Consider the following 72,089-nt stretch of genomic DNA (forward strand, 5'->3'; position numbering starts at 1 on the left):
GGAAAAAATTTTTAAGGAGCCATTAGACATGGATTTTTTTCTTTTTCCTTTGGAATATTTGAGGTAATGTACAATTATTGAAGTACTTATTGGTCTGAAAAATCAATTGGCACAAGAGCAGCTGCAGATTATAAAAGAATTTATAAACTGATTAATTCTTCTTTATGTCCTGAAAATTTTTATGACTAACTGAAAAGCATTAATGTGGTAACATTTTATTTTTCCTATTATTGAGGAATGCTGGATGTTTAAAACCTTGTTAAGGTTTAGGGTTTCCCAAAGTGGACTTTGTAATTCTTAATCACTTTTAGTTATTCATTTATTTATTTTTAAATTTTTTATAGCAACAGCATAGTTTTATTTTTTTAATTTATTTATTTATTTTTGGCTGTGTTGGGTCTTTGTTGCTGTGCACGGGCTTTCTCTGGTTGCGGCGAGCAGGGGCTACTCTTCATTGCAGTGCACGGGTGTCTCATTGCAGTGGCTTCTCTTGCTGAGGAGCATGGGCTCTAGGCGTGCAGGCTTCAGCAGTTGTAGCACGCGGGCTCAGTAGTTTTGGCACATGGGCTTAGTTGCTCCTCAGCATGTGGGATCTTCCCGGACCACGGATCGAACCCATGTCCCCTGCACTGGCAGGTGATTCTTAACCACTGCGTCACCAGGGAAGTCCCCTTAATCCCTTTCAGTTAAAATTTGCCACATTACTAGATAGCCACAAAAATGATGATGAGTGAACAGTCTTATTAGAGGCTATGGCTCCCATAAGGGCAGCGTTACCTGTATTTAAATCAGTCACCATATTTTATACAGCAGACACTGAACGGCAAACGTGTAATGATGTGCCGTTTACCAGTGGCCTTAGACTTTATGCCTAGATGGGAGTATAAACAGGCCAAGGAGAAGGAAGGGGCTGCTTTTCTCTTCCCATCACAGACAAATAACAGACAAGTAGACAGTAGTGCAATACTGAAAGCTAAGCTGTCAGAAGTTTAGAATTACAACAAAGTATTTCTTGGAAACTGCAGGCCAGAAATGTACATACCTGCCACGAGTTTTGAAAATGTGGACAGCCTAGCTTAAAAAAATAAACTGACTGATAGTTCAATGAGCTGAACTAGAGACCAACCACGGTGGGACCTCTGAGGGCCCATGGGACCTCTGACTGAAAGGATGTTCACTTTCACAGTGAAAGTCCAGCAGGGTCAGTACTTGTGATTATCAAGGCCATTTCACAGGAGCCTCTAGGTCTAGTGCACACACACACAGACACACATGCACACACAGAACAAACCAAATTTACTGAATAGTTAGCGGAGGAGCTTTTAAGTGTTAGGAAGGGGTTTCATGGTAGCTCTTCTTGTTAGTATTGAAAGCTAGCCTCTTAGACCAGATGGAATGACTAATTTTCTTAAAAGGGTCACATAGTAAATATTTTAGTCTTTGTAGCCTTTATGTTCTTTGTTGCAATGACTCACTTTTGTTGTTGTATGTGAAAGATGCCATAGATATAACATAAAGATGGAGTGTGGCTGTGGTCTAATAGACCTTTATTTACAAAACACCTGGTTGGCTGTAGTTTGCTGCCCAGTGTTATAGACAGTTCATAAAATACATCTAACTTTTGATTGATGAAGAAAGAGTCAGGCAGGTCTGCAAAAGCCTGGTATACTGAGTTTATTTAAGGTTCATGGTATTTTTCATCAGCTTCAGGTGGACAGAAGGAAATGGAATAAGGCATACAAATTTGATGCCTGCTAGAGCTATTTTAGATGTAAATATTTCCATTTACAACAGTTAAAAAAATAACACTGTGAAAAGCAGGTCTTGGATTGATTGGGGTCACCAGGTGTCAAAATCCTTTAAGGGGTTGCAGGCCTAGACCATGTCTTTGATTTTTACTGCCAAGTCCACACATCATGATAGAGAAGCCAGAGCATAATTCTCTAGGAAATACTTGTCTAGGATGGGGGAAACACCTTCCAGTTCATTTCCCACATGGATCTCTCTACACTTCTTTCAACAGCTATACCTCATTCACTCAAATGTTGAGAACTCCATGGTATTCAGCCTCTTGGGAGACATGGGAGGAGTCAGTGTGTGTTTGTTCTGGACTCTGGTTCTGTGGGAAGGGAGAGCAATATTATAATGGCCTTCATTCTCAAGCCTTCCTAAGTCCTCCAACAGCTGAATGAGAGCCCCGAGCCACACACTCAGCTTCCCACAATGCCAGTGAAGGGTATCCACCCACACCCCCAAGCCCTGCAACCCTTGGCCCCGTCCTGTTCGCTAGGCTTATGTGCCAGTGATCCAGCCCCAGGATTCAGGGCCTTCAGCCACACCCTCCCCAGTCCTCTAGTCATGGACTGAAGATATGGAGCACCCAGCTTTATATCCATCCAGGGCTCTGTCTCTTTAGCCCTGCTCCCTCACTCTAATCCCCAGTGCCCCAATGTCCCAAATCTTGACAATGCTCTGCCCAGGACTGGCCATATCCCTTTGCCTCAGGCACTGAGTGATCATGCAGGGTCAATCTCCCTAGGCTTGAAGGCTTCGTTGGCTCAGGGGGATTTCCATGGAAAAAAGGAAAGAGTTTTCAGTTTTAGGAATTAGAAAATCTTGACTGGATAGATGGAAGAAGAATAGACAGGTCACTGGCTCCAACAGCTCGACTGGCAGTGTCTAGACCTTGAGATGACCCTGGGCCAGCTTTGGTGGGGATAGCTTGGGACTACCTGGAGATGGGGACCAGGGCCTTATAAGCACCATGTTTCCAATAAAGCGTCTTGGCCTTAGCTCCATCTCCCAGAGCCAGAGCAAAAGCCACAGGGAAGTTGTGTATGTGCACACATGCATGTGTGTACTAGTGTGTGTGGGGGTGTGCTGTGTTCTGGGGTCAAAAAAGAGAAAATGGCACCTCCTTATTCTAAGTAAATATGGTGCTGATTCTCTTCTGTATGGAAACAAACAAACAAAAAACCAGTCAACTACTTTTTTCAAATGGTAGAAAGAAAGGAAAAAATTGTTTTCTACTAAGTCCACAAAATCTCTTAGAGGCACTGTAAGGCCTGGCCTATGGTTTGGCCCAGCCAAGCACAGCATAAAGGGTCTGTCTTTTCAGCCTACTTAGGAAGCTTCTGGGTTTCCTCACCAAGCCACTGTTTATTCCTCCCTGGGTCTCCCATGAGGGTGGGGGTTTGGAATCAGCACTCACCCTTCCCTGTATCCCTGTTCCTCCCAGAAGGAACCAGACTGAAGTGGGCAAAGGCCTCTCAGAAGAAATGGTCCAGGAGGAGAAGAGGTGGCACAAAGGGACATGTGGCTCCAGGATATAGGGTTTCCCACATAGGGTGTTATATGAGTCTTTGGAAAAAGAATTGGGTACTCATTTATGCTTTTAGACCATGAATCTCTTACTCCAATGGCTGCAGGGCCTGGACCTTCCCTGTTCATGTGAGGCCCAGGTCCACAGTGGGGACTGAGAACGGGGAGCTTAGACTAACTTTGAGATAGTGCTTGCCCCTTGGCTCTACCCCTAAAGTTCTTTGAGCTCCACTGGTTTTTGTCCTTCCTTTTAAATCTCTGTAGTGGAGGCTCTTGGAGGCCTGTAGGTGCCTTCACTGGGGTGGGGCACCTCTTCCCTGGTGGCTGTGAGTGTTGGTACTAATGGTTCACAGCTGCCGCCTTCTCAGGGAATTGCCCCTAACTAGGCACATACTGCCTCACTCAGTAACTCACACATCTGTGGTATCAGCCAGAAACTAGTGACTGGTGGTGCAGGTGGGGGTGTCAAATTCAGCCCTCTTGTCTCCAGCGGGAACAACTCTTTCCCATTCATGTTCCAGAGGTCCCCTGGGGACCAAGCTGATGTTACTTTCCAGATCACATCTTTGCTTTGTTTTTCCCTCCTGCCCTATCCTGTCTTCCCCACTCCCCTGTTGATGAGAGCATTCTGTCAATCATTGTCCCATGTGTCCCCATTGACGTTTTGCTTCTGGTGAGCCTGACCTAATGCAGTTGGTACTGGCAGTAGTCCTAAGAAGCAGATGAGACTGTAGAGATGAATCACCTTTTAGCTAGAGGCAAGGATGACTCCACGTGTAGTGTTAGATGGAGCATTCCTAATCCCTGGTATGCTTCAACAGTGACTGCTGATGAGGAAGTGGAGGCACTGGACGGTGCAACCTCTAGCATTGCACAAGTCCTGAAAAAATAGTAACCAAGAACTACGGCACTAGGCAGCTGTAGCTTAGTGCCACTGCTGCTGTAGAGGAGATGATGAACCCCAATCTCCCTTACAGGAGAATTCAGAGAATGTGGTCTCTGTAGGGGGATGGGGTAAACTTTTCTCCCTCACAAGGCTCTCAGCATCCTCACATCAAGCCAGATGTGACCTGAGTTAAACTCATGTCTCAGATCCCAGTTGTATTTCTGGTGCATCTCACATGTAACAGTCATCAACTGTTTTTTTCTAAACATTTTTAAGCCTGTTAAGATTTTGCATTCATCAGCTGGCCTCTATGATTTATCCCCTCTTCCCTTAACTGAATTGCCTTGAGGTAATTATGAACAGTCCCAGGTGTTCGTTTAAGAATGGCTGGGCATTCTCTTCTTATACCCTGTAAATACGGGTAGTAGTCACTCTGTTATATTTTCAGTTTGGGGAAGAGAAGTGCTATAGGGCAGGTTTGGAGATCATGGAGTTTGCAGCCAAATAACCAGAGTTCAAATCATTGTTTATATGTGTGACCTTAGGGGCAATGTAGTTAACCTCTCTGGGCCTCCATTTAGAAATCCATCAATACGGAAGGATGTTGCAGATAATGGCACCCATCACAGGGCTGTTGTGAGGATTAAATATGTTAATAAATGTAAAGTGCTTACAACAGTGTTTAGCATGTAGGGAGTATCATATAAATGTTAGCTGTTATTATTTCAACTCACAGAAATCCAAATCATGACTCTTTGACTCAATATACATTACAGCCTGCAGTTAGAGAATGTTCCCTTAGCAAAGCTATATTTCATTCTTCCATGTCTTGAGCAGAATGGTTGGCTGAAGTCTGAAATCATCCCTGCCTTTGAGGACTGCATAGAGAGTAGCAAAATATAACACACCCAAGTTAAAATTCTCGATTTTTTTTCATCATTTCTCCTTACCCTATATTTTGTGTCCCAGGATAATATGTACCTGTTTGATCACACATTTTCATCACCATGTAATAAAGATGTCTAATTTTATTGTCTGCAATAACTGAATATTCTCTTCTACCCCCATTCAGCCAATTTTAAATATTGAGGTCTGCACCTCGAAATGCCATTTCCAGGTGGGTCATTCTTTACCAAGAATACAGGAAATTATACGGCAGTGGCTTAAATATATTGCAGTTTATCCTTCTCACCTAATAAGAAGTCCAGGATTGGAGAGACAGCTCAGTGATGTGATGAAGGACCCAGGTAAGTTTTATCACCCTGCCACATCATCTTTGGAAAGTGTTCTTTTGCTTTCAAGTGTGCATGATTGACCTATAAAGGACAACAGAAGTTGGAAGGAGCCATGCTGAATCAGGAAAACAAGTAAGTTCTCAGAATCTCTCAGGTGGTATTTCATTGGCAAGTATTGTGTCAAACTATAACTATTTTGTGGCCAGTGTTCAGAACAGAAACAAAGGGGGGGGGCGGTGTCACACTATAAGTAATTAAAGGGAAACACCTGTTCTTCTGTTTCTTTGCATTGTAGCTTAAAGAGAAAGAAGAGACAAGTGCACCCCAATGTTCACAGCAGCCCTATTCACAATAGCCAGGACACAGAAACAACCTAAATGTCCATCAGCAGAGGAACAGATAAAGAAGATATGGTACATATATACAGTGGAATATTACCCATAAAACGCAACAAAATTGGGTCATTTGTAGAGATGTGGATGGACCTGGAGACTGTCATACATAGTGAAGTAAGTCAGAAAGAAAAAAAACGAATATCGTATATTAACGCATATAATTGGAATCTGAAAAAATTGGTATAGACGATCTTACTTACAAAGCAGAAATAGAGGCACAGATGTAGAGAAAAAACACATGGATACCAAGGGGGAAAGGGGGTGTGAGATGAATTGGGAGACTGGGATTGACATATATACATTATTGATACTATATATATAATAGATAACTAATGAGAGCCTACTGTATAGCACAGGGAACTCTACTCAGGGCTCTGTGGTGACCTAAATGGGAAGAAATCCAATAAAGAGGGGATATATGTATATGTATAGTTGATTCACTTTGCTGTACAACAGAAACTAACACAACACTGTAAAGCAAATATACTCCAATTAAAAAAAAAAAAGACTCTACATTCCCAATGCAGAGGGACTGGGTTTGAACCCTGATCAAGGAGCTAGATCCCACATGCAGCAACAAAGATCCCACATGCCACAACTGAGACCTCGCACAAATAAATAAATATTAAAAAAAAATAAAACAGAAACAAAAGGGGGGACTGTCATTCTGTCTCTTTGCATTGTGCCTTAAAGAAAAAGAATGCCTGCAGGAAATACTATTTTTACCTTCACTGTGGGCCAGCATGGAGTCAATGAGAAATCCCTGATACGAATTTTTGAAGTGTCACAGAACATTTTCAATAATGGATAGAACATAGAGACGTAAAATCAATAAAGGAACAGCTAACTTTCAACAACATTATAAACCAAATGGACCTAAGAGCCATATATAGAAAATTCCACCCAACAGTTAGATATTATTCTCAACTATACATGGAACTTTCTCCTAGATCACATATTAGGTCACAAAACAAGTCTTAATAAAATTAGCAAGACTGAATTATACTAAGTATTTTTTCTGTCCACCATGGAATGTAAATAAAAAGCAACATAAAAAAACTAGAAAATTCACAAATGTGTGGAAATTAAATAATATAATCTTGAGAAAGATTATTTTGTTTTCAAAAATGAAAACAAAAGAGAAATTAGAAAATATCTTGAGAAAAATTAAAATGAAAACAGTATACCAAAACATATGGGATACATCAAAAGCAGTTCTATAAGGGAACTTTATAGTCATAAATCCCTAGATTAAGATAAAAGAAAAATCTCAAGTAAACAACCTAACATCATACCTTAAGAAACTAGAAAAAGAAGAACAAAGTAAGCCCAAATTTAGCAGAGGGAAGGAAACAAAGAGCAGAGCAAAATAAATGAAATAGAGACTAGAAAAATAATACAAAAGATTAATGAAACCAAGAGCTGAGTTTTTTAAAAAGAAAAACAAAAATTGACAAACCCTTAGCTAGTCTAACAAAGAGGGAGAGAGAGAGAGAGAGAGAGAGAGAGAGAGAGAGAGAGAGAGAGAGAGAAGATCCCAATAAAATCAAACAGGTATGAAAGGAAACATAAAATGGATTCCACAGAGATAAAAAGGATTATAAGGGACTGTTATGATTAATTGTATGCCATGAAATTGGAAAACCTAGAAGAAATGGATAATTCCTAGAAACACACAACGTGCAAAGATTAAGCAAAAAAGAAATAGAAAACCTAAAGAGATCTAAAACTAGTAAGGAGATTGAATCAGTAATCAAAAATATCTCAGCAGAGAAAAGCCCAAGATCAGATGTCTTCACAGATGAATTCTGTCACCATTTGAAGAAGATTAATGCCAATCTTTCTGAAACTCTTGCTTACTCCATTTGGGATACTCTAACAAAATACCACTGACTGAGTAGCTTATAAATAACAGCTCACCATTCTGGAGGCCGGAAGTCTGACATTATGGCATCATCACCCTTGGATGAGACTATTTTTTCTGACTCATAGTCGGTAACTTCTCCCTGTTTTCTCACATCATGGAAGGGGCTAGAGGTATCTTTGGAGCCTTTTATTAAAAAATAATAATAAGGAGGCTTCCCTTGTGGCGCAGTGGTTGAGAGTCCGCCTGCCGATGCAGAGGACACAGGTTTGTGCCCTGGTCTGGGAAGATCCCACATGCTGCGGAGTGGCTGGGCCCATAAGCCATGGCCGCTGAGCCTGCACGTGCGGAGCCTGTGCTCTGCAACGGGAGAGGCCACAGCAGTGAGAGGTCCATGTACCACCAAAAAAAAAAAAAAAAAAAATATATATATATAGAGGCACTAATCCCATTTATGAGTGCTCTGCCCTCATGACCTAAGCAACTCTCAAAGACCCCACCTACTCTTACTATCACATCAGGCATTAGGTTTTTAACATATGAAATTTGGAAGGACATATTCAAACCATAGCAAACTCTTGCTAAATACTGAAAAACTGCGAACTCTTCCAAACTAATTTTACAAAGCCAGCATTACCCTGATACCAAAACCAGACAAAGACACTACAAGAAAAGATAAAATATCCCTGAGGCACATAGATGTTAAAAACCTCATCAAAATACTAGCAAACCAAATTAAACAGCACATTAAATGGACTATACATATGACCAAGTGGATTATACATATGACACTGGGATTCAAGGATGGTTCAACATACATAAATCAATCAATGTCATGATACATGACATTACCAGAATGAAAAAAACAAAACAAAACAAAAACCCCCACATGATCATCTCAACAGATGCAGAAAAAGATCTGGAAAAAACTCAACATTCTTTCAGATAAAAATCCTCCATAAACTAGGAATAGAAGGAAATGAACATAAAGAAGGCCAAATATGAAAAGGACACAGCTAATATCAAACTCAATAGTGAAAAAGTGACAGCTTTTCCTTTATGAACAGGAAGGCAAGGATGTCCAATCTTGCCACTTTTATTCAGCATAGTTCTGGAAATCCTAGATGGATAAATTAAGTAAGGAGAAGAAATAAAAGACATTCACATTAGAAAGGAAGAAGTAAAATTATCTTTGCAGATGACACAATTTTTTGGGTAGCAAGTCTTACCAACTCCACAGAAAATGAATTCACTAAAGTGGAAATACGGAAAAATCAACATAAAGAAGTCAATTACATTTCCACTCACTAACAATGAAATATCTGAAAAGTAAATTAAGAAAACAATCCCATTATCAACTTCAATACAAAGAATAAAATACTTAGAAATAAACTTAACCAGAGGTGAAAGACCTGTACACTCAAAAGTATAAAAAAATAATGAGGATAATTAAAGAAGACACTGATAATATGGAAAGACATCCCATGTTCATGATTACTATTTTTAGAATATACATACTACCATAGTGGTCCACAGATTCAATGAAGTCCCTATTAAAATCCCAATGGTGTTCAATACAGAAATAGAGAAAGCAATCCAAAAATTCATAGGGCACCACAAAAGACCCCAAATAGCCAAAACAATCTTTCAAAGAATAAAGCTCAAGGGATCACACTTCCTGCTTTCAAAACATATTACTGGGCTTCCCTGGTGGCACAGTCATTGAGAGTCTGCCTGCCGATGCAGGGGACATGGGTTCGTGCCCCAGTCTGGGAAGATCCCACATGCCATGGAGCAGCTGGGCCTGTAAGCCATGGCTGCTGAGCCTGTGCGTCTGGAGCCTGAGCTCCGCAAAAGAAGAGGCCACAACAGTGAGAGGCTTGCGTACCACAAAAAAAAAAAAAAAAAAAAAAACATATTACCAAGCTACAGTAATTAAAACAGAATAGTACTAGGTTAAATACAAACATATAGACCAATGGAACAAACTAGAGAGCCCATAAAGAGACCCATGTATATACAATAAACAAAATATCACCACTGAATACTCTCAATCAGATACTTATGAAAAGTCCTAAATACACTTTTGTCAAATGTTTGAATCTTAAACGTTAGTAGCATGGAACATAAAAATATATCCAATAAAACCAACACCATTTTATATTAATTTAAAATAAAGTCACAAAAAATGGTATGTGCTTCTCATATCATAAAGCTTCCTTCCAACCTATAACAACCATTACATCTTCCCAAATGCAAGCTAGATTTCAACAAACAGGAGCAATACCGCCACCACCACCACCAACAGCAACAAACAGCTGTAACAGAAAATCCTAATGGGAAGGGAGAATCTGATTTCCAGAATTTCTACTTTATATTATTTAACATATAAATTTTCAACAAAGAGTTATGAGGTATGAAAACAAACAACAAAGTATGATCCATGAATGAGGAAAAAAATGTATATATATATATGTATATGTATATATATATATATGTATATGTATATGTATATATATATATGTATACACGTGTGTGTGTATATATATACATATACATTGTCCACACAATGTAGACATACACATATACACATTGTCCAGGCATTAAAAAGACTTTAAATCACTCTCTTAAATATTCCCATAGAACTAAATGAAATTTTGGACAAAGAACTAAAGGAAATCAGGAAAATGGTGCCTCACCAAGTGACGAATACTAATAAAGAGAACGAAATTACAAAAAGGAATCAAATATATATTCTAGAGTTGAAAAGTGCCACAACTGAAATAAGAAAGTCATTGGGGGATTCATTAGCAGATTTAAGCAGGCAGAATAAAGAATTGGTACATCTGAAGAACTGATTGAGACTATCAACTCTGAGAGGTGGAAAGAGGAAAGAGTGAAGAATAATGAGCAGAACGTAAAAGACCTACAAGACATCATCAAGTATGACAACATATCCATAATAGGAATCCTGCATGGAGAGAAAGGGATAGAAAGTCAGGGAAAATATTTGAAGAGATAATTGTTCCAAACTCCTCAAATATGATAAAATACATGAAAGTACATATGCAAGAAACTCAGTGAACTCCAACAGGAGATCTACACAAAAACACTATTTTAAAATCGCAAAAACTAACAACAAAGAGAATTTTGAAGGCATCAAGGGAGAAGGCTGGTGGATTTCATATTCGCGTGTTGAAAGAAAAACACTGTTAACCAAGAATTCTATATCTGGTAAAACCATCTTCCAAAAATGAAGGACTGCAGTGATATCGGTAAGATGGCAGAATAGGAAGCTCCAGGTCTGTAACCCCATGAAAACACTGAACTAAACAATAGAATACAAATAGCTTTGTGGGAGCTCTAGAAACCAGTCAGTAATCTGAAGCAACAAAGTGAATGCCCAGTCAAGAAAGAGTCACTCTCAAAATGATAGCAAATTTCGTGACATTTTTGCTCACTCTTATCCTAACCCATTCCTGACTCAATATGGTGCAGTAGAGTGAAAGCTGCCCAATTACTGGTCCTCCATTGGGAGAAAAGTAAAAGAGTGCAACTTGATTGCAATGTGTGGTATGCCAGGCAATGTCTGAGAGTCTGATTTCTGTCTCACATGACTCACAGCTGAGATAGGAATAGTGGAATATTATGTATATCAGATTGGTGGCTGTGAAAGCAATGATGGATTCAATGGCCCATGAAAACTTCATGGCAACTGTAGACCTGCACACACCTGGAGGGCAGAGATTACTGACAGAGGAATACAACAGAACATTTAAGGGCCAAGAAGACAGGGGTGAGGCTCTTGGGGAAATGAAACATTTAAAAGCAGCTCTGTGTGTGGCAGAAGTAGGGGGCTGTAGCTGGGCTTCAGACACAGGTCCAGTGAAGGCACATCCTCAGAAAAGATCTGAGAAGACCTTAAGTCATTACACCAGGCTGAATAGTGAAGGCCTTCCTCTGCAAGTATCCAGTCTACAAGGCTGGGAGAGGTGGCTGTTTTTTTCAATATGCAATTTTTGACAAAAGCTCACAAAACACAGAAAAAAACAGGGAAATGTGGCCCACTCAAAGGAACATAATAAATATCTAGAAAGTGACACTAAAGAAACACAGGCTTCAGAGTTGCTAGATGAACTCTTGAAAACAACTGCCTAGGAAATCAGGAAGATGATATATCAACAAAGTGAGAAAATCAACAAAGACAGAATTTATTTTAAAAAAGCAAATGTGGAGTTAAAAGTGTAACTAAATTGAAAATTTCACAAGAGGGGTTCAAAAGCAGACTGAAACAGGCAGAGGAAGGCATCAGCAAACTTGAGACAAATCATGTGAAATTATTAGTTCTCAGAGCAAAAAGGAAAATGAATGAAGAAACGTCAACAGATCCTTATGGAATTATGGGAATCCAAAAAAGAAGACAATATGGGAATCCAGGAAGAAAAAAGAGTGAGAAAACAGCAGAAACCTTGTCTGAAGGAATAATGGACAAAAACTTCCCAAACTGTGAAATACTTGGATAGAAAAATACAAGTTAAACGAACTGTAGGGTAAAATCAAATAGACCCATACTAAAACACATTATAATCAAACTGACAAAAGTAAAAAACAAAGAATCTTGAAAGAATCAATAGACAACTGAGTCATCATGTATTAATGATGCCAAATAAAATTTTTAGCAGATTTTTCAGCAGAAACCTTGCAGTCCAGAAGGCACTGGGATGATGTATTTTAAGTACTGAAGGAAAAAAAAAAAGCCTTATAAACTGAAAATCCTATATCGGCAAAAGTGTACTTCAAAATAAAGGAGAAATTAAGGCATTCCAACGTAAACAAAACTTGGAGGGAATTACTATCATTAGACCTTCCCTACCAGAAATACTAAAGGGAGTCCTTCAAGTTGAAATGATAAAATGCTGGACAAGTAGCTCAAAGCTAGAAGAAAATATATAGTTCTCTGGTTAAGGTAAATAAGTGGGGAAATATAAAAAACATGAGTATTGCAACGTGGGCTGGTAATCACACTTTTTATATATTTTAGGATTAAAAGTAAGAAAATTAAAAATTAACATAATTTCTATGTTAATGGATACACAATATATAAGGATGTATTTTTTAACATTAATAACAGACTGGAGGAGTGGTGCTGTGAAGGAGTAGAACTTTTGTATGTTATTGAAGTTAAGTTGTTGACAGTTTAAAACAGATTGTTATGAATTTAGGATATTGTATGTAATCTCTGTGATAACCAAAAAGAAAATATTTACAAAGTATATTGAAAGGAAGTGAGAAGGGAATCAAAATATGTCACTCCCAAAAAATAAAATAAACACAAAAGAAGGCAATAAGGAAGGGACAAAAATTTAATGAAGCATACAGAAAACAAATGGCAAAAAGTCCTTCTCTATCAGTAATTAAGTATAATGGATTAAACTCACCAATTAAGATGCATAAGCTGGCAGAATGGATAAAAAACAGAATCCAACTATAAGCTGTCTATGCTGTCTACAAGGGATTCAGTTTAAATTCATGGACATACACAGGTTAAAAGTGAAGAATGGAAAAATATCCCATGCAAATAGTAAGCAAAAGGGAACAAGGTGCCTATACTAATACCAGACAAACTAGACTTTAAGTCAAACCTTTTACAAGGAACAAAGAAGGAATTTATATAATAAGAAAAGGATCAATTCTCTAAGAAAAAATAAAAATTATAAACATTTGCAGCAGAGCTCCTTAAGAGATGAAGCAAACCTTGATGGAAGGGAGAAACAGTAAGAGTTGGAGACTTTGATAGCCTTCATTCAGAAATGGGAGAGAACAACCACACAGAAGATGAGTAAGGAAACAGAAGACTTAAACAACAGTATAAACCAAATGGACTTAACAGACACATATATACACAGATCTCTACCCAAAGATAGTAAATTACAGATTTTTGTCAAGTGTACATGTAACATTTCCAGAATAGGCCATATTTTAGGCCACAAAACATTCTTAATAAAAATTAAAACTCCTGAAATTACACAATGAATCTTTTTCCATCACAAGGGGATAAAAGTGGAAATCAGTAACAGAAGGGAAACGAAAATTCACAAATATGTGGAAATTAAACAGCATGCTTTTAAACAACCAATGGGTCGAGGAAGAAATTACAAGAGAAACTACAAAATACCTTGAAACCAAGGGAAAAAAATACATAATAGCAAACCTTACGGGATGGAGCACAAGCAGTGATGAGAGGGAAATTTATAGCTGTAAAGGCTTACATTAAAAAAGAATAAAGATCTCATATCCACAATCTAACATTTTCCTTAAGGAAGTAGAAAAAACTTAACCCAAGGCCAGCAGATGGGAAAAATAATAAATATTACAGCATACATAAACAAAACAAAAACAATATAGAAAGTCAATGAAAACAGGAGTCGGTTATTAGAAAAGATCAACACGTACCTCAAGATGGACACAGAAGAGACTCCCGAATTTCCCTCCTTCCATGGATGCACTGAATATACAGCTACACACAGATCAATTCCCTCTGAAAGATATCAAGAAACTAACTTTAGTGATTCCTACACATTGGGAAACTGAGAAAATACCCACTCAGAAATGTGTAGGAAAGGATGAGACACACTCTTACTATAAACCGCACCCAAGAACAGTGCCTTATAATCTTTCTGAAACCACCAACTCCTAGCCTCTTCCCAATTAGCACAGTGTTTGCACCACATTTCTAATGTCCCAAATTTTAAGGCTGCCGCCTGAGGGATGGACCCCCAAATCATCTAGCTCTGAGAGCCAAAAGGGCTTCCCTTCAGAAGTCCCATGATATTATAGCAAACAAATAAGCAGTTTTTACAAGGTGCTTGAGCACTTCCTCTGGCTATCTCCCCAAGCTCAGAGCAGAGGGAACACACACAAATGCTTATCTCCCAATTTCTTCCTGGAGGGTGTTGGACTACATACTTTCCCAGCTACTGTCTGAAGGTCCAGCTTCTAATCAGCTTGCATTTCAGCTGACTGGAATCCTGCCCAGAGCCCAAAAGAGCCAGTGGGTACTTATTCTGCCCTCTCCCCCCGGCTTCCTTCAACAATAAAGCCAAATCTCCTGCATGTCGCTGGAGGGAGCTTGTCTACACATTTAGAACCCTGACTTTTAAAACTGTCACCTGAGGGATGGACCCCAAAATAACCTACTTCTGAAAGTCAATTGGGCTTGCATTCCTAGGCACCACAGTATTACAGCAAACAAAGAAGCAGTTTTTAAATGGATGCATGAGCATTCCCCATATCTATACACCCAGACCCAGCATGGAGGGAGACGACAAAAAAAAAATGCCCATCTCCCAGCAAGAATGTTTCTCCCTGGAAGGAAGTTGTATATTTTCCTAGCTGCTGCCTGTGGTTCTGGCTTCCAGTTAGTCTGCATGTGGAAGCTCACGGGGATCCATTTGGGAGCCTGGTAAAGCTGGTGGGCATGTCCCCTGCTATCTCCCCAAGCTCCAAGTCAGACAAAATTTTTATCTTCTCTCCTAGAAGGAGCTTGTCCACACATCTAGCACACCAGTTTTCAACTGCCACCTAAGGGACTAGCCCCCAATTCACCTAGCTCTGGGAGCTGAAATGGCTCAGCCTTCATGAGTCCCTGGGACCACTAAAAACAAAGGCTGTTTTACTTGGACAGAGAAGCATTCAGAGCAATTATTTCCCTTGGCTGAGCACAGAGTGAGGAAGAAGAAACTCTTCCAGCTCTGGATTCTTCTTCATAGGGGCTAGACTACATATGTCATATTCTGACTTTTCCAGCTCCTGCCTGATAATTGGACTTCCAATTAACCTGCATCAGGGAGTTAAAGCAGCAGGCAACTGGCAGTTGTCCATAAGCCTAAACAGGCATATGAGCATAAACCACATTGTTGAGGACACTGAAGGGTCTTGGAACACCCTCAACTGCTGGAAGTCACTAAGAACAAAGACAATGATTTCAACAACCAGGCCAGGCTAATTAACGAGGTTCATATCCTACACAAGGCCAATCTGTCAAAACTGGGAAAAGGGGCTGTTTCTACAAAAACCAACACAGAGAGTCAAGAAAGTAAAGAAAAGGGGATGTTTCAAACAAATAAACTGATCTCTAGGAGCTGACCTTAATGAAGTGGATATAAGTAATTACCCAACAGAGTTCAAAATAATGGTAATAAAGATGCTTACTGATATCATGAGAATAAAGCATGAGCAAAGTGTGAGTTTCAACAAAGAGACAGAAAATATTAGGAAGAGCCAAACTGAGGACGAGGGGAAGATGGCGGAAGAGTAAGACGTGGAGAGAAACTTCCTCCCCACAGATACACCAGAAATACATCTACACGTGGAACAACTCCTACAGAACACCTGCTGAACAACACAATAAATGAAATGAAAAATACTCTAGATGGGATCAATAGCAGAATAACAGAGTCAGAAGAATGGATAAGTGACCTGGAATATAAAATAGTGGAAATAACTACTGCAGAACAGAATAAAGAAAAAAAAATTGAAAAGAACTGAGGACAGTCTCAGAGACCTCTGGGACAACATTAAACACACCAACATTCGAATTACAGGGGTTCCAGAAGAAGAAGAGAAAAAGAAAGGGACTGAGAAAATATTTGAAGAGATTATAGTTGAAAACTTCCCTAATATGGGAAAGGAAATAGTTAATCAAGTCCAGGAAGCACAGAGAGTCCCATACAGGATAAATCCAAGGAGAAATACACCAAGACACATATTAATCAAACTGTCAAAAATTAAATACAAAGAAAACATATTAAAAGCAGCAAGGGAAGAACAACAAATAACACACAAGGGAATTCCCATAAGGTTAACAGCTGATCTTTCAGCAGAAACTCTGCAAGCCAGAAGGGACTGGCAGGACATATTTAAAGTGATGAAGGAGAAAAACCTGCAACAAAGATTACTTTACCCAGCAAGGATCTCATTCAGATTTGATGGAGAAATTAAAATCCTTACAGACAAGCAAAATCTGAGAGAGCTCAGCACCACCAAACCAGCTCTACAACAACTGCTAAAGGAACTTCTCTAGGCAAGAAACACAAGAAAAGGAAAAGACCTACAATAACAAACCCAAAACAATTAAGAAAATGGGAATAGGAACATACATACTGAAAATTACCTTAAATGTAAATGGACTAAATGCTCCCACCAAAAGACACAGATTGGCTGAATGGATACAAAAACAAGACCCATATATTTGCTGTCTAAAAGAGACCCACTTCAGACCTAGAGACACATACAGACTGAAAGTAAGGGGATGGAAAAAGATATTTCATGCAAATGGAAAACAAAAGAAAGCTGGAGTAGCAATTCTCATATCAGACAAAATAGACTTTAAAATAAAGACTATTAGAAGGGACAAAGAAGGACACTACATAATGATCAAGGGATCGATCCAAGAAGAAGATATAACAATTGTAAATATTTATGCACCCAACACAGGAGCACCTCAATACATAAGGCAAATACTAACAGCCATAAAAGGGGAAATCAACAGTAAAACATTCATAGTAGGGGACTTTAACACCCCACTTTCACCAATGGACAGATCATCCAAAATGAAAGTAAATAAGGAAACACAAGCTTTAAATGATACATTAAACAAGATGGGCTTAATTGATATTTATAGGATATTCCATCCAAAAATAACAGAATGCACATTTTTCTCAAGTGCTCATGGAACATTCTCCAGGATAGATCATATCTTGGGTCACAAATCAAGCCTTGGTAAATTTAAGAAAATTGAAATTGTATCAAGTATCTTTTCTGACCACAACGCTATGAGACTAGATATCAATTACAGGAAAAGATCTGTAAAAAATACAAACACATGGAGGCTAAACAATACACTACTTAATAACCAAGTGACCACTGAAGAAATCAAAGAGGAAATAAAAAAATACCTAGAAACAAATGACAATGGAGACACGATGACCTAATATCTATGGGATGCAGCAAAAGCAGTTCTAAGAGGGAAGTTTATAGCAATACAATCCTACCTTAAGAAACAGGAAACATCTCGAAAAAACAACCTAACCTTGCACCTATAGAAATTAGAGAAAAAAGAACAAAAAAACCCCAAAGTTAGCAGAAGTAAAGAAATCATAAAAATCAGATCAGAAATAAATGAAAAAGAAATGAAAGAAATGATAGCAATGATCAATAAAACTAAAAGCTGGTTCTTTGAAAAGATAAACAAAATTGATAAACCATCAGCCAGACTCATCAAGAAAAAAAGGTAGAAGACTCAAATCAATAGAATTAGAAATGAAAAAGGAGAAATAACAACTGACACTACAGAAATACAAAAGATCATGAGAGATTACTACAAGCAACTCTATGTCAATAAAATGGACAACCTGGAAGAAATGGACAAATTCTTAGAAATGCACAACCTGCCAAGACTGAATCAGGAAGAAATACAAAATATGAACAGACCAATCACAAGCACTGAAATTGAAACTGTGATTAAAAATCTTCCAACAAACAAAAGCTCAGGACCAGATGGCTTCACAGGCAAATTCTATCAAACATTTAGAGAAGAGCTAACACCTATCCTTCTCAAACTCTTCCAAAACCAGACAAGGATGTCACAAAGAAAGAAAACTACAGGCCAATATCACTGATGAACATAGATGCAAAAATCCTTAACAAAATACACCATGATCAAGTGGGGTTTATTCCAGGAATGCAAGGATTCTTCAATATATGCAAATCAATCAACGTGATACACCATATTAACAAATGGAAGGAGAAAAACCATATGATCATCTCAGTAGATGCAGAGAAAGCTTTCGACACAATTCAACACCCATTTATGATAAAAACCCTCTAGAAAGTAGGCATAGAGGGAACTTTCCTCAACATAATAAAGGCCATATATGACAAACCCACAGACAGCATCGTCCTCAATGGTGAAAAACTGAAAGCATTTCCACTAAGATCAGGAACAAGACAAGGTTGCCCACTCTCACCACTCTTATTCAACATAGTTTTGGAAGTTTTAGCCACAGCAATCAGAGAAGAAAAGGAAATAAAAGGAATCCAAATCGGAAAAGAAGAAGTAAAGCTGTCACTGTTTGCAGATGACATGATACTATACATAGAGAATCCTAAAGATGCTACCAGAAAACTACTAGAGCTAATCAATGAATTTGGTAAAGTAGCAGGATACAAAATTAATGCACAAAAATCTCTGGCATTCCTATACACTAATGATGAAAAATCTGAAAGTGAAATCAAGAAAACACACCCATTTACCACTGCAACAAAAAGAATAAAATATCTAGGAATAAACCTACCTAAGGAGACAAAAGACCTCTATGCAGAAAATTATAAGACACTGATGAAAGAAATTAAAGATGATACAAATAGATGTAGAGCTATACCATGTTCTTGGATGGGAAGAATCAACATTGTGAAAATGACTCTACTACCCAAAGCAATCTACAGATTCAATGCAATCCCTATCAAACTACCACTGGCATTTTTCACACAACTAGAACAAAAAATTTCACAATTTGTATGGAAACACAAAAGTCCCCGAATAGCCAAAGCAATCTTGAGAACGGAAAACGGAGCTGGAGGAATCAGGCTCCCTGACTTCAGACTATATTACAAAGCTACAGTAATCAAGACAGTATGGTACTGGCACAAAAACAGAAATATAGATCAATGGAACAGGATAGAAAGCCCAGAGATAAACCCACGCACATATGGTCACCTTATCTTTGATAAAGGAGGCAGGAATGTACAGTGGAGAAAGGGCAGCCTCTTCAATAAGTAGTACTGGGAAAACTGGACAGGTACATGTAAAAGTATGAGATTAGATCACTCCCTAAAACCATACACAAAAATAAGCTCAAAATGGATTAAAGACCGAAATGTAAGGCCAGAAACTATCAAACTCTTAGAGGAAAACATAGGCAGGACACTCTATGACATAAATCACAGCAAGATCCTTTTTTTCCCACCTCATAGAGAAATGGAAATAAAAACAAAAATAAACAAATGGGACCTAATGAAATTTCAAAGCTTTTGCACTGCAAAGGAAACCATAAACAAGACCAAAAGACAACCCTCAGAATGGGAGTAAATATTTGCAAATGAAGCAACTGACAAAGGATTAATCTCCAAAATTTATAAGCAGCTCATGCAGCTCAATAACAAAAAAACAAACAACCCAATCCAAAAATGGACAGAAGACCTCGATAGACATTTCTCCAAAGAAGATATACAGACTGCCAACAAACACATGAAAGGATGCTCAACATCATTAATCATTAGGGAAATGCAAATCAAAACTACAATGAGATATCATCTCACACCAGTCAGAATGGCCATCATCAAAAAATCTAGAAACAGGGTACCTTGAAGATGGCGGAAGAGTAAGACGCGGAGATCGCCTTCCTCCCCACGGATACACCAGAAATACATCCACACGTGGAACAACTCCTACAGAACTCCTACTGAAGGCTGGCAGAAGACCTCAGACCTCCCAAAAGGCAAGAAACTCCCCACGTACCTGGGTAGGACAAAAGAAAAAAAGAAAAAACAGAGACAAAAGAATAAGGACGGCACCTGCACCAGTGAGAGGGAGCTGTGAAGGAGGAAAAGTTTCCACACACTAGGAAGGCCCTCCGCGGGCGGAGACAGCGGGAGGCGGAGGGGGGAGTTTCGGGACCACGGAGTAGTGCACAGCGACGGGTGCGGAGGGCAAAGCGGGGAGATTCCTGCACAGACGATCGGTGCCGACCAGCACTCACCAACCCGAGAGGCTTGTCTGCTCACCCTCCGGGGCGGGCGGGGCTGCGAGCTGAGGCTCGGGTTTTAGTTTTGAACGGAGCTCAGGGAGAGGACCAGGGTTGGCGGCTTGAACATAGCCTGAAGGGGTTAGTGAACCACGACTAGCCGGGAGGGAGTTCGGGGAAAAGCCTGCACCTGCCGAAGAGGCAAGAGACTTTTTCCTCCCTCTTTGTTTCCTGGTGCGCGAGGAGACGGGTTTAAGAGCGCTGCTTAAAGGATCTCCAGAGACGGGCGCGAGCCGCGGCTAAAAGCGCGAACCCCAAAGACGGGCGCGAGCCGCGGCTAAAAGCGCGAACCCCAGAGACGGGCGCGAGCCGCGGCTAAAACCGCGGACCCCAGAGACGGGCGGGAGACGCTAAGGCTGCTGCTGCCGCCACCAAGGGGCCTGTGTGCGAGCACAGGTCACTCTGCACACCCCGCTTCCGCGGAGCCTGTGCAGCCCGCCACTGCCAGGTTCCCGGGATCCAGGGGCAACTTCCCCGGGACAACGCACGGCGGGCCTCAGACTGGTGCAACGTCATGCCGGCCTCTGCCGCAACGTCACGCCGCCTCTGCCGCCGCAGGCCCGCCCCGCACGCAGTGCCCCTCCTTCCCCCATCCCCCAACCCCCGGCCTGAGTGAGCCGGAGGCCCCGAATCAGCGGCTCCTTTAACCCCGTCCTGTCTGAGCGAAAAAACAGACGCCCTCCAGCGACCTACACGCAGAGGCAGGGCCAAATCCAAAGCTGAGCTCCTGTGAGCTGTGAGAACAAAGAAGAGAAAGGGAAATCTCTCCCAGCAGCCACAGAAGCAGCGGATTAAAGCTCCACAATCAACTTGATATACCCTGCATCTGTGGAATACCTGAATAGACAAGGAATGATCCCAAATTGAAGAGGTGGAATTTAGGAGCGAGATCTATGATTTTTTTTCCCTTTTCCTCTTTTTGTGAATGTGTACATGTATGCTTCTGTGTGAGATCTTGTCTGTATACTCTTGCTTCCACCATTTGTCCTAGGGCTCTATCCGTCCATGATTTTTTTTTTAAAATTCTTTTTCTTAATAATTAAGTTTAATTGTAATAACTTTATTATACTTTACCTTCGTTCTTTCTTTCTATCCTTCCTTCCTTCCCTCCTTTAGACAACGAATCATCCCAAATTGAGGAGGTGGTCTCTGAGAGCAAGATTTATGATTTTTCCCCCTTTACCTCTTTTTGTGAAGGTGTATGTGTATGCTTCTGTGTAAGATTTTCTCTGTATAGCTTTGCTTCCAACATTTGTCCTAAGGTTCTATCCGTCCCTTTTTTTTTTTTTCTAAATATTTTTTAATTCAATAACTATATTATACTTTATTTTATTTTTACTGTATCTTCTTTCTTTCTGTCTTTTTTCCTTCTTTCCCTCCTTCCTTCCTTCCTCCCTCCCTCCCTCCCTCCTTTCTTTCCTTCTTTCTTCCTTCCTTCCTTCCTTTCCTCCTTTCCTTCTTTCTTTACTCATACTTCTACTAATTCTCTCTACTTTTTCTCCCTTTTATTCTGAGCTGTGTGGATGAAAGGCTCTTGGTGCTCCAGCCAGGAGTCAGGGCTCTGCCTCTGAGGTAGGAGAGCCAACTTCAGGACACTGGTCAACAAGAGACCTCCCAGCTCCTCATAATATTAAACGGTGGAAATCTCCCAGAGACCTCCATCTTAACACCAGCACCCAGCTTCACTCAACGACCAGCAAGCCACAGTGCTGGACAACCTATGCCAAACAACTAGCAAAACAGGAACACAACCCCACCCATTAGCAGAGAGGCTGCCTAAAATCATAATAAGGCCACAGACACCCCAAAACACACCACCAGACTTGAACCTGCCCACTAGAGAGACAAGATCCAGCCTCATCCAGCACAACACAGGCACTAGTCCCCTCCACCAGGAAGCCTACACAACCCACTGAAACAACCTTAGCCACTGGAGACAGACATCAAAAACAACGGGAACTACGAAAGTGCAGCCTGCAAAAAGGAGACCCCAAACACAGTAAGATAAGCAAAATGAGAAGACAGAAAAACACACAGCAGATGAAGGAGCAAGATAAAAACCCACCAGACCTAACAAATGAAGAGGAAATAGGCAATCTACCTGAAAAAGAATTCAGAATAATGATAGTAAGGATGATCCGAAATCTTGGAAGCAGAATGGACAAAATGCAAGAAACAGTTAACAAGGACCTACAAGAACTAAAGATGAAACAAGCAACGATGAACAACGCAATAAATGAAATTAAAAGCACTCTAGATAGGATCAATAGCAGAATAACTGAGGCAGAAGAATGGATAAGTGACCTGGAAGATAAAGTAGTGGAAATAACTACTGCAGAGCAGAATAAAGAAAAAAGAATGAAAAGAACTGAGGACAGTCTCAGAGACCTCTGGGACAACATGAAACGCACCAACATTCGAATTATAGGGGTTCCAGAAGAAGAAGAAAGAAAGAAAGGGACTGAGAAAGTATTTGAAGAGATTATAGTTGAAAACTTCCCTAATATGGGAAAGGAAATAGTTAATCAAGTCCAGGAAGCACAGAGAGTCCCATACAGGATAAATACAAGGAGAAACACGCCAAGACACATATTAATCAAACTGTCAAAAATTAAATACAAAGAAAGCATATTAAAAGCAGCAAGGGAAACACAACAAATAACACACAAGGGAATCCCCATAAGGTTAACAGCTGATCTCTCAGCAGAAACCCTACAAGCCAGAAGGGAGTGGCAGGACATACTGAAAGTGATGAAGGAGAAAAGCCTGCAACCAAGACTACTCTACCCAGCAAGGATCTCATTCACATTTGATGGAGAAATTAAAACCTTTACAGACAAGCAAAAGCTGAGAGAGTTCAGCACCACCAAACCAGCTTTACAACAAATGCTAAAGGAACTTCTCTAGACAAGAAACACAAGAGAAGGAAACGACCTATAGTAGCGAACCCAAAACAATATAGAAAATGGGAATAGGAACATACATATCGATAATTACCTTAAATGTAAATGGACTAAATGCTCCCACCAAAAGACACAGATTGGCTGAAGGGATACAAAAACAAGACCCTTATATATGCTGTCTACAAGAGACCCACTTCAGACCTAGAGACACATACAGACTGAAAGTAAGGGGATGGAAAAAGATATTCCATGCAAATGGAAACCAAAAGAAAGCTGGAGTAGCAATTCTCATATCAGACAAAATAGACTTTAAAATAAGGACTATTAAAAGGGACAAAGAAGGACACTACATAATGATCAAGGGATCGATCCAAAAAAAGATATAACAATTGTAAATATTTATGCACCCAACATAGGAGCACCTCAATACATAAGGCAAATACTAACAACCATAAAAGGGGAGATCAACAGTAACACATTCATAGTAGGGGACTTTAACACCCCACTTTCACCCATGGACAGATCATCCAAAATGAAAATAAATAAGGAAACACAAGCTTTAAATGATACATTAAACAAGATGGACTTAATTGATATTTATAGGACACTCCATCCAAAAACAACAGAATACACATTTTTCTCAAGTGCTCATGGAACATTCTCCAGGATAGATCATATCTTGGGTCACAAATCAAGCCTTGGTAAATTTAAGAAAACTGAAATTATATCAAGTATCTTTTCTGACCACAACGCCATGAGACTAGATATCAATTACAGGAAAAGATCTGTAAAAAATACAAACACATGGAGGCTAAACAATACACTACTTAATAATGAAGTGATCACTGAAGAAATCAAAGAGGAAATAAAAAAATACCTAGAAACAAATGACAATGGAGACACAACGACCCAAAACCTATGGGATGCAGCAAAAGCAGTTCTAAGGGGGAAGTTTATAGCAATACAAGCCCACCTTAAGAAGCAGGAAACATCTCGAATAAACAACCTAACCTTGCACCTCAAGCAATTAGAGAAAGAAGAACAAAAAAAACCCCAAAGCTAGCAGAAGGAAAGAAATCATAAAAATCAGATCAGAAATAAATGAAAAAGAAATGAAGGAAACGATAGCAAAGATCAATAAAACTAAAAGCTGGTTCTTTGAGAAGATAAACAAAATAGATAAACCATCAGCCAGACTCATCAAGAAAAAAAGGGAGAAGACTCAAATCAATAGAATTAGAAACGAAAAAGGAGAAGTAACAACTGACACTGCAGAAATAAAATAAATCATGAGAGATTACTACAAGCAACTCTATGCCAATAAAATGGACAATCTGGAAGAAATGGACAAATTCTTAGAAATGCACAACCTGCCAAGACTGAATCAGGAAGAAATAGAAAATATGAACAGACCAATCACAAGCACTGAAATTGAAACTGTGATTAAAAACCTTCCAACAAACAAAAGCCCAGGACCAGATGGCTTCACAGGTGAATTCTATCAAACGTTTAGAGAAGAGCTAACACCTATCCTTCTCAAACTCTTCCAAAATATAGCAGAGGGAGGAACACTCCCAAATTCTTTCTACGAAGCCACCGTCACCTTGATACCAAAACCAGACAAGGTGTCACAAAGAAAGAAAACTACAGGCCAATATCACTGATGAACATAGATGCAAAAATCCTCAACAAAATACTAGCAAACAGAATCCAACAGCACATTAAAAGGATCATACACCATGATCAAGTGGGGTTTATTCCAGGAATGCAAGGATTCTTCAATATACGCAAATCTATCAATGTGATAAACCATATTAACAAATTGAAGGAGAAAAACCATATGATCATCTCAATAGATGCAGAGAAAGCTTTCGACAAAATTCAACACCCATTTATGATAAAAACCCTCCAGAAAGTAGGCATAGAGGGAACTTTCCTAAACATAATAAAGGCCATATATGACAAGCCCACAGCAAATATCATCCTCAATGGTGAAAAACTGAAAGCATTTCCACTAAGATCAGGAACAAGACAAGGTTGCCCACTCTCACCACTCTTATTCAACATAGTTTTGGAAGTTTTAGCCACAGCAATCAGAGAAGAAAAGGAAATAAAAGGAATCCAAATCGGAAAAGAAGAAGTAAAGCTGTCACTGTTTGCAGATGACATGATACTATACATAGAGAATCCTAAAGATGCTACCAGAAAACTACTAGAGCTAATCAATGAATTTGGTAAAGTAGCAGGATACAAAATTAATGCACAGAAGTCTCTGGCATTCCTATATACTAATGATGAAATATCTGAAAGTGAAATCAAGAAAACACTCCCATTTACCATTGCAACAAAAAGAATAAAATATCTAGGAATAAACCTACCTAAGGATACGAAAGACTTGTATGCAGAAAATTATAAGACACTGATGAAAGAAATTAAAGATGATACAAATAGATGGAGAGATATACCATGTTCTTGGATGGGAAGAATCAACATTGTGAAAATGACTCTACTACCCAAAGCAATCTACAGATTCAATGCAATCCCTATCAAACTACCACTGGCATTTTTCACAGAACTAGAACAAAAAATTTCGCAATTTGTATTGAAACACAAAAGACCCCGAATAGCCAAAGCAATCTTGAGAACGAAAAAAGGAGCTGGAGGAATAAGGCTCCCTGACTTCAGACTATATTACAAAGCAACAGTAATCAAGACAGTATGGTACTGGCACAAAAACAGAAAGATAGATCAGTGGAACAGGATAGAAAGCCCAGAGATAAACCCACGCACATATGGACACCTTATCTTTGATAAAGGAGGCAGGAATGTACAGTGGAGAAAGGACAGCCTCTTCAATAAATGGTGCTGGGAAAACTGGACAGGTACATGTAAAAGTATGAGATTAGATCACTCCCTAACACCATACACAAAAATAAGCTCAAAATGGATTAAAGACCTAAATGTAAGGCCAGAAACTATCAAACTCTTAGAGGAAAACATAGGAAGAACATTCTATGACATAAATCACAGCAAGATCCTTTCTGACCCACCTCCTAGAGTAATGGAAATAAAAACAAAAATAAACAAATGGGACCTAATGAAACTTCAAAGCTTTTGCACAGCAAAGGAAACCATAATCAAGACCAAAAGACAACCCTCTGAATGGGAGAAAACATTTGCAAATGAAGCAACTGACAAAGGATTAATCTCCAAAATTTACAAGCAGCTCATGCAGCTCAATAACAAAAAAACAAACAACCCCATCCAAAAATGGGCAGAAGACCTAAATAGACATTTCTCCAGAGAAGATATACAGAATGCCAACAAACACATGAAAGAATGCTCAACATCATTAAGCATTAGAGAAATGCAAATCAAAACTACAATGAGATATCATCTCACACCAGTCAGAATGGCCATCATCAAAAAATCTAGAAACAATAAATGCTGGAGAGGGTGTGGAGAAAAGGGGACACTCTTGCACTGCTGGTGGGAATGTGAATTGGTTCAGCCACTGTGGAGAACATTATGGAGGTTCCTTAAAAAACTACAAATAGAATTACCATATGACCCAGCAATCCCACTACTTGGCATATACCCTGAGAAAACCAAAATTCAAAAAGAGTCATGTACCAAAATGTTCATTGCAGCTCTATTTACAATAGCCTGGAGATGGAAACAACCTAAGCGCCCATCATCGGATGAATGGATAAAGAAGATGTGGCACATATACACAATGGAATATTACTCAGCCTTAAAAAGAAATGAAATTGAGCTATTTGTAATGAAATGGATAGACCTAGAGTCTGTCATACAGAGTGAAGTAAGTCAGAAAGAAAAAGACAAATACCGTATGCTAACACATATATATGGAATTTAAGGAAAAAAAATGTCATGAAGAACCTAGGGGTAATATAGGAATAAAGACGCAGACCTACTGGAGAACGGACTTGAGGATATGGGGAGGGGGAAGGGTGAGTTTTGACAGGGCGAGAGAGAGTCACGGACATATACACACTAACAAACGTAGTAAGGTAGATAGCTGGGGGGAAGCAGCCACAAGGCACAGGGATATTAGCTCGGTGCTTTGTGACAGCCTCGAAGGGTGGGATGGGGAGAGTGGGAGGGAGGGAGGGAGACGCAAGAGGGAAGACATATGGGAACATATGTATATGTATAGCTGATTCACTTTGTTATAAAGCAGAAACTAACACACCATTGTAAAGCAATTATACCCCAATAAGGATGTTTAAAAAAATAAATAAATAAAACTTGGATAAAAAGAAAAGAAAAAAAAAAAAAAAGATGTTCAAGCAACAGAGCAATCCAGCCAAGTTTATATTTTAGAAAGATAACAGCGTCACTCTCCAAGACACATGGTAGACTATGTATGTAGTATGTGTATAGTGTGCCGCTCTTCTGTAAACTACAGGATACCTGTTACGTACAGATACTTACATACAAGATACAAGTGTGAATGTAAGCACTTGGGAAATATCTGAAAGAACCACACAAGAAACTGGGAGAGTCGGACAACTTTCCATGTCCCGTATGATTGGAATTCTGAAGGGTACACACACGAACTAATGGACGTGTGCTACCAGCCTCCGGCTAAGGAGGGAAAATGCAGGCATCAGAATCCTCTTTACCAGTCAAGCGCGTGAATCCGCCTGCGTGATGACAGTCATCTCGACACGCCACGCGGTGGCGCATGCGCGGTAGAAGGAGGTCCGCGAGCTGCGTGGGCTTGTGCCTAGGCGCCTGTGGTTCGTGGCCTTGAGCTGGCACCGGGGATGCCGGGTTGGCGACTTTGGCACTCCTGGCGTTGGGTGGGCGGTATCTTGGGGGTGACATGAGCCAGTTCGTTGTCGGCCACGAGGAAGGGCGGAAAGCACATCCCGGAAAGGTAATACGCCTTGGCCCCTGGGCGTTGCCGGTGGAGCTCAGAGCCCCTGGGCCTGGGCTTCCGTCTCTTGTGCTGTCGCCTGTCACAGTGGCCCCCGTGCGCTGGCCCGTCCGCGCTGTGCTAGGGGGTACTGGTCGTCTCGCGGCTCAGTTCACAGTAGCTGAAAGGGACAGTGTGTGATGTTCTGATTTCTCCCCATCGTTTTAAAAGGGAGGCTCTGGCCATTGCTCCTTGGGTAAAATGCAGCGGGACTGCTTTTTAAGATGGGACTGTCAGTGTTGGGGACCCTCCTTAATTACCAGGATGGAATCCCCTTCAGTTCCTCAAGCTGTGTTGTTTAGGCACACAAAATGTGAGTAATAGTCACTGAAACTAAGTTTGAGTGAAAAAACGCACCGGTACCGCCGAAGTTTCCATCGAGACAGTTGATCTGTGTTGTCTCTTGGAATTATAAAGGGCGTACTGTTGCTTCCTAACCAGTGTCCTTTGAGAGCTCTACCTCTGTACGTTCGAATGATTAATTTTGAGGCTTTGCTCATACATGTAGTGTAAACCCTTTAATTCCCTGAGACCTTCCTTTCCTCCATCTCATACCCCATTAAGCCCGCTTCAGTTTATCTCCTGAATTTCTTCTGAATCTGTCAACTCTTCCTCAGCATCCTAATACTGAACTTGCCTGTCTGTTGCAGTGAGGTCCTAACTAGTGTCCATATATCTTGTTTCCTTCCAATCCATTCTTCACACAAGAAACCTTAAAAGCAAGTTGGGACATTGCTCATAAACATGGCTCAAAAACATTGTTTTGAGAATAGAAAACAAACTGTTGGCCTTTAACACTCTGCGTGGTCTAGAATCCTGTCTGCTTCTCTGCTACGTGGACTCCAGCTTGGTGCCTCTCCAACTTTAATATGGGTATGCCTCTCTTGTGGATCTTGTTAAATGCAGGCTGTAATTCAGTAGTTCTGGGTGGGGCCTGGATTCTGTGATTCTAACGAGCTCCTAGGTGGCGGTGACCCTGAGAGCAAGGGTCCAGCTCCTGCCTTTCTCCCTTCTTTCTGGAAGAGCAGGACGTCTGCCCCCCCGGGAGGAGAAAACATCCGCAACGTGACTACTAGTAACCAGCTTCCCTCACAGGCAAGGGACCTTTACCACTGCTCCCTACCATTTTGTCTGAGGCGCAGCAAGCCAAAACACTGACATGCTGAGGTTTGCAGGAAAGAGGAGGTTTATTCACAAGGCAGCCAAGCGAGGAAGTGACGTGACAATAGGTCTCAAATCCGCCTCCCCAAAGGCAAGGGGCTTGGGGTATCTATGGGATAAAGAATAAAGAAGCAGGGCAGTATGAGGCATGGGGAGCATGAGGAAAGGTGATTGGAAAAAGCTGTGCTCATCATTGTTCTGAGCTGGCGTAACTAGGCTGCGGGGCTCAGCACATTCTCAGGCTGTAGTTTTCGGCCCTCTGATGGCAGGAGGTCAAAAGGCACTGGCCCAGGTGGATGATCGGTGGTCCTCTCCAGTCTTAACCAGCTCAGCCTAACTAGACACAGCTGATTCCAAGTTCCTGGACAATACCCGGGGCAAACATCTTATTGCTTATGCTACATGCTATTTGGAGGACGTGCAAGTGTTCAAGCTACCTTGAGGAGTGAAGACAGGATTTGACTAATCCTTACACACGGTTTCACCTCCAGATGAGCAGAAGAGGCCTGTAGGCTGAATCTGGCTCCTGGCGCCTGGAATTGGAGGCAGATGGTTTAAAAACAGGCTCTCCCGCCCTCTGTGTTATCTTAGGCAGATAGACTATTGAACCTTCCTGTGCCTGTTTCTCCACCAGCAGCATGGGGACACTCAGAGTCCCTCTCTTGGGGGCTGTTATGGGGGTTCAGTGAGCTATAGATGCATGCACAGGCACACGGGAGACACCCAGTGTGTGTTAGCTTCATGCTTACTTTTATTAGGAGACCAGTATTGTTAGAAGATTTCTGGTTTGGACAACAAATTAGATAGGCGGTCATTACTATAGTTTATGCAACAGCAATTCACATTACCATTTGCAAAAAAGCAGTTGGTTGTCCAATGGGGATTCTAAACATCCATTTACCATGAGCTACTGAACAGATACTTTACACAGTAACTACTTCAAGTACTATTTAAGATCAATTCTCTTATGTTGTCTTAAGCAGTTGTTAACCCCCAATTTCGTGAATAGTACCAAGTCAGTCCCTTGAACATCAGCTAGAGCAATCTATTTCACTTAGCAAGCCTAAAGCTATAGTTCAACAATTTTATTTACTGTTCTATGACAAAAATTACTCTCAACAGCTATGCCCTGGATAAGTAATCAGCTAAAGCTAGTTTGACTGACCAAATCTGATTTACTGAGTTAATAAGCCAGTTGATTTAGAAAGGTCTAATGCATATTTCTCATCCATTCAGCATTAAACTGTTTCCCATGCCTAAAATGTCTTTTTTCCCATTCGTACATATCCAGATTCCTACTTCTGTGCCGTAGGGCTTGGCTGAACTACAACTGCCTTTAGTGACACTTTTCTCACCTGCACAATTGGAGATAATTTTAGTCTCCTCAAGACTCCCACGGGGTTACCTCTGTTGTGGCACTTGACGATTTGGTGGCATATTTTACTTTATTTTATTTTAAATAGCCTTCCATTACTCCGTGCACATCAAACAGTAAATGCTTTCTCCTAGTAAACGTGTATAACAATTTTCTGAACTCTTCTGCTCTGGGCAAGATTCATAAATACACCAGGCAAACATAGTGAAAGAGGAGACAGTACTTGTGTTATATTCAGTTGGGTCTTGATACCTAAGTGTGACTCTTAACCAAGGATTATGCAGTAAGTAAGGACACAGGTTAAAGTTGTTTAGAGTGTGTCCTAAAGTCTCACCGGCAGAATTTAAATCTCTACTCTGGACATTGTAGACCTGAGACAAATTACTTCCCTAAACTTCATTTCCTACATCTGAGAAAGATAATAGTATCTACCTTGTAGTAGACTGAATAGTACCATTGCCCCCAAATGTCCACCTTCTAATCCCCAGAACCTATGAATGTCACCTTAAATGGCAGAAGGGACTTTGCCAATGGGATGAAAGTAAGGGTTTTGAGATGGGGAGATTCTTCTGGACTACCTGGATGGACCCAGATGTAACCACTGGTGTTCTCGTAAGAGAGAGGCAGAGGGAGTGTTTACTCCAAAGAGAATGTGATGATGAAGTTGGGGTTGGATTGATGTGGCCAGAAGTCAAAGAATGCTGTCAAGGAAACAGATTCTCCCTTAGAGCCTCTAGAAGGTGGATGGACGGCCTTGTCAACTCCTGGTTCCAGCCCAGGGAAACTGGTTTTGGACCTCTGTCTTCCAGAACCATAAGAGAATGAGTGTGTCTTGTTTTACGCGAGCTCATTGGTAGTCATTTGTTACAGCAGCCATAGGGAACTAATGCGTACCTCATAGGAACTATTTCTCCAATTAAAACGTGTGACTGGAAACACACTTGGTGGCATGTCTGACACACGGTAGGTATGCTAGCTACTGTGGGTAGTTCTTGGAAACTACAGCCTTGGTTTTTGAGGAATCATCCAAACCAGTACAATGGTTGCCATGTTTCTCCTTGTTCATCCTGGTGACAAACCTGTAGAGAGAGCTCCATCCTTTCCCACAGGACGCCCACCCCTAGTACTTACAGGGAAGAGGTTATGTCTCACTTCAGGCACCTTCCTCTTTTCCTTTCTACTTTTTTTTCCCATTAATCTTCATCCAGCTGGCCTTTCTAAGTTAAGAAAACAAAACAAAACAAAACCATTTCTCAATGGATTCAGATACTACCCCAAGTTAATATTCCAACCATGTTCTTGTTCTTCCGGGTCTCATCACCAGAAATTTCTGAGCTGAAATCCTCTCTAGTTTCTAGGATCAGTCACTCTCTAATTTCTCCCTTCTCAGGTTCAGAGTCTTGTCAGTTTAGTCCCTTCCCTAACCACAACATCTATTAAGGTGACACAGCAAAGTGATGAAAGTCTAGACGGTCTGGTTTTCATCCTGGGTTTCTGCCCGCTACTTACTGTGTGGCATTAGACAAGCTATTCAACCCCTCTGGGCCTCAGTTTCCCCCAAAAAAGGTGAATATTATGAACATTACCTACCTATAGGGTGGCCATTATGAGGATTAAGTGAGTTAATATTTGCTAAGCACTTAGAATATTACTTGTTACAGTCTAAGCACTACAGTTGTGCTTGTTAATAATAATAAATGCAATTCCAAGCATATAACTTACTCAACTTTCTGTCATAACTTTGAAGTGTTGGTCTATCTGTTGGCCAGCGTTGCAGGTAAATGAGTCGAGGCATGGGCTGAGGCATTGCTACCAGTGCGTGGTGTGTTCCCAGAACTAGGAACAGCCGTGTGAAATAGGTAGTGGTTCTACTTGGAGACGGGGCAGACTGGAAAATGACAGCCCTGGAGGTGTGTCCATAGGTTTGCTGTCAGAGCTGCTGCCTGCTGAAGCACTGATGCCGGCCTAAGCCGTAAATGGGGCGGGGGGGGGGGCGGCTGGGGAAAACAGGGGCAGAATGGAAAGGGAAAACAGGGGAAGAACAGAAAAAGATAGCCTAGGGAGGAGGTGTGGTGTCCATAGGTTCGGGGTCAGAGGTGCTGCCTGCTGCAGCACCGATGACACCCGAAGCCATAGATGGGGTGCTGGGGAAAAGAGGGGCAGAATGGAAAGGGAAAACAGGGGCAGAACGGAAAACGAAAGCCCTGGAAGGAGGTGTGGTGTCCATAGGTTCGGGGTCAGAGGTGCTGCCTGCTGCAGCACCGATGACACCCGAAGCCGTAGACGGGGGGCTGGGGAAAAGAGGGGCAGAATGGAAAGGGAAAACAGGGGCAGAATGGAAAACGAAAGCCCTGGAAGGAGGTGTGGTGTCCATAGGTTCGGGGTCAGAGGTGCTGCCTGCTGCAGCACCAGTGACACCCGAAGCCGTAGACGGGGTGCTGGGGAAAAGAGGGGCAGAATGGAAAGGGAAAACAGGGGCAGAACGGAAAACGATAGCCTGGGAAGGAGGTGTGGTGTCCATCGCTTTGGGGTGAGATGGGCTGCCTGGCTGATCTGAGAAAAGCGAGCGAAAGTGGGAGAGCTTCTCCCTAGCTGCTACCTCTTCTCAAGGTCTAGCACGCACTGAACACTGGCCGGCTCAGCCTGGGTGTTGACATTGCATTGTACGTGTCACAGAGCAAGGGCGGGCAGGTCAGGGGGTGGGCTGGGGGCCCCACACAGGCCCAGCCCCTGGAGAAACCCGGCCCGAGGGCAAAGAGCCCGAGCCCTTCTGGACTTTCTAGCGGCTGGGACTTGTCGCTGTGGGTGGCAGGTGTTTGGCACCGGATGGGCCACCATGCGGACGGAGACTGTTGGGGACTGTGGAAGCCTTGTCCTCCAGAGCTCACCCTGCCTGGGCACCGGCTCTGCAGACCCCTCAGCCCTGGGTATGTATCAGCCAGCCCTTCCCCGCAACGGGGCCCAGAGGCCAGAGCCTGCCCAGAGCTGAGTGCAGGAGGCACCCAGAGCTTGCCAGACTGTGGCCCGCCTCCTCCGTGGACCTCCCCAGCTCGTCCGCGAGCCCTGGAGACAGGAGCAGGAGCGCCTTCTCCAGGGCTGCTCAGCTGCCAGCATCACCGTGAGCCAGGCAGTGAAGGTTTCTGAGCAGGGGATGCAGAGCCCTGACCCGACTGGATGCTGCACCCCACGATGTCCCTTCCTGGCAGGTAGGTTCTTTCTTCACTTGTTTTTCGAATTTGTTAAAAGAACATTTAAACCTTCAACTGTTCTTCAGGGTATACAGATGGTAGTGGCTTAGCCGGGATTCGAAGCAAGCCTGTGTGATTCCAGAGCTCGTGCTGTGGACTCTGGTGCCTCCTTATCATATATGCTTCGTGTGTTACTTTTTCTTTTGTTTCTTGAAGTCCTTATGATACTTAGCCCTAAGTGCCATACCTGTAATGAACACATACACTGCCCTGTAGGAGGTGTTCTTTTGTTCAACGCGTGAATTGGTCATCCACCACACTGGGTTCTAATCTCAGAAGATAGGTCAGGGACCACCAGTTGTCAGCATAGCAGCATCCCACATTTCTAATTGAGGCTTGCAGCCTAGATTTTTCCCTTTGGTCTAGTTTGAAGGATCCAGGTATGTAAAGCTTATATTCTAGATAAATCAGGGGCTATCCTGAAAGGAATTCATCAGTGAATTATTCTGTATGGATTAGAAGCCAGTTTCTCTGGCCTTCCTGGAGTATATCCAGTAAGGCATCTCATTCATGTCTAGAAAGCAAATATATCGTTTATTGCAACTTCAGCATGGAGCGATGTATTGGTTTAAAATAAAGTACGAGCAACACAGTTTGGTCATTGTGAGTATGCCGGCTGGGTCCACTCTTTACTACACATATGTAACTCTAGAGCTTCTTATGCCCCATAGAGGAGACATACTCTTGTGTGTCTAGGACAAGGGAAACATGTGTTGTTATTCAGGAGCTGGAAGCTACAGCATGACAGGAAAGAATTGAAAAATCCTGGTCTTGGTCTACACGTCACTTTACCTTGTTCGAATCTTGTTTCTTTGGCTTGCTTCATTGGAGCGTTTTCTCTCTCCTGGGACTGACATTGTGTGTTACATATCAGGCATGTAACATGTAGAAGTTTCAGAACCCAGAATCATATAGATCAGTAAAAATTTATATATTTTTGTTTAAAATCTATTTAAAATCACACTGGGCATAATTCATATATTCCAAAAGTAGTTTGACCCTCTGCTCATGAGATTCTTTTTATGGTATGTCGAAGCAAATTTGGACTTCCATCCCCAATAAACTTTGAGGTTGGAGGACACAAAAGCTTTTGCTCAGACCTAAATTCTGTCTGAAAAAAAAGGGTAACTATTATAAGCCCTTTCTAACCTCTCCAGGAGCAGAAATGATTTACAGCTATGGCATTGAACCATAATTTCTTGATCTCATTTGAGAAGAGTTCAGTAAGAAACAGTGTCTTGATTTTTGTTTTTTGGTTCCCTGTTTTCTTGTCTTGCGTACCAACAATCCACTGTAATACATGAGTGAGTATGGCAGCAGGCTGAGTGTTCCCTGGAGCTCATTAAATGAACGTTTTTTCCTAAAATGACTTTTGTCTCCTTGTTTTCAGCCCCTCTTCTTTCCTCTGTCCTTTACTATAAGCAGGGCTCAGCAAAAGCTGACTGGCTTTGTGCAGACCCTACTTAGGGTAGTCTTTTCTTCATTATTTTATTCATGGCCCCTCCATTTCATTGTTTGCCTTCTCGAAATGTGTTGAAATCTTTCTGTGGTTGATGACTTCCACAATGTCTTGGCTTTTATTGGTTGATTGATTTTGGTATTTCTACAGTTTTATTCAGGAGGACCAGAAAGTAAATATATTTCCTAGTCTGCCGTCTTGAGCTGAAAATCCCTGTGGATTTTAGCATCCAATGTTCCCATGGGTAAAAAACCCAACCTTGGCATTGATAGATGTACACACACGATTTCAGCTTTTCTTGAGCAATCACTAAGGGTTTAATATGCGGTCACTTCTAATGGGAAAATAGTAACTATCTCATGGCGTTGATTTGAGGATTAACTTAGATAATGGACAAGAAAATGCTTTGTAAGGTTTTAAAATCTATAAAAAATGTTTTTTGTTATTATTTGATTTGTTGCTATTTCAACTTTAGTTGACAGTTGTTTGTGACCTTGCTTATGTGAGAAAATGCCTTCTGGTTTATTGTTTTGTAAGCCAGATTATATTTTTCAATAGCGCAATGGAAACGGCATCATTTGTGAAGTTGAAGGGTGAAGGCATAAATGTTTCTTGACATTTGACTCAACTATTGGTCTTCTGGGGCTTGTCCTTATTCTCCTGCAGTCTCTGATCAACATGGCATCCAGAGAGGTCCTGTTAAAACATAAGTCAGATCATGTCACTCCAGTCTCTTCAATGGCTTCTTCACAGGAAAAGCAAAGTCCTCAAAGTGCCTCCACAGCCCTAGAAATCTGGGCCTCTGTTTCCTCTCTGACTGTTTCCTTCTCCTCTCCACTTTGCTCCCTCTGTTTTCCACACACTGACATCCTTTCTGCTCCTTGGATACTCCAAGCCCACTCTTGCCTCATTGCCTTTCCATCTGACTGTTCCCTCTGCTTGTACTATTCACTTCCCAGATATGCACCTTGCTCCCTCTCACAACCTTAGGTTCCCTCTTAAATTTTATCTTCCCCAGAAAGCCCTCAGTGATCACTTAGTTTCAGATCGCAGCCCCCTCCTACCAGCTAACAATCTCCATCCCCCTTCCCTGCTTGCTGTTTTTCTCCAGCACTTACCTGATATACTAGTTATTCTACCCATTTATTCAATTTTTATTTACGTACTTACACTTACGATTTTATATTTGCTTCTTTACTTTTGTCTCTCCCCTCAGCTCGAGAGAGGCTATATTCATCTGTGTTAATCACTGCTGTGTTTCCTGAACATGCCTAGAAAACATACTGAAGAAGGGTGCCTGAAATTTGGTAAGGGAGCCATCAATTTTCTTGGCTGAATGAAGAAATATGTTCATAAATTAGTGAACAGATCTCTGGGGTTTCTGAATTAAGGACTAATGGGAAGAGGAAGGCAAATGGTTGGGACAGGGTACTGCAAGAAGTAGTATTTGGAGTACTCTGACAGCTATCCTAATAGATAACATTTTGTTCATTTAAATAGTTTTAACGAGAGAGCTGGGAACTAGGGACACACAGCATCGAGGTTTTATAATGCATTCTGTAGAGTTCTTTTCAAGTGTGTTCAAATATCATTGAAAATATATGCATGCATATAAACCTCTGTTACTTTATTTAGTGCTTTACAAGAGCCCCTCAAGGAAGGGGTAGTAGCAACTATCAGTATCCTTCCTTTATGATGAGCTTAATTTATTCAAAATTACATCCTAATTTATTTGTAACTGTGAAACTAGACGTAGTTATTTAGTAGACCCTCCCTAGAAACCTATGACATTAATAAAACCAACAAAAATGTGTTCAGCTTCCAGTGATACACACACTACAGACTCAATTATGTGTCATCCATTTTAATGAAGGGAAGAAGTGATTTAACAAACACAGAGCAAACAAACAGAATGAAGTTTTGTCCTCCATTAATATTAGTAATGGATAAAGTGGGCTCCAACGCCTTCAAGGTAGCTTGAGAGCCATCATCTCTGTGTGATGGGAAGGGGGATGCTCGGCCAGGATGTCTTTCCATGTGACTGAGAAAACTTTCCATAATATATAATGATGCTTACTGAAACGGATGTGGGGCATTTGGGTAATTAGGAGTCCGTTAGCATATTTTTCCGGAAGCCTTGACTACAAAACGAAGATAGTAGATTTGGACACTTGCAGCTATGCAGAAGTTGTTTGGGTATTCATCTTTATGCCGAATGAAGTAAGCTTATTTCATCTCTGCAGCTTCCCATATACCATTTTCCCACCTCTGTTTTGTGTTTGGAAAGACTTTTAGAAATTAAAACTCAAGTTAAAAAGTGAGTGACGGGCTTCCCTGGTGGCTCAGTGGTTGAGAGTCCGCCTGGCGATGCAGGGGACACGGGTTCATGCTCCGGTCCGGGAAGATCCCACATGCCGCGGAGCGGCTAGGCCCGTGAGCCATGGCCGCTGAGCCTGCGCTCCGCGACGGGAGAGGCCACAGCAGTGAGAGGCCCGTGTACCGCAAAAAAAGAAAAGAAAAGAAAAGAAAGGAAAAGAAAGTGAGTGACAACTTAAATGATATATGGAATATTTTGCTGACTTACAAGAGCATGCAGAATTAAATATGACCCAGTTGAAATGTTAATTTTATTTTAATGTGTATATTGGGGTGGAGTCTTAAAGGTGCCAGAAAACAAGCATTCACCCATCCTGTTTGGAACTGCAGCACACAGGCACCTTCAGTTACCAGTTCTGTTCATTCCACAGAATCATCTTGGGAAAACATACTGTTTTCCATGTACCTGGTATATATCTTAATTAGTTTGAAGAATTTCCCAAATAACCTGTTAATATGTAGTTCTCCAATTCCAATCTTGCCACGTCCTGTACCAGTGACACAGCACATAGGAGTTTTATTTCTCTCTCTTTCTCTGGGTTGTTGAGAACCCAACGAAAGAACAGTGGAATGGCATCAAAGAGATCAGGGTTCTTGACTCAGATTTACCATAAAATAATAGTGTCCTCTTGGGAAAATTATAGTTATTCTAGGCCCCTTTCCTTTTCTTTACTTTGACAGAGCTGCACTAGATGACCCCAAGTAACGCTGCGCTCTTTGCAGTAGTAGCTTAGACGTTATTGGTTTTCTGAAACAAATGAAGACAGTGACACAGGAAACTGTGCAACATCTCTGTAACTGTTTTCTTAGAGTTGCCTCCATTTTTCAGATGATAAGATGGCTGAGCACAGAAGTAGGTGTTTTGACCAGAGGTTCCAGAGTAGATGGAACTGAACCACAAGTTTCCTTCATTCCTGAAGCTCACTTAGCCAAAACATAGGCTTCTGAATATTAAGCTGTAAAGCATATTATCAGTATGCTTTAAAAGAAGCGGTTCTTCTAGGATTTCTAATGAATAGCAGGCGGTTTTGAAATTCTTAGAAGATCATCGAATTTTGTGAGATTTACAGCTCTATTTTCCTGTCAAGCCAGTTGTATCAGTGCCAGACAATCATCTGAGCTTCTGGATGCTTCTCTGAACCTCTTGAATTTTTCTTCTCGCTATCTGAAATTCATGCCAGATAAGCCTTTTTGTAGAGGGCGTGTACAGACTTGTCTATTTTCATATAAGAAAGCGATGCAGTGAGCCAGGTCGGGGGTTAAGCCCTCATTCTCAGAGTGGTATTGAGCTCCTGGTGAAATATAATCCTCATTTCCTCAGAATAGAAAAGCAGTTATCTCAAGTTTTTAATGCCATTAACTATTTATACATTTATGTATAATACATATATTTATTGTACCTACGAGGTGTGCTCTCTTTGGGAAGTACAAAGCTATTTGAGACGTAAGTTGTTCTTTTTTTTGTTTTCCCACAAATACTGTGACCCTTTGAGCAGGAAGGTCTATGTTTTACTAACATCTAGAACAAGCAGCTAACACGGTGTCTAAGATGTAGTCAATAAATATGAAATAGGTAAATGAACACATTTTTAAGGAAGGGCCAGGACATGAACAAATAGAAAATTTTCATTTTCAGTCACAAAGCCACAACAGACATAAAAATGATACAGACAACAAGTGCTACGGTCATTCAAAGAAGGCATAGAATTGATACAACAAGGATCTCCTCTATGGCACAGGGAACTGTACTCAATATTCTGTAGTAACTTATAAGGGAAAAGAATCTGAAAACGGAATCACTGTGCCGTACACCTGAAACGGACACGACATTGTAAATCAACTATATTTCAATTAACAAACAAACAAACAGACAACAGCAACAACAAAAAACCAAAGAGGTCATAGAAGTTCTTATGAGATTCCAGAAGAGAAGAGAAGCCAAATGAGGATGGGAGAGGCGGCTTTTGAATCAGTTCGGAGGAGAAGTCACAGAGGAACTAGTCATTTGATCTGAACTTGAGATTAAGAGTAAGATGAATTAATCTGAATTAATTAAGATTGCAACACAGGGATATTACAGATGAAGGTAATCACATAAACTTACTATACTGAAACTTGCAGAGGTTATGAGTGTTGTTCAAGATCCCAAAGCAAGTGCATCGTGGAATCAGAATTTTAAGTGAGGCCTAATGAACTAAAAACAAACAGACACAGAAACAAGCCCTTCCTGTGACACCATGTTGCCTTTGAAGTCGTTTTTTTCGGTGGGTTGGCAGAAACTGGTTCCAGTGTTTCTTGCAGGAATGACTGGCCATAGGACTGGGCGTCGTAGCTTCCTGCCAGGCGGCCGAAGGTCGCAGGCAGGTGGGTCACTGGGACACAGGCGGAGGGGTTCCTGCCCGGCCCCCTGGCCGCTCAGTGCCCCTGCCCCAGAGCGGGGGTGGGGGCCTCAAAGCAGCCTTGTCTGAGTCCCCTGCCACTAGAGAGAGTATTGGCCCAACACTTGTAGAAAACGGGGACCTTGCTGGCAGTTCAGTGGAGGGACACAAATAAATCTTTGCCGACTTTCTGCTGAAGCTCACGAGGGTTCACTCCTAAGCCTCTTACGAGGTCAGCTGCCGAGGCTGCGAGAGATGAGTCAGGGCTCTCCCTCCACCACGGGGAGATCGCTGGTTAAAGCGCTCACGAGGGAGTGGACCGCGTGTCCGCACCGACACGCATGGGCAGACCTCGTCGATGCCTTCTGTCCGGGGTATGAAGCCCTCTCCTGCCTCTTCCAGGCTCTCTAGAAAGCCTGTGCAGAGCCTCCCACTCCACCCTCGGACTCCGTGGGCCACAGCTGGAGGGACCAGCCAAGGAACCGTGGCAGGAAGAGGCCAGAGGGCAGCGGGCCTCGGCCGGAGCCCGTCAGTCGGTCCCCATTCAACCACCACCAGACGATCCTCTTGACCTGGGCAGTAGCCGCCAACCGACCGCTAAGGTGAGCCCGGCGCGCGCTTGGCTACCTGGCATGGCTGGGAACCCCAGGATCTCCCGGCAGAGGCGGGCATTCTCCTGGGCCGGGTCCGCGGGCGTCTGCGTGTGCAGGGCCTGAACCACCTTGGCCAGGACGATCTGGCACAGGTTGAAGAGGCCTGGGGGGCGGGAGGAAGGAGACGGGGAGCTGGCACCGTGTCCAGGCCGCGCTTTCCAGCCGGGCAGACCGGAAGCCCCCTTCCCTTCCCTCGGTCCGGCCGCATCTGGGTTGGCCTCCCGGGACTTGATGAGCTTGTCCAGCAGCTCCTGAGGGACGGTGCTGCCCGTGCCCCACCAAGACTGGCAGCAGCGCCAGGGCCTCACAGGGCACGGCGCCCCCGGCCCCAGAGCCTTCCCTCTGGTTCTCATCACCGGCTGTCACCAGACTTGCATGCAACGTTCTTTTCTTTTCTCTCGTCTTCTTTACGTCCCTCAGCCACGCAATGCGGCGAAGCCCTGACGCTCGCTGCCACGTCGATACACCCTGAGAACACGATGCTCAGCGAGAGAAGTCATACACAGAAGGACACACAGGGCGTGACCCCACTGAGGAGAAACGTCCAGAGCAGGTAGATCCACAGAGTCAGCGAGTGGGTTCCTGGTTGTCAGGGGCTGGCGAGGGGACGGAGTGATAGCTAAGGGCGTGAGGGACATTTTCGGGCTGATGGAAATGGTCCGAAGCAGTAGTGACGTCTGTAGAGCTCAGTAAACTGTCCCCACACGCCCCGGTGCAGCCTGTGAGAGCATCGCTCTCAGGATGAAGGGCTGACCACAGGAAGACTGAACGAGCAGTGGGTCCTGGGCCTAGACGCTCAGCTGGCGCCCCCCACGTGGGGAAGTCACTGGGACTCGCTGAGCCTCCACGGAGACTGGCAGCAGCCCCCGAGTTCACAGGGCACTGCGCCCCCGGCCCCAGAGCCTTCCCTCTGGTTCTCATCACCGGCTGTCGGCAGACTTGCAGGCAACGTTCCTTTCTTTTCTTTTGTCTTTTTTTAAAGGCAGCTCTTGAGTACGTGTATTTAACATGCAGGGAACCAGCCCTGACTCCTTGATCCGGGTGGTCCAGCCTCTAGAGCCTCGAGGACATCCATTTCCGTTATTTACGCGCCCAGTGCCTGGGGTTTGATGATGGAAGCTGACACCGAGGGCGTCACCACGTGCAGGGTGATGTCAGTGAAAGAATCCCGTGGCGAGGGCCTGCCTGAGGACCACGCATGCCCGGGCCCTCCCCGCCCCCTCCCTGCAGCCCTGCGCCTGGGAGCGGAGCTGGTGCATCGCGTGCCCGACGTCGTGGAAGTTGGTCTCCAGCTCATCATGCCACAGCAGTGAGGGCAGGTTGGGCGTAGGCTTGGTGAAGTTGGCCACCACGGCCGCGATGGCGATCTGGCAGCTCCCATCGTGCTGTAGGCAGCCCGGCTGCAGGCCGGAGCAGGCCGCGTGCCCGGACTTCCCCACCCTGCGGAGGGACGTGGATGGGGCCCCGCTTCCACAGAGGAGCCCCGGCCCACGGCCGACAGGTTCCCCCACGCACGCACCGAGGATAGAGGTCAGGTAGAACTTGCCGATGGATGACCTTGCCCGAGGCCGCGTCCCAGACCGTTTAGAGCCTCACGTCTTCTTCGTGACACATGCTGGTGCCCTCCTCCAGGTCGCAGGTCAGCCCCAGCAGCTCCTGGGAGATGCCCAGCAGCCCGCGTGTGACCGCCTGCATGGGGAAAGACTCATTGAGCAGGTACTGGTCCACGTGGTAGCGCGTCTCCTCCCCCTGGTTCATGTAGTAGCGCAGGTCCCAGGCGTTGATGGGGCCGTCAAAGTGCAGGCCCCGCCTCTGGCACTCGGCCTGCTTTAGCTCCAGGATCACGGCCGCTCCTGCTCCCCGAGGGGCTTCAGCTTCTGGGCCAGCTCACCTGCGGGCGGAGGGGAGAGGCTCGGCTCCCTGGGGCGGCCCCCCAGCCACCCCCGACCCCGCGCCCCTCGAGGCAGAATGAAGGGTCTGCGAAGGGGACCCCCAAGGGCTGACACAGTGGGGTCTCAGGCAGCACCATGTCCGGTCAAGGTCCGCCTGACCCCGTCCCCACTGGGACTCAGGGGGAGGCGGTGTTACCTAGGACAGTGGCCACCACCTGGCTGGTCTTGTCCGTGTTCATCTCCAGCACGGAGTCGGCATGCGTGCGGAACCCCAGCAGGCGGGACTTCAGGGCCTGCAGCCTCACCAGCTCCCTGAGGATCACGCAGTTCTCCTGGAACCCAGAGACGGAAGGCGCTGGGGACCGAGGGCCACGCCCTCCCCACGGGCCCCGGGCCAGGTCTCTGCAGGCGAGCAGGGCTCCCAGGCCACTGGCGGGCACAGCCAATCCCCCTCCCTCCTCCTCCTGGCCCGGATTTCTAGACACTTTGGTGCTGTCCTAACACGTGGTCTTTCTTAACACAGGTCCTTTTGGAAGCAGAAACGGCATGAACGTGATGGGCTCTAAGGCCAAGGGCAGGAAGAAATGCGGCCAGGCTCTCCAGGAGCCACCAAGGGGCCTCCCCGGGCTCAACGAGACAAACACGGCTGCCGTGCAGACAGTAGCTCAACCCCACGGCGCCCGAACACCCAGCCCCTGGACGGTGAGACACCTGTTGCTGCAGGTGGCCCGTGGCTCACGGATGAGGCCCGGCCCCAGGCGTACGCCACCTTCTCGGGGGCCACCTCTCCGGTCTGCAGTGGGGTTCTCCTGGGAGCCCCCAGTCACCACAGGACCAGCGTGGCCTGTCTGTAGCCCAAGAAGGTGGGGACACAAGACTGTCCCCCGGGCCCCCCGCATCACCCGCGAGGCCGAGCGAGCACCAGTGGTGTCTGCGGGGAAGATGAAGGGCTCACGCACAGCCCCCATCTACAGAAGCACAGACTGCAGCCACGTGCGCTGTGGAACAAACACAAGTGTCCATGCAGGACCCGATGTCTGAATGTCAAGGCCATGCCCGGGCCACAGTGAGAAGGTGCATCCCCCATGCAAGCCACAGAGAGGGGATGGGGGGGCCATCTGCGATTCTGAGCTCATCGGGCATCACCCCAGAGGGAGAGGGAGAGGGAGAGGGAGAGAGGTAGACAGAAGTACAGAGGGAGAGAAAGAGAGAGGGAGGGAGAGACGTCTCTCCCTTCCCTGGGGGTTCTCTAGTGCAGCCAAGGCTGAAAACCACTGCATTTTGGGAGATGGGGCCTCGTGGAAGAGTTAAATAGTTGCTCATGGCATTATTGACGCATACTAAAAAGGCCCCAAATCTTGGGGAGTCAGGGAGAGGAGTGTCGGCTGCCTCGTAAACGAGGAGAGATTGGGCATCAGAGGAGGTGCCTGTGCAGCCTGCGCCCAGGGCCCCACAGACTTCATCTCCCAGCGGTGGTCCTGGGCTGCAAGTCAGCGGGGAGGTCAGGCTGTCCAAGCATCAACGTTGACTTCAGGGCTGATCTAAAAGGCGCCTGGTGTTTGTTGAAGCAGAAAAAAGAGAAAGCAGTAGGGAGAGGATGGGAGTGGGAGTGGGAGGGGGAGGGAGCCCCCCTCCTCAGCACTTCTACCGCTCTCCCTCTCTCTCTCCCTTTCTCCCTCTCTCCCTCTACCTCGCTGCCTCTCACTCTCCCTCTCCCTCCATCTCTCCCTCTATCTCTCCCTCTGCCTCTCTCCCTCCCTCTCTCCCTGTCCCTCTTTCCTTGTCCCTCTCTCTCTCTCTCCCTCTTTCCCTCCCCCTCTCCCTCTTCCCCTTTCCCTCTCCCTCTCCCCTTCTCCCTCTCTCCCTTCCTCTCTCCCTGTCCCTGTTTCCCTGTTCCACATGCTCTGGCTCTACCTCTTTCCCTCTCCCTCTCCCTCCACCTCCTTCCCTCTCTGGAGAGGGAAGGAGGTGGAGGGAGAGGGAGAGAGAGATGGAGAGGGAGGGAGAGAGAGGGTGGAGAGGGAGAGAGTGATGGAGGGAGCGAAAGATGTCTCTCCCTCCCTCTCTCCCTCTCCCTCCCTCCTTCTCCTCCCTCTCCCTCTGACTACAACTCTCCTCCCTCCATCTCTCCCTCTCCCTCACTCCCTCCCAGAGAGGCAGAGATAAGGCAGAGAGAGAGATGGAGGGAGAGGGGAGGGAGAGGGAGAGAGGGAGAGGGAGAGGGGGAGGGGGAGAGGGAGAGAGGGAGAGGGAAATAAGTCTCTTCCTCCCTCCCTCTCCCTGTCTCCCTCTCCCTCTCTCTCTCCCTGTCCCTGTTTCCCTGTTCCGGTCTCCCTCTGCCTCTCTCCCTCTCCCTTGTCTCTGCCTCTCCCTCCATCTCTCCCTCTCTGAGAGGGAGTGAGGGTGAGGGAGAGATGGAGGGAGAGGGAGGAAGAGGGAGAGAGGAAGGGAAAGGGCGAGGGAAGGAGAGGGGGAGATGGAGGAGAGAGGGAGAGGGAGGGAAGAAGAGACCATTTTCCCTCTCCCGCTCTCCCTCGCTCTCTCTCCCTCTGTCCCTCTCTCTTCTTCTCTCCCTCTCCCTCCATCTCTCGCTCTCCCCCTCTCCCTCTCCCTTATCTCTGTCTCTCCCTCCATCTCTCCCTTTCTGGGAAAGAGTGAGGGAGATGGAGACATGGAGGGAGAGGGAGGAGAAGGAGAGAGGGAGGGAGAGAGGTGTAGAGGGAGAGAGGGAGAGACGTCTTCGCTCCCTCCCTCTATCCCTCTCTCCCTTTCCCCCCTCCCTCTCCCTCTCCCCCTCCCTCTCCTGCTCTCCCCCTCCCTCTTTCCCTCTCCCTCTCCCTCCACCTCCTCCCCTCTCCAGAGAGGGGAGGAGGTGGAGGGAGAGGGAGAGGGAAAGAGGGAGAGGGAGAGCGTGCGGAACAGGGAAACAGGGACAGGGAGAGAGGAAGGAAGAGAGGGAGAGGGAAGGGGGACGGGGGAGGCGGGAAGAGGGAGGGGGGAGGAGGGAGAGAGACGGGGGAGAGCGAGGAGGTAGAGGGAGGGGGAGGGGAGAGGGAGAGGGATGGGGGAGAGCGAGGTGGAGAGGGAGTGGGGAGAGGGACGGGGGGGGAGCGAGAGAGGGAAAGAGAGAGAGGCAGAGGAAGGGGGGAGAGGGAAGAGAGAGAGAGAGGGGGACAGAGGGAGAGGGAGAGAGGGAAGGGGAGAGGGACGAGAGGAAGCAGGGAGAAAAGAGAAAGAACACACCATCTACATTTCTGTCACATGGCACCGGGGATCCTTACACAACCAGGAGAATATAGCACAGTGAGGCTCTTTCTCAGCTGGAACTGGAACTGCAGATGGGGCCAAACACCACCAGGGTGGCCCCACATGTCCAGCTGCCGCCCCAGCCCCCTGAGTCTGGTCACCAGGGCTCTGAGTGTTTGCTCCAGGGACCTGGGGCTCACCCTGTCACCCTGGAGGTCGGGCCTAGACAGCATGGCCCCGGGCTGGACACATAGGGGGAAAAGCATCCCCACAGGCCAGCTTGTGCGAGCCGATTCAGCTGCCAGATTCTAGAGGCCCGGGATCACCCTGTGGCCCATGAAACCCAGGAGCCAGGAGGGTCTTGCATCGGGACTCCTGTCTGTTGGACTGTAACGTTTATGTAAGGAATCTTGGAAACAGTGGTAACAAGACTGAATTCGAACGAGCTTTAGGATATTATGGACCACTCCGAAGTGTGTGGGTTGCTAAAAACCCTCCCGGCTTTGCTCTTGTTGGAAATGAAGATCCCCGAGATGCAGCGGATGCTGTCTGAGAAGTAGACGGGCGAACACTCTGTGGCTGCCGAGTAAGAGTGGACCTGTCGAACGGGGAAAGGAGACGTCGAAATCGTGGCTGCCTTCTTCTTGGGGTCGTCGCCCTCGAGATGATTATCGGAGGAGTCCTCCCCCTCACCACAGATCTCCAAGACGGAGAAGCTTCTCCCGCAGCCAGAGCAGGTCCCTTTAGTAGATACAGGAGAAGAGAGAGATCACTGTCCCAGGAGAGAAACCGCAAGCCGTCCCGATCTTTCTCTAGGTCTCCTAGACGATCCAGGTCAAATGAAAGGAAATAGCAGACCACTTTGCAAGAGGAGTGGTGCACAGGAAATACCTTCATTTGACAGGAGTATGTACAGAAAATTCAAGTTTCGTTTGAGACTTCCGAAGCTTGATGCACTTTTTAAATGTTTTAGCTGTTCACATTTGTTTGTCTCTTGGAACAGTGACACATAAAGGTGTCCTCCTCTGTGGTTTGAAATGGGTCATATGAGGCATGTAATATGAAGAATTGTTTCTTTACAATGTTCTCTTAAGCAGAATTGAATTTGCTTTGAATTTTTGGTCTTGCCTAGACTGATAATAAAACTCTAACTCCTGCCCACCTAAAGTGTGATGTTTATTATTATGGAAACAACACTGGCAAACATTGAAAAGGCTTTCTGTAGCTGAGATATGGTATGCAGCTGTAGTTAAGCAAGCAGTCCATAAAAGGTGCTGTGAACACAAGCCAGCAGGTAGAAATGAAAGCCGCATCCTTACCCTAGATTAGAGGTTTAAGAATTCCACTAGTCTTCACACTGGACAAGAGGTTGTCCAGTGAGTTTAGAATCTAAGAAGTTTCAAGGAAGTTAGTTTACCTTTGAGTTAGGTCATAAGTCCCCTCTGTGATTGCTGTACATGAATACATAGCTCTTTGTAATGTTTTTTGGAAGTTGAGATTATCAAGATACCAATGTCCTGCCAGATTAAGAGTATATTGTAGAGCTGTACTTTGAGTTACTGGGCAATTTTTTTTTCATGCTGTCATTTGTAACACGTTTTGTGAGAATCCTTGGGATTGAAGTTTTGGTTCCAAAAGGAACAAAGGAAAAAAAAAGGATCCACCTGCCAATGCAGGGGACACGGGTTTGAGCCCTGGTCCGGGAAGATCCCATGCGCCGCAGATCAACTAAGCCCGTGGGCCACAACTATTGAGCCTGCGCTCTAGATCCTGGTAGCCACAGCTACTGAGCCCCCATGCCACAACTACAGAAGCCCGCACATCTAGAGCCTGTGCTCTGAAGCAAAAGAAGCCACTGTAACGAGAAGCACGTGCTTGCAACAAAGAGGAGCCCCTGCTTGCCGCAACTAGAGAAAGCCCACGTGCAGCTATGAAGACCCAACGCAGCAAAAAAAAAAAAAAAAAAGACCCTACTGGCCAGGTGAACAAGGGTAAAATTGTTTGTCACAAGTCCCGTTGATGGTGTGTATCCTTGATGTGTGTATCCTTGACGGTGTGTATCCTTGATGATGTGAGCTGAGGAGAATGACATTTTTATCTCTGTCTGGATCTTCCGCCCCAAACCCCATAACTCCAGCCCAGCCATAAGAAAAATATCAGAAAACCAACAGACAAAGAAATTGAGGGACAAAATACCTGACCACTGCTCCTCAAAATTTTCAAGGTATCAAAACCCAGGGACGTCTGAGAAATGTCACTGCCCAGAGGAGACTGGGACAGAAAAAGGATGTTAGGGGAAAGCTAGGGACATTCTAATAAAGTGTGGACTTTAGTTAATAATAATATATCCATCTCGGTTCCTTAGTTGGATAAGCATGTCGTACTAACGTACTAAAGCACTAAAGTGTTGGAAATAGGGGTACTGGGTCGGGGGTCCACAGCACTCTGTACAGATCTTTGCAACTTTTTTGTAACTCTAAGCTATTCTAAAATTAACCAACTACTAAACAGAGATAAGAATGTTATTTCCCTGATTTGAACATGCCTGTGTTTGTTTTCATGGTCACATTTGTGCTATCTGGATGTGTCTTGGAATCAGTAGCAAAGGAGAGTTGCCAGCCCCTGGGAAGATGCGGCTGGTTTGCAGGTGGCTTGCTCTGGAGCGGAAGACCACGGTGGGAAGTCTGCAGCCTCGGGCTGCATTTAGAACCGTGGGAGGGGATGGGCCAGCTCAGTTAGGGATGGAACCTATAAATAAAACTCTTTTTCTTTTCCATTATGGCTTATCACAGGATATTGAATATAGTTCCCTGTGCTAGACAGTAGGACCTCGTAGCTTATCCATCCTATATTTAATAGTTTGCGTCTGCTAACCCCAAACTCCCAATCCAACCCTCCCTCACTCTTTCTCCCCCTTGGCAACTACGAGTCTGTTCTCTATGTCTGTGAGTCTGTTTTTGTTTCGTAGACAAGTACATTTGTGTCGTATTTTAGATTTCACATATAAGAGATCATATATGTGTCTTTCTCTTCTGATTAACTTCACTTAGTATGATAATCTCTAGGTCCATCCACGACGTTGCTGCAAATAGCATTATTTCATTCTTTTTATGGCTGAATATATTCCATTGTATATATGTACCACATCTTCTTTATCCATTCACCCATCAGTGGACATTTAGGTTGCTTCCACATCTTGCCTATGATAAATAGTGATGCAATGAACATTGGGGTGCATGTATCTTTTCTTTCTTTCTTTCTTTCTTTCTTTCTTTCTCTCTCTCTCTCTCTCTCTTTCTTTCTTTCTTTCTTTCTTTCTTTCTTTCTTTCTTTCTTTCTCTCTTTCTCTCTTTCTTTCTTTATTTTTTTGTCACACTGCATGTGGGATCTTAGTTCCCTGGCCAGAGATGGAACCCATGCTCCCTGCACTGGAAGCACAGAGTCTTAACCACTAGACCACCAGGGAAATCCCAGGGGTGTATGTATATATTTGAATTAGAGTTTTCTCCAGATCTTTGCCCAGGAGTGGAATTGCGGGGCCCTATGGCAGCTGTATCTGTTCTCTGCACGTCTCACATCAACCACCTGCACTCCAATCCTTGCTCTCAACGTCATCTTCGGGGAACACAAACTGCGACAGGGACCTTGACAAGAAGAAATGGCTCAGGGAAAAGCTACCTGCACGGGGAGGAGATAGAGGCCATCGACTCTGGGGTGCGGCGGGGAGAGTGGACACAGAGATTTGTCATTTCATCCCTGATACTCAGCCCTCCTGGCTGCCCCACTCTAGGTCACCTCGGGATACAGAGTTGACCCGGTTAGAGTCCCTGCCTGTGCAGGAATCTCGGGGCACCAGCGAGTCTGAATAATATTAGTGCAGGGTCTCCCCCATGGCACTGGGGTTATTCGGGGCGGGTCATTCTCTGCTGGGGGCCCCTCCTGGGCACTGTGTGGGGTTCAGCAGCATCCCTGTCCCCACCCATTTGATTCCAGGGGCCCCTCCCCCCCCAGTTGTGACAACCACAGATTTTCCCCAGACATCACCGAAGAACTGGGTGAGGCGGAAGCAGGATGGCCCTGGGTGAGGACAGCTGTGTTGAAGCAACCAGCCTGGCTTAGGGCAAGGTCTGCCCCAATCCCATCAGAGCCTGCATTTAGAACTGCCCCTTCCCTCTCCCACCTCCCATGCCCTGCAGTGGTCTCCGAGACATCATCCCCATGTAAGAAATCACACCTTCTCAGTTTACTGTCCCCAGCACCTAGAAGAGTGTCTGCTATGTAGTAGATGCTTCATAAGTACTTGCTGAATAAAGGAGTTTGAATAAAGGGATGAGTGGATGAATGAATGAAGGTTACCATGGAAGGAGGGGGGAGATTCCCTTTCTGGCTCTCGGGGGTTGGGATATCAAGTGAAAGATCCATCCTAAATAGGCTGACCAGCCTTCTGGGGTTCCCCGGAAATGAGGGTTTCCCCACAGTTCCAGCGCTCAAATCTGAGCGGTCCTGGGCAAACTGGGGGCGGGTGCTGGTCACCCTGTGTAAACACAGTAACAATTCCAACTGCAATAGCAATGGCCAAGGACCTCTACGGTCTTATTGACCAGGCACAGTTCTTCACCTGGCGGGGAAGGGTGGGCCGGGATTGGAATTCCGGTGATCCAGGGTGGGCGGGTGAGGGCACAACCCGGGCTTGTGTAGGGGAGTCCAGGAAGGTTCTGGAGGAAGTGACAGTGACACAGGAGGGAGGGAGGAGTCTAAGGAAGAACATCCCACACGACAACGTGTGCCAATGGCCCTGGGCCCAAGTTCACACCCGACCAGGGCTTGCTTTTTTTCTTTTTTTCTAATTTACTTTTTCCCACATGGATATGCAATTGTCCTAATGCCATTTATTGAAAACTCCTTAATTTCCCCACTTTCTGTCATATCAAGTTCTCACCTATCTGTTTCTGGACCCTTATTCTCTACCATAGAGCTATACGTCCCATTCTTGCACCACTAGGGCTGTTTCATCACTATAACTTTATTTTTTATTCATTTATTTCTTTGGCCGTGCCGGGTGGCATGTGGGATCTTATTTCCCTGACCAGGGATCGAACCCGCACCCCTTGCAGTGGAAGCTCGGAGTCTTAATCGCTGGACCTCCAGGGAAGTCCCCAGGGCTTGCTTTGACATCCATCGAATGGTGACGGGTGGGCACGGGGAGCAGCTGTCTGTGAGCCATCCTGTGTAGAAATGCAGGGTGGAGGGCAGGACAGCTGGAGCGGGAGGGGAAGAGGCGGAGGAGGGAGGGAGGGATGGCGGGCGGGCGAGAGACAGACAGACAGTTTCTGGAGACAATAGCTCTGGCCGTGTCCTAGGGCATGAAAGCTGAAAATAGCTCCTAGTGCCGGGAGCCTTGGAGCCGGAGCCTGGGAGCCAGGGTGACTGGCTCTCCTCCCTGGTGTGTGTGCGGTGCGGGGGGGGGGGGGGGGGGGGGGGGGGGGGCGGGGGCTCTGGACTTCTCAGGCTGGGAATGGGGTGCACGGAGCAGGGACGGAGCAGGGACCCTTCTCTCTGGGACCTCGCGGGCCATCCTTAGCTCACAAAGCTGAGCCACTCCTGGCCGTACGAGTGGGGGGCTTATCCTCCCTGTCCCCTGGATCACACCCCCTCACACACAACTTCCCCGTGTGTGCTCCCAGCAACCAAGAGAATCTGTTTTTAAAAGATTTGGGGGAGGGGGGTAAACATACAAACAAGAGCAGAATGGATACTTTTTCTGAATGGGAATGGCTCTGTGTAACCCCATCCCCAGGGTAACCAGAGTCCTGACCTCTAACACCCTTGACGAGTCAGCCTTGGTCTGGGCTTGCAGACCCACGGAAGCTTCCTCATCCCCTCCTTCAGACCCCGTCTCTCCCTCGGCGAGGGAGATACATACAGGCCCAGGCCAGATACATACATACATACATATAATACCTATACAACATATACACATACAGGTATACAACATATATACACACCTATATATCAATATACACTGTATAATACATACATACAGTGTACGTATACTGTACATATACACACCCATATATCAATATATGGGTGTGTGTATATATACAGCATGCTCACCTTTATAATATGTATACTGTATATATACACATACATACACACAAATATATAGGCTTGTATGTATACTGTATATAGTACTTACACATATACTACAAACGCATGCACATACAAACATATGTGTATACATATATATATAATATGTATACACATATATACAAATTAATAGGCTTGTACATATTCAATATTTTTGCGTATATAGTTTCGTTTTAAGGAGTTGACTCTTGTGACCGTGAGGCAGGCAAGTCAGGGCAGGACTCTGGGCTGGAGACACAGGGAAGAGCTGATGTCCCCAGTCCACTGGAGGAACACTTCCCTCTTTCTAGGGCACCTCATTTTTCTCTCCAGTCCTTCAACTGATGGACGAGGCCCAACCACGCCGCGGCACTGACAATCTCCTTTACGCAAAGTGGACCAATTTCAGTGTTAATCTCTCCTGAAAAATACCTTCCTGGCCACATCTAGAATAATGTTTGTGGTTGCCGGGGCCCCACGCAGTGCGCACATGAGATTAACCATCCCCGTGGCGATGATGACACTTTATTTTCTCCCTTGACCATTGTCACTACTATTCCAATTAAAATGGCAGTGCTATGAGGGCAGGGCATTTCCTTTTTTGCCAGTACTGAGCGTCCGCGGTCTGGTGCCTAGCATAGGCTAAATACACGGCATTTTTGTGAACAGAAGCCGGGATTCCAGCTGTCATATTCAATAGGAATGATAGTCTTATTATTGGGGGGGAGGGGGGTGTGTCACGGTACGTCGAGGTCGGGAGTCGAACCCGCCACCACTGGCCCTGAGAGGTTTTGCCGGGTCCCCACTTCGGGCCGGTGGGTGTGGCCAGGGGCAGCCGATGACGTGCGTACGTGCGTGCGTGCGTGGGAGCGTGCGTGCGTGGGAGCGTGCGAGTCCACGGGGCGGATCACGCGTGCCGGGAGTGTTTCAGCCCGGCCCCCGGCTCATTGTGGTCGCCTCACGCCGGCCCGAGTTCGCAGCAGCGCTGGAGGCCCCGGGCCTGTGACCATAAAGAGGGAGCCGGGGGCCGGACGGGAGCGCGGCGGCGGCAGCTGAGGCCCAGGCCAGGCCCCCTCCCCGCAGCCTCCCGCCTGCCCGTCTGCCCCGCCCCCGCCGGCGGCGCCGCGCCCCTGCCCCAACCGCCAGACTAGCGCGGTGCGGGGGCCGCGCGCGCGCGCGCGCGCGAAGACATGGGGGAGAAGCTGGAACTGAGGCTGGAGTCGCTCTTGGGGACCGAGCCCGCCGTCTACCCGTGGCCGCTGCCGGTCTACGTAAGTGCCGCCAGTTCCCTCCTCCCGGACCCCCGCTCCTGTTCCCCCACGGCGCGCGCTGAGCCCACCGAGAAACGGAGCGACTCGAGTCGCCAGACCCTCTTTGAAGCCCCCCTTCCCACCCCGCCGTGGTTCTCCGCGGCAGTTTCCAGCCCCCGCGCGCAGGGTGGGCAGAGGGGAGCCGGCGCCGGCCGGGGGCGCCGACTCGGCCGCGGGGACCCCGCGCTTCCTTGGGGCGCCTGAGCCGGTCTCCGGTTGGCTCTGCAGGGCTGGGGACCCCGGTCCCCCCGGGCCTGGACTGCCGGCGGGCTTGCCCTTCTGTACTTTAGGATCTGACACGTAGGGTTTCTTTTTCCTGGTAGTTTATTCTTAGCGCTGTCAACGTACTGAGTTTTTTAAATTTTTTTTTTAATTTTCAGGGCACCCTTTCCTCCCTCTCTCCAGTTTTTTTGTGTTTCTGTTTTGTGTTGTTTTGTTTTAGTTAGGCATTTTGTCCCTCTGATCTTGAGTGGGTGGGCTGGCAGGACACTTGGAGAGGAGGCGTTCTGTCCCCTGGTCTTGAGTGGCCTTTGGAAAATAACAGGCCAGACGGAAATTTAATTTAATTGATATATAATATTGTATCTGTCCAAGGTGTACAATGTGAAGACTGATATATATATATATATATATAGTGTGTGAAATGATCACCACACTAAGTTTAGTTAACCTTAATTCACATAATTACAAATGTTATCTTTGTGACGAGAACTTTCAAGATCTACTCTCTTAGCGACTTTCAAACATAAAATACGGTATTGTTAACTGTAGTGACCGAGCTGTACATTGCATCACCATTACTCACTTGTCTTATAACTAGAAGTTTTTACCTTTTGATCGTCTTCCCTCATTTTCCTCACCTCCAACCCCCAGCTCTGGTAGCCGTCATTCCATTCTTTCTATCGTGAGTTCAGTATTTTAGATTTCACATATGAGATCATAAAGTATTTATCTTTCTCCGTCTGACATTTCATTTAGCATAATGCCCCCCAAACCCACCCATGTGGTCACAAATAGCCAGATTTCCTTCTTTATCATGGCTGAATAATAGTAGGTTGTATGCACCCCCATTTTCTTCATCCATTCATCCACAAAAAAACACTGAGGTTGTTTCCATGTCTTGGCCACTGTATTGGGCTGGCCAGAATGTTCATACAGTTAATGAATACACTGTTCAATAAAACTTGGTGAAAATGAGTCTTGTATTTTTACTTAAAATAAATCTTTGACAAAGCCAGCTAGGCATCCCTTTGAGTAACGACTTACATCACATTGAAATATTTTAAACATATGAACAATAAGAGCTGAAATGACAAATGTTACTAATATTGACACAGTTTATCAAGGAGAATATGTTAGAATATGTTAAAATGCAGATGGACAGTGAAAGAACAGATATAACTTTGAACTAAATATTGTCTTGATATTTAGACCATTGGTTAAAATCATGATAACAGGTTTCATCCATTTCAAGAAAGCAGAATATTTGCAGATCACTTAACATTTACTAGGTATGTTCTCAGTCTGGAAGGATATATTTCACTTACATGTGTCATTTAATTTAACCACATCCCTCTGTAATAGATAGTGTTATCCCTATTTGCAGATAGGAGACAGGCTCAGAAAGATTAAGAATGTTACCTAGTTCTAGTAAGTAGCCAAACCTAAACTGATCTAATTCCAGGGCAAAGCTCTTTCTGGCACATCAGTGTGGGTCTTTATCTCTTTGAGAATTGTTGAACATGAAAAGCCTTCTTCCAGGTAAATGCATAAAGGAACAACACGAGCTATGATATAACAATACAAGTCTCACTAAATAATTGGTGTGTTTGGCCTTGCTTTTGCTGATAGATCTTTTGCAAAATTGCTTTTCTCTGAGATATTTAAAGTGGACTTTAACAATTTTCTTGGAAGACTTTCCTAAAATTATACCTATCAGAAAGCTGCTTTGCTTTAAGGCTGAAGAAAAATGAAAGCTTACTTAACTACACTTAGGTGCCAGAGTCATACTATGAGCTCTACACCTGCCAGGATTCACGCTAAGATAGATAGGGTGGCTCAGCAAACTGTCCATAGTCCTGTGATTTCTTTCTGATATTCTGAAGTAGAAATAATTTAATAACTGTTCACAAAAGAGAGAAACACTGTTACTTGGTCCTCAATATCATACTGCTGTAGGCTAATTCTTTCTCTCTTCTGTTGCCCCTTAGTATATAGAGAGTGTGTTTTGGGGACCCTCCTTCACGATCCTCTCCATTCCAAGAGCATCTTACATAAATCCAGGACTTCTCAAGCAGCCAGTTTTGCCAGATGGTCTTAGGGTTGGTTGTACCCATATATGTATAATCTGAACTTCTCAAGTAAGGTCCTTAGAGAGCATAATGGCTAAGAGAATTGGTGCTGATACCAGACCTGAGTCCAAATACTGCCTATGCCCCTAACTAGCTGTGTAACCTTGGAGAAGTAACTTAAGCCCGTTAAAGGGATTAGATTTCTCACCCGGAAAATGGTATAATAAATGCATCTACCTCATATGGTTAGTGTGTAAATTAATGTAACTTGAGATGGTGCATGTTAAGCATTAGCACAGTGCCCGTCTCTTGTTAGTAATACCTGCTTTGATTATTAATTATTCTCTTTATATTCCCAGTTCCAGCTGGGTGCCTAACACATAATAGTTGTTCAGCCAATAGTTACTGGATTGAACCAGCTCTGAAATTTAAGCATTGGATCAACAGCAAAGTAGTCACCCCACCATCATTTCTCCCAGAGAAAGGGAAACTAGATGGAAGCCAGCCATCATACTTTCTTTTCTTATTCTAAACTTCCCATCCAGCCCCAGCAATAAAATAATCTTCCTGAACCCCAACAATTTCAAGAATTTTTCAAATCACACTATTTGAAAATAGCTGGGTTGCCCTAATCTAGTATGTCCCAGGACCCCAAGGTCACCAAGCTTCTATTAATGAAGTCTAGTTAAGATAAATGATTACAGTTAGTAAACCAACTGCTTACGAGCTCATTGGGCTTTTTAAAATTTACTATCTGCGCTTCATAGAGACACAAGTATTTTGCTTTTGTAGGACATTCAACAGTCAAAGTAGTCTTTTAAAAAGCACAAATCAGACGCTATTATTGCACTGCTTCTAACCTCTAAAGGCTATCTATTGTAAAGAGATTAAATGTTCAACTACTTAGCCAGGCTCACAGAGACCATGTGCTCTGGTCGCTTACTACATCTTTCCCTGACCTTCATGGGGTTCGAGGCACAGTTGTCCTTTTCAGTCCCTCAGATGCAACAAGCTCTACTTCTTGCTCTCCCAGCTTTAGATTGGCTAATCCATCGACCCAGACCAATTTCCCTCTTATCGTTAAGGTCTCGGTTCAAACGCCACCACTACTATCTTGACCAAAGAGACCTGCCTCCTCAGTGCCTCTCCATCCCTTTGTCCAGTCGTATTTCTGTCACTGTACAACGTTTATTTACATGTTTACTCTGTCTTCCTCCACCACTGGACATTTGCTTAAGAGCAGGGACTTTGTAAGTTTTTGCTTCCAAGGCTTGCAACAGACACTGGCACATAGGTGTGTAGGAAATGTGTGTCTAATAAAGAATAAATATGTGAATGAAAAAGAAAACTGTGAAACACTAACACAAGAATATTCTTCTTTCAAAAGAATAATGAAAAATAATTTCATTCAATAAGAGTCATTCTTAGTTACTGATACATGACTTAGTAGATCCCATTCAATTGAAAATGTCCCCTTTTTTTCTGATACTTTCACAAGTCATTAATTAAATGTTGCTCACTTTTAAGGCCAATCTGTGAGACATTATTTAACTTGTCTCCTCTAAAGTTCCAGCATTAACTCAAGCGGGGCTTCACCAAGTACTGATCATGTGACCTTGGCCTCTCATTGCCTCAGTTTTCCCATTTGTAACATGGGTATAATAATCGGCTTATTTCATACGCCTGTGAGGAGGAAGACTTCATATATGTGTGTGTGTGTGTGTGTGTGTGTGTGTGTGTGTCTGTCTGTCTATATATATGTATTTAAACAGTGTCTTAGAATAGTGTCTGGCACATGATAAGCATTATAGAAGTATTGACTGCTGCTACTAGTACTGTTATTATGAGAACTAACTGTTGAGAATAATCCTTCATGTAGTGGTTTATTCCACTGAAGATAAAGGAAACTCATAGAATATTAGAAATCAGATTAAACACAGAAAACCAGTAAAATATACCAGGACAGAAGATGATGAGAGTGTGAAAGGATAGAGGGGAAAAAATGGTTTTTGTTTTTCTTTTTTAAAGAAGGAAAGAGCCCAGAAATAGGACAAAAACTATTCATTGGCTATACTGACATGGAGATTGCTGGTGACTTTCATAAGTAAAATTTCAGGACAGTGGGCAGAGAGATTACGGTGAGAGAAGTCAGATGGATGTAAATTATAGAGTAAATGGGGCGTGAGGAAATGGAAACAATATATGATGATAACAATTTTGAAAAGTTCAGACATGAATTGGCTAAAGAAGATATGCAGGGATTAGAGGAGGAGGGAGGCTTTCGTGTTACACGTATAGTTTTTAACATTTTAAGTTGGGGTTACTAGTCTAGAATGAGGTTGAATTTTGGCAAGGATCATTCATAAGGAGTAGATGGGTTGTAGAAAATGCAGTGCTGTGAAGTCCTTGAGAAGATGAGAGAAAATGAAATGCTATGTGTAGTGCACGTGGCCTTTGAACTTGAACTCCTGTAGTGAAAGGGAATCCAAAGATCAATGCAAATGCTACTGAATTAACGGATTTGGCAGTGGACTATTTACTGACTTCTGTGTTCCTAATGAGTTAGGAAGCGCCTCACCAGCTCAGAGTGAAGGAAGTAGAGAGGATGGAGGAAAATTTGAGGAGGGTAGGGAAAGCTTCTAAGAATATAGTCCTTAAGGAGAATTAGAAAGAACTTACTGTAAGCCAGAGCAATATTTCCAGTCTTGAAAATCCATTTGAAGTTGGTGATTATTAATTTATTGGAATACCAATTTTCCCTGCCACATGATTTTTCTCCAGCTACCTGGATATAAGTTACATAGAGGCAGAAAAGAATGAGAGATAACAATCGAGGGAAAATACAATTAGTATTCTTTTTTTACCTTTTTCCACTTCCCCGCTCCAACTCTGGGGAGCCTTCATGGACATGGCTGCCCTCGCAGCCTCCAGCAGCACCCTGTTATCAAAGAATTCAAAGAAATGGAACATAGGTTTCCAACTTATTAATTTAGCAAAATCAAAAATTGTATATAATGTTTTCTGTTGGCAAAGATTTTTGCAATATACTTTGGTTCCATCTTTTGACAAGTAATTTGGCAATGTCTAGCAAGATAAAAATGTTAATAGCTTTTTACACATTCTCATTCTGGAAGCTTATGCCGATAAATAATTTATAATCCAGAAAATTATTATATAAAGATGCTCATTGTCATGTCATTTGTAATAACAAAACATTGGAAACACCTTTAATTGTTAACAATAGGAAAACAGTTTAGGAAATTATATCCACGTAGTAGAAAGTGACACAGTTACTATAATTACAAGATGATGGAGCAAAATAAAATCATGCTTAATAAAGAAAGAATGAAGAAAGCTGACCTAAAATTGGGTCTTCCTTATGACAGTAATTATGTAGACATATCAATATTTATTAAAACTTAAAACCAAGATAAAGTTTTTTTTTTCTTTTTTTTTTTTTTTTTTTTAACATCTTTATTGGGGTATAATTGCTTTACAATGGTGTGTTAGTTTCTGCTTTATAACAAAGTGAATCAGCTATACATATACATATGTTCCCATATGTCTTCCCTCTTGCGTCTCCCTCCCTCCCACTCTCCCCATCCCACCCTTCCAGGCTGTCACAAAGCACCGAGCTAATATCCCTGTGCCTTGTGGCTGCTTCCCCCCAGCTATCTACCTTACTACGTTTGTTAGTGTGTATATGTCCATGACTCTCTCTCGCCCTGTCAAAACTCACCCCTCCCCCTCCCCATACCCTCAAGTCCGTTCTCCAGTAGGTCTGCGTCTTTATTCCTATCTTACCCCTAGGTTCTTCATGACATTTTTTTCCCTTAAATTCCATATATATGTGTTAGCATACGGTATTTGTCATTTTCTTTCTGACTTACTTCACTCTGTATGACAGACTCTAGGTCTATCCATCTCATTACAAATAGCTCAATTTCATTTCTTTTTAAGGCTGAGTAATATTCCATTGTGTATATGTGCCACATCTTCTTTATCCATTCATCCGATGATGGGCGCTTAGGTTGTTTCCATGTCCTGGCTATTGTAAATAGAGCTGCAATGAACATTTTGGTACATGACTCTTTTTGAATTTTGGTTTTCTCAGGGTATATGCCAAGTAGTGGGATTGCTGGGTCATATGGTAATTCTATTTGTAGTTTTTTTTTTTTTTTTTTTTTTTTTTTTTTTTTTATTTGTAGTTTTTTAAGGAACCTCCATACTGTTCTCCACAGTGGCTGAACCAATTCACATTCCCACCAGCAGTGCAAGAGTGTCCCCTTTTCTCCACACCCTCTCCAGCATTTATTGTTTCTAGATTTTTTGATGATGGCCATTCTGACTGGTGTGAGATGATATCTCATTGTAGTTTTGATTTGCATTTCTCTAATGCTTAATGATGTTGAGCATTCTTTCATGTGTTTGTTGGCATTCTGTATATCTTCTCTGGAGAAATGTCTATTTAGGTCTTCTGCCCATTTTTGGATGGGGTTGTTTGTTTTTTTGTTATTGAGCTGCATGAGCTGCTTGTAAATTTTGGAGATTAATCCTTTGTCAGTTGCTTCATTTGCAAATGTTTTCTCCCATTCAGAGGGTTGTCTTTTGGTCTTGGTTATGGTTTCCTTTGCTGTGCAAAAGCTTTGAAGTTTCATTAGGTCCCATTTGTTTATTTTTGTTTTTATTTCCATTACTCTAGGAGGTGGGTCAGAAAGGATCTTGCTGTGATTTATGTCATAGAGTGTTCTTCCTATGTTTTCTTCTAAGAGTTTGATAGTTTCTGGCCTTACATTTAGATCTTTAATCCATTTTGAGCTTATTTTTGTGTATGGTGTTAGGGAGTGATCTAATCTCATACTTTTACATGTACCTGTCCAGTTTTCCCAGCACCATTTATTGAAGAGGCTGTCCTTTCTCCACTGTACATTCCTGCCTCCTTTATCAAAGATAAGGTGTCCATATGTGCGTGGGTTTATCTCTGGGCTTTCTATCCTGTTCCACTGATCTATCTTTCTGTTTTTGTGCCAGTACCTTACTGTCTTGATTACTGTTGCTTTGTAATATAGTCTGAAGTCAGGGAGCCTTATTCCTCCAGCTCCTTTTTTCGTTCTCAAGATTGCTTTGGCTATTCGGGGTCTTTTGTGTTTCCATACAAATTGCGAAATTTTTTGTTCTAGTTCTGTGAAAAATGCCAGTGGTAGTTTGATAGGGATTGCATTGAATCTGTAGATTGCTTTGGGTAGTAGAGTCATTTTCACAATGTTGATTCTTCCCATCCAAGAACATGGTATATCTCTCCATCTATTTGTATCATCTTTAATTTCTTTCATCAGTGTCTTATAATTTTCTGCATACAGGTCTTTCGTATCCTTAGGTAGGTTTATTCCTAGATATTTTATTCTTTTTGTTGCAATGGTAAATGGGAGTGTTTTCTTGATTTCACTTTCAGATTTTTCATCATTAGTATATAGGAATGCCAGAGATTTCTGTGCATTAATTTTGTATCCTGCTACTTTACCAAATTCATTGATTAGCTCTAGTAGTTTTCTGGTAGCATCTTTAGGATTCTCTATGTATAGTATCATCTCATCTGCAAACAGTGACAGCTTTACTTCTTCTTTTCCGATTTGGATTCCTTTTATTTCCTTTTCTTCTCTGATTGCTGTGGCTATAACTTCCAAAACTGTTGAATAAGAGTGGTGAGAGTGGGCAACCTTGTCTTGTTCCTGATCTTAGTGGAAATGCTTTCAGTTTTTCACCATTGAGGATGATGTTTGCTGTGGGCTTGTCATATATGGCTTTTATTATGTTTAGGAAAGTTCCCTCTATGCCTACTTTCTGGAGGGTTTTTATCATAAATGGGTGTTGAATTTTGTCGAAAGCTTTCTCTGCATCTATTGAGATGATCATATGGTTTTTCTCCTTCAATTTGTTAATATGGTTTATCACATTGATAGATTTGCGTATATTGAAGAATCCTTGCATTCCTGGAATAAACCCCACTTGATCATGGTGTATGATCCTTTTAATGTGCTGTTGGATTCTGTTTGCTAGTATTTTGTTGAGGATTTTTGCATCTATGTTCATCAGTGATATTGGCCTGTAGTTTTCTTTCTTTGTGACATCCTTGTCTGGTTTTGGTACAAGATAAAGTTTTAAAAGCTCTGTACCAGTAATGGGGATTTTATGTTTGTTTCAAAATATTTTTTAACATAACTCTTATCATTTTGTTTTGTCTACTCCTTTTCTTAAGAATTTCTGATTATTACCTCATTTTTCATTTCATAGTTTCAAATAAAGTCAGCAATTTTATCATCAGAGAAGATTAGACTTATTTGACAGTTCATAATTCCAAGTTATTTGGTATAAAAAGACCATATACACTTGTAGGTGCTTTCAAAATAAAATTTCGAGAATTTTTGTTTTTTGCTTAGTCTTTCCTAGTATGGAGATGAAGCAAACTACCTAAAATTGCTAGCCATTCTTTTTTCATTTTTCTCATTTTTTTGATTTATCTTGCCCTTCACAGAAATGATAAGAAATGAGTCTGCAGTTGCATCTGCCAATTTCTTAAATCCTCTATTATCGACATTATGAAATCATACTAGTATGAATGCTTCCAGTATTTTCAGAGCTCTTTAGTTAGTATACTTTAGCATTCTGTATGAAGTACCTTATGTAAGTGTAAAATTTAGACTCAACTTCTGGAAGCTTTTGATTTCTTAGTTCAAAAGTGAGAGATCCTTAGTTCAGCCATATGATTAACAATTACTTGTATGGTAAGAAGCTCCTAAATTATTGCTTTATGGGTACCTGGCAGTTTTCTTGCCATTTCTCAGAAGTTCTCTATTAAACACATTCTCTCTCTTTCCCTCTCTCTATCTCTCTGTCTCTCTCTCTCTCTCTCTCACACACACACACACACACACACACACACACACACACACACACACACATTGTGATTAAAAGCACAGATTTTGGCATTATGAAATCTAAGGTTCAATTTCCAGTTCTGTAGTTTCTGGGCCACTTCACTTTAGGCAAGTAACCTAATGTCTCTGAACCTTGTTATTTTCATCTGTAAAATAGAAATTACAATTATATCAGACAATCCTCAAAACATCCGTAGTGATTTTAGAGTTTCAGAGTTAGGTGAAAGCAGGCACTCGGTAAATGGCTAGTGCTTTTATCACTTTATTATTATTTAGGTCTTGGTTTTCCTTGAGTGTGTGAGTCCCCATAATGAAATGTAATTTCCAGTAGATTGAGTAACACCTGTTTTCACCAAAAATTTTAACTGAGTTCATTACTTTCTGTGCAACCCAGATTAGTTTTCTGCCTCCTTCTCTGTGCCGTATGTAGGTGTTCAGTAGATTTATTTAATAAATGTATGAATGCATGAACGCGTAGATGAATTTTTAAATGCTTCTTTTTGAGAAGGTAGAATCAAATGTGACACAGTAGAACAGATAAGAAAATAATCCATGGAAAAAATGGCAAAGTCATGTATGTGCCCAGGGCCAGCCTAAGAAGAATTGCTTTTTTTTTTTTAGGAAAAATGTGTTGAATAGCTTATTTTAATTATTTTTAAAAGTTAAGTACAGGGACTTCCGTGGCGGTCCAGCGGTTAAGACTTCGCCTTCCAATGCAGGGGGGTGTGGGTTCAATCCCTAGTCGGGGAGCTATGGCCCCACATGCCTCGCAGCCAAAAAACCAGAACATAAAACAGAAGCAGTATTGTAACAAATTCAATAAAGACTTTAAAAAGTGGTCCACATCCAAAAAAAAAAAAGTTAAGTACAAAAATTTGCTGATGATTTACATATTTAGGACCAATAAAATAACGTGAGATTAGCTGTACTAAAACAGAATGTTGAGCTACATTCACATTAAGTGACATTATATAGTCTGAATTTATGGAAAACTTGTGAGATGGTGAGTGACCTTTGAGCAGAAAAAGACAGAAGGAGAAATGGCCTTTTCTACATTCTATTGTGCCTCTAAGTAAAATGCTTGGTAATCTAGCTACAAAGCTCTATGTCATTTGGCTTTAGGCACCTACTGTGACTTACCTTGTGAAGATCAGGTTTTGCCATGGAGAGGACTTGTAAAAGTATCACACATTCCAGTACCGTTGGCAACCACAGCTACCAAAAACTCCAATTTAAATTGATGAACCTAATATCAGATGATAGTATCATTTCCTTGTGGGTGTTCTGGGAAAAGGTGGGTAGGAAATGTATAAAAGTGAATACTTTATTGACTGAAATAACAATTCATCATTTTGAAAACCTAAAATACATTAAAGTTGTTATAGCATCATACATTAATATTTCACTGTATTTTAGACCTTGCCTACAATCAATGTTTTCTGCCCTTTGAAACAGAACCATGCTTGTGGTATGCATTAATCATATAAAAGATTAAACACTGAAAAGACATTCAGCCTTTAAAGACAATTTGCTTTGATTTATTCAGTGGGTTCTCCTAAAAAGTTCATACCAAGAATTATTGCTTGTTAAATTGGTGTTACAAATTCTTTCAGAGTTACTTAGTATTTTCCTTAATATCAGTATCAAGGAAGGCAAAGCAACTTTACATATTTATTAGGAAATACAGGCACATAATCATAAAACAAGAAAACCCAACGTTTTTATAGACTTTATTTTTTAGAAGTGTTTTAATTTTACAGAAAATTTGAGAAGATAGTGTAAAGTGTGTCCATATACACTATACCCATTTCCCTCTGTGACGATCAACTTATATTAGTATGTTACATTGTTACAATCAGTGAACAAATATTGATACATTATTGTTTACTATAGTCCATACATTAGTCCAGTTCCTTAGTTTTTACCTAATGTCCTTTTTTTATTCCAGGATTTCATCCAAAACATCACATTACATTTAGTTGCCATGTTTCCTTAGGCTCCTCTTGGGTTTGATAGCTTCTCAGATTTTCCTTGCATGACCTTGGCAATTTTGAGTCGTTAGCTTTGTGTAGGATGCCCACTACTAGAATTTGTTTGATGCATGTTTCATGATAATATTGGGATTATGTGTTTTGGGGAGGAAGACCACAAGAGTAGAAGGGTTATTTTGTCAGATCACATCAAGTGTACAAAGTATCAATATGCATTATGAATGCTGAGGTCGACCTTGATCACCAGGCTGAGGTAGTGTTTTTCAGGTTTCTCCATTGTAAAATTACTGTTTTCCCTTCTCCATATTGTACTTTTTGGAAGGAAGTCAATATGCTCAGCCCACAACTAAGGAATAGAGAGTTATGCTTAAGATGGAGTAACTACATAAACTATTTGGAATTCTTTTGCACTGGAGATTTATCTATTCTCCCGCATTTAGTTATGTATCCAATTATTTATTTATATCAGAAGAACTCATGGATTTTTAGTTTATACTTTGGGTTATAATCTAATTCTACGTTAGTTACTTTGTTCCTCAAATTGCTCTAGTCCTGACCCTTGTGAACTCTTTTCAGTTCAGTGGCTCGTGTGCCACTCTGAGGTATCCCCATCCTATATATTTTTTTGGAACTTCCTTACTTTCTGACACTATACGATGGTCTTGTATATAAATCTTGTATATTTACTGCCCTAGTCCTAGAATCAGCTATTTCTTCAAGGATAACTAGGTCTTTGTAGTGGAGAACAGTAGTAGACAGCAGGATCTGGGTGTGGGGTGTGCTAATTGCTGCCCGGATGTCATTGCTTCTAGATCTTCTCAGCTGACAGAGCAAAGAGATAACATGTGTGTACATTCCCCATGTATGTGCACATATCTATAAGTATCTCTCTACATAACCATGTGTATTAAGGTAATATGAAGCAATATTAAGCTAAGAGTGAATGTATATTGATGTTTCCAACTTTAATCTGTTACCACATAGATCATCTTAGCCTCATCTCTTGCTTATCTTTAAATTTCAACTCCGGCAAAACACTTGACTTTTAGAAGTATGAAAATCAAATTGTAGCTACTTTGGGAAGCCACATCATCTAGCAGAATAATTCTTAAAGGGCAAGGTGTATATCATCAAATCTTAATTTACAGTCAGCAGTACTTTGTAACATTCATAGGCCTCCAGACCTCTGCTTCCAGGAAGATGAAGTAGCCCATTTCTCCCAGGTTCTTCCACTTAAAACTAAAACCCTGAACATAACAACAGACAAACATAGGAAGACACTGAAAGGTGGAAATGAGAAGGCAGACTTAACTAAGGACTTTGGGACTTGAGGAATAACATGGTGATGAGTCCCCTGTGTTTCCTGTTGCTTCCCATACATCCTGGAGAGGGTATTACAGGAACCTCCAATCAATAACCACCAACAGAACAACAGACAAAAAAGCTTCAAAAAAGAAAACACAAAACCCCCGTTCCCCCTAGCCAAGGTATGAGGAAAGGGGTTGCCAAAGACAGAAAACCATTTGGGCAATAATATACACACTACTCGAGCCAAGTGCCAGTGGAATATTGCACCCATCCCCTATGTCCTGTGGTCTCAGTTGGGCCAAGCTAGGATTTGATCGTCCACACCACCCCACTCCTGCCCTCCAGAAGAGGCAGCGCTCTGATTCGCCACCAGGCCTGTTTCAGTGTGGTGCAGTGGTGAGCTGAGCCTCCACCCCTTTGCATTAGCAAAGAGACTTTCCAAGGTGGTGTCTGACAGGCTAGTTAACACTGGGCTGCCCTCACACAGTCGTGGGGTCCAATGGGGGGACCTAGCCTCTGTCTCTCCCTGACATCGATAAGAATAGGATGTTACAGGTTGGAGGGAGTAGGCACCCCACTAACCCCCAACACATGGTGTCAGTGAGACCCAGTGGGGTGCTGAATCCCCATAACCGTCCTGAGGCAGTAAGACAGAACGAGATGGCACAAGCAGGGCTAGTTGGCAGTTCTCTTCCTCTTACCCTGGTGTCAGTGGGGCCAGCAGGTAGCTGACCCTCTACCCACACCCGGCATCAACAAGAAGGAATGAAGTGGGAGGAAGGACAGCAAACACTTCACTTCTCCCCTCCCCTGGTGTCAAGAAATCTACTGGGGAGATGAACTTCCACTCCTACTAAAAGGCAACACAATGATATTAATGTTCCCACGTTTGGGGGGAAGGTGTCAGAAGGTCCAATAGGATAGCTGAACTTCTACTTGATCTGTCTGCAGTGAGAGAATGTAAGTGCCCACTTTTGCTGGGGTATTGACAGTAGGGCCCAGTGGAAATCTGGAGGTAACCCCCAGTCCTCATACTACACCTCCAATAGGATGACTTCCTTCTGAAAAGTAATAGTAAAATTAAATGGGATACAGAGTCATATAATAACTCACAATGTTTAGAATCCAATTGAAAAATACTCATGGCACCAAGAACCAGGAAATCACAGAATAAATGAGAAAAGACAATAAACCTACACCAGCACTGAGATAAAACATCTATTGAAATTATCAGACAGGGGTTTTAAATAAGCTGTCACATAAATGCTTCAATTAGCAATTATGTGTTCCTTGACGGAAAGGGGAAAAATAGAACATGTGAACAAAGAACTAGAAGTTATACGAATAAAAACAAATGAGAACAGTAGAACTGAAAAATACAACAATCAAAAAACTTTGCTCAAGAGTAGAGTGGAGATTACAAAGCACAGAATCATGAACTTAGAAGAGATCAATACAGTGTACCAAATGTACAGAGAAAAATAGGCTGAGGGGTAGAGATGGGAGAAAGAATAGGATCTCAAGAACCTGTAAACAGTAACAAAAGCACTAACATTCATATCATCAAAGTTCCAGAATGAAAAAAGAGAGCACGTAGGACTGACAGAGTATTCAGAGAAATAATGACTAAAACGTTCCCAATTTTTTAGAAGACATAAGCACACATTCAAGAATCTGAGCAAATCCAAAGAGGAAAAACACAAAGGTATCCTTGTCAAGACACGTCATAATTAAACTTCTGAAAAGTAGAGACAAAACAAATCTCGAATGTGGACAGGCAGAAACGATGCGTCACTTACTGAGAAACCAATTCCAATGACAGCATATTTCTTGTCTAAAATTATGGAGTCAGAAGCATTGACATAACATTTTTCAAGTAGTAAGAGAAAAGAACTCTAGCCACAAATTCACACTTTTTATATCCACTTTCTTGTTTGACTTATATTAATGGACTACTAACTCATCTTTCTATATCCGGGCCTGCCATCACACTTCTCCAAAAATCTAGTCACAGTATTTCCAGAGTGATCTTTCTGAAAAAGAAATTTTTCTTATAAAAATACCTGATTGTGTTATGAAACTTTTCTCTCTTCTAAGTTACCAGGTAAAATCCTTCAACGGATTCCCATCTTCCTTGGAGTAAAATCTCACATCCAAACTCTCTTTGTCCTTTCGGGCTGCTGTAAGGTTATACTGCAGGTTGAGTGGCTCATAAACAACAGGAATTTTTTTTCCTCGCGGTTCCGGAGGCTGCAAGTTCAAGAATAGGGTGCCAGTATGGTCAGATGAGCACCCTCATCTGAATGACAGATATCCTCACATGGCAGAAGAGCTTAGGGAGCTCTGTGGGGTCTCTTTTATAAGAGCACTAATAACATAATCATTTCCCAAAGGCCCCACCTACTAATACTATCAGCTACGGAAATTAAGATTTCAACGTATGAATTTGGAGGGGAACACAAAGACTAGACCGTAGCACTTACTATACATACATGGACCATGCACGATCTGGTTTCTACCACGTTCTCCATTGTCTTCTTTTCCTACACGCCAGTGAGCATTTCTGGGTTTTTTTTGTTTTTTTTTTTTGTGGTACGCAGGCCTCTCACTGTTGTGGCCTCTCCCATTGCGGAGCACAGGCTCCGGACGCGCAGGCTCAGTGTCCATGGCTCACGGGTCCTAGCCGCTCCGCGGCATGTGGGATCTTCCCGGACCGGGACACGAACCCGTGTCCCCTGCATCGGCGGACAGACTCTCAACCACTGAGCCACCAGGGAAGCCCCAGTGAGCATTTCTTATACTGATTATGAATGGAACTCCTTTCTGGACTGATCCTTCACCATACATTTTCTGGCAACTGTGAATTTATCTTCTCTTTTCCTCAAAACTTCACCCTTCCTTCATGTTACATATCCATTTCAATTGCCTTCTACAGGAAGCCCTACTGATATCGCCCATATACTACTGTCCACAGCATGAATTAAGGTCTTACCGTGTCTTCCTATAGCACTCTGTAATATCTGTTACGGTAACTATGGATTTTCTTATTTGAGTGTCACAATACATTGCATTCTAGGTGGCACTATAATGATTTTAGTAACAGTAACACTGGTGCCTAGTTTAACCCATGACATACTTTAGGTGTTCAATAAATGTGTGTTGAATGAGTGAATGAATGAATGGTCAATTTGAAATCTTAATCATGTTACTTTTCAAAAATCTGTTAAAAGATACCACGGTTTTCCAGAAGATTAGGGAGTTAGGACCTTAAACTTGATTTAACAGAGGAAATTTTTACTCATACATCATGCTTAAATACCTCAAAGTAAAACCATAAACCCAGGAATTTAAGGTTATCCATTTGGACTTTCAAGCCAATAATTAATGTCTCCTGCCCCGACTGTATTAGATGGTTTCGATGCTCCACTCATATCTCCCCAGCACTCATCATTCCAGTATATGCTGATGGAATCATGCTGCCACCTGCAATTATCCACCTTAGGGCAGGCCAGAAGTGTACAGGAGTTAATATATCTGGGTGTAGCTTTCAACCAAGGACAGAGGGGACCGGAAGATAAGTACTTCAAGTTTCTCACCGATTCTTGGGATAACTCTGAGACATGTTCTGTAGAGTTTCACAGAACTCGCCTGAAGTACTGGCAGCAGTTCCCTGCAGGAGTAATTTATTCGGTAATGCACCTCTGTTGGCTTCCTTCCATGCCTCCATTCTCAATTCCCACTCCACTTCTGAGTTTTCTGGAAGCACCTCCCAGATGAGCAGTTTGCACTCAAATTATTGCCTCAGGTTCTGCTTCTAGGGGAACTCAATTGATAGCCTCCTAACAACCCAGTGCTCCTTACAGAGCCGTCACTGGTACTGAAATGCCCACGGTCGCGAGACCCCTCCACAAGACCACCAGAGACAAGAGTCAAAGCCAAACGGCAAGGGTCATTTATTGCAGGTTCGAACCTGGACCTCCGCGCACTCGTTGCCGGTGACGCTAAGAGGTCCCGATGGAGTTTAGTACCGCTCTTTTATAGACAGGTACAAACAAGCTCGGGACCTTCTGCGGGGCTTTCCAGGGGTGGGGAGTACTGATTGGCTAACTTTTAAACAAAGGCACTAGTCACTGATTGGTTAACTTTTAAACAAAGACACTAGTCACCGTCTGATTGGTTGGATGGTTGCAAAAGGGGGTTCAGCAAGCATAGTTACAGAAGCGAGAGCGGCTGGTTAAGTTTCGGTTTCCTGAGGCTTTGTTTTTTAATTAGGAATACTTAAGATGGGGCCATAGTTACAAACAGTACAAACAGGAAGATCGATGCAATCCTAGCAGCGCTACGGCCTAATGGCAGGGCATCAATTCAGTCCTATTTCTACCAAAGTAGAACATAGCCCTTCAGTACAAGTACCAAGGCACGGCACATTACGTATCACTCCTCCTAAATCCTAATATTTTTAAACAGATAGGAAAGAGCATGACCTTGAAGAGAAAAAGAGTTTATATGAGGATGGCCAATGGATAAAAGGGAAGGAGAGACAGTGCCATTTGTTTTCCATTAATGATAGTGTGAAATGTATGGGCAGATGGTGTGACAATAATTTGAGGAGCCTGCTCCCTTGGTTACAGAAGACTGCTATTTTTCTTATTATGGAACCACAACCTCATGACTTTATTGTTTCACTTGATGTAACCTTCTCTTTACCTTTAAATCTTTCTACATCACTGAACTGCAGCCAATAGATTTATTTTCTCCCTATGGCTCCATCACAGAAAAAGACACACATGTGCACACACACACACACACACACACACACACACACACACACAGTTTTGTGTATGCCAGTGCTAGAAAAGATAAGCTTATGGTGCATGTATGCAATGGATATTGTACATTACAGGTCTCTGTGAAATAGTCTTCTGCAGGTTCCTATGTTTATTTTATGAATAATTAACTTTAGTAAAGTTAATTTCCTGAAGATCTTGTTGAAGACTGAAGAAAGGAAGTAAATTGTAAAGAAAAAGACTTCGAAACTTGCCCTTTTTGCTCTCTCTTTGTGTCTTAATGAACAAAGGATAACTGGGCCTTTTTTGAAGCCTTTGCTTGAGTTGAAGACACAAAATGCAACCTGTACTCTTATCCTAATATGTTCAATTTATGAGTACACAAACTTATAAACCATGAATTTCCCTAAAGTTATTATGCCATTTAGAAGATGTTTGCTTGGACATTTACTTAAAACCAAACAATTGAGGTCTATATGTCCAAATAATTTCCTTCTCTCTTGCTGTCTCCATTTCAGTTTCCTGAGTTTCTGGGAAGGCCTGGTTTCCCCAAAGGAATGATTTCTGGTAGAAGTCTGAAGGTCTGACGCAAGAAAAAAAATCCAGTACAGCCAATGAATGGAGGACAAGAAGGTTTCCAATCAGGTAGGAACATTTAATCTCATACATTACGATCACCTTAAGTAAGGTGTGCTGATAGCTGGATATGACTTAACTGCTTGGAAAAAGATGCATATATATTATATAACCTACCGCACAAGGAAGCTGTTCTCAATTCTCTTAGAGGTTGTGGTGTTTATCAGAGAGTGCCTTGGGGGAATATGAATACAATAACAGTATGATGCTTTTTTCTTTTTTTAGCTCATTGTTGCCAAGTACCCTTGGCGGTCTTGGTGCCTGTGGTTTAATCCCAGGAGGTTAGACATGTGGAGCAGCAAATTAACCGTCTTTAGTATTTTCTCCCAAGACAAATCATTTTTATAGGTTGTCTCCATGGTCTTCTAGTTGCTTATCAAAATAAAGCATTAAGTCTTCTAAGTGAGCAAAAGCCCCAGTCAGTGTGAGGAAATCAGCTTGGTTCTTATTGGGGCACAGCTTCTTTGCCTTGGCACAAAGTGAGTTCACATAGGGAGTTAGAAGG

The 72,089-nt window shown here is 43.2% G+C and overlaps 1 long non-coding RNA gene and 1 pseudogene across 2 annotated transcripts; both read left to right on the top strand.

The window, feature by feature from the left end:
* The first annotated feature begins 34,162 nt into the window (after positions 1 to 34,162).
* On the top strand, positions 34,163 to 44,728 carry LOC116755396. Of its 2 annotated transcripts, none has more exons than XR_004350356.1 (5): positions 34,163 to 36,962; positions 39,668 to 41,011; positions 41,483 to 41,615; positions 42,045 to 42,778; positions 43,478 to 44,728. It is a non-coding gene; the product is annotated as an uncharacterized LOC116755396 (long non-coding RNA). The 2 variants fall into 2 exon arrangements; XR_004350355.1 differs by having other exon boundaries at positions 34,176 to 36,962; positions 40,812 to 41,011.
* A 1,812-nt stretch (positions 44,729 to 46,540) lies between these two features.
* LOC116755395 lies at positions 46,541 to 47,367 on the top strand (annotated as a pseudogene).
* Positions 47,368 to 72,089: the final 24,722 nt, after the last annotated feature.

This window comes from Phocoena sinus, chromosome 6 (genome assembly GCF_008692025.1).
Source record: "Phocoena sinus isolate mPhoSin1 chromosome 6, mPhoSin1.pri, whole genome shotgun sequence".
NCBI lineage: Eukaryota > Metazoa > Chordata > Mammalia > Artiodactyla > Phocoenidae > Phocoena > Phocoena sinus.